The 72,089-nt window shown below is 41.9% G+C and overlaps 2 protein-coding genes across 2 annotated transcripts in view; one reads left to right on the forward strand and one right to left on the reverse strand.

Annotated features, from left to right (window-relative positions):
• Positions 1-32,975: 32,975 nt before the first annotated feature.
• MCEE (methylmalonyl-CoA epimerase) lies at positions 32,976-49,065 on the forward strand. The gene is made up of 3 exons (XM_073618865.1): positions 32,976-33,078; positions 37,149-37,489; positions 48,748-49,065. Exons 1-3 carry the CDS (start codon positions 33,051-33,053, stop codon positions 48,898-48,900), a joined length of 522 nt encoding a protein of 173 aa, XP_073474966.1. The 5' UTR covers positions 32,976-33,050; the 3' UTR covers positions 48,901-49,065.
• Positions 49,066-58,994: 9,929 nt separating this feature from the next.
• Positions 58,995-72,089, reverse strand: part of MPHOSPH10 (M-phase phosphoprotein 10) — a gene marked incomplete at its 5' end in the record, with an annotated part of 18,535 nt that continues 5,440 nt past the window's right edge. Inside the window, 5 exon segments of the mRNA XM_073618864.1 lie at positions 58,995-59,401; positions 63,259-63,489; positions 63,675-63,782; positions 68,017-68,127; positions 68,900-69,037. Coding sequence (XP_073474965.1) covers positions 59,252-59,401; positions 63,259-63,489; positions 63,675-63,782; positions 68,017-68,127; positions 68,900-69,037 — 738 coding nt within the window.

Genomic DNA, 72,089 nt, shown 5'->3' on the forward strand with positions numbered 1-72,089 from the left:
AAAGTAACTCTATCACCTAAAAAGAATCAAAAAAGAAAAAGGCCTAAAAAAGAAAAACATTACTAGTTACCTGTTCTACCACCCATCCCTTGGATCTTAGGTTTTTTTTCAGAGCTACATCCACTGGTAGAATCAACAGCATCTTACACTTCCGGGTGTGCTGGATGCCTGTGTTCTCCTGTCCTGCTCTGTAAATCCACCCAACAGCTGTTATTGCACTACTTTTTCCCTGGGATCTGAAGCATAAGTGGCAGAACAGACAGCATTAAAGTGGATGTAAATGCAATGTCATCCTTTCTAAACTACTGCCATAGGGGTTATCTATAAGGATATACATGCCTCCTGCATGTATCTTTACCTGTCAAATGTCTCCCCTCTGTCTGTTATTAGACCTGAAAAACTGCATATTCTGTGGGTGGGTCTGTTGTCTGGAGCTTGGTGGGTGGAGTCGTGATGTCAGTAGACTCCCCGCCCACCTCTACACTCCCCTTGTCAATATTCATTTTCTCCTGTGTATTTCTAACACTGAACTTCTGCTATGATCTCTAACATCCAGTGAAAAGACAGGAAAGTAACCACATGACTTCAGCATGCCAAATCATGCTGAGGTGTGGAACAGCCAATCCTTGCAGAGCTGCTGAAGAAAGGAGTGGGAGGGAATTAAAAAATAATGCATGTCTTAGGCTAGTGCACGAGATATGTAAATCACCTGTCACTCACAGCAAGGGGGAGGATTTGACAAAGTTTTTCTCTGTTTGTCAAGTTTTATCTCACTGAACAATAAAAGAGGATTGCTCAGAGCTGGATTAACTCTTTGTGGCAAGACTGGGCTCAAATGATAGGAAATCTTATACTCTACATTATGATATTAAAAAAAATGTGGGGGTTTAAATGTTCAAATGTTCTTTTAAACACTTTAATAGAGGATCTGCAGTCTGCTCACATCATTTTTAATAAAGACATCTTTGCCATTCTGAAGCTTCCCTCCAACCACTTTGCATATTATTTTATATATACTGTGATTCTGTACTTGCCAAATATGCTGCAGAAATCTCCCTCCACTGAGTCTGGCTGCAACTATTTTAACTATGGGCAGCTGAAGCTGCTGCCTGTTCACTTCCTGGATTTACACAGACGCACTGAGGCACACCTCCAGCTCTGCAACTCTCATTGGCCCTCTTATAACTCCCTTCCTGGCAAACTCTCACGAGAGTGAGAGAGAGAGCTGTGCATGATGTCATAAGCCTAGGCTTTTTACCAGACAAGAAACAGAAAGTGGGCTGTATAAGGTATTTAATGTCAGAAAAAAAGTTTTACTATCCGAAGTTAAAACAACAAGGGTAGAAGATTTAATAGATGGAAAGTTGAGAAATAAGGTCCGCTTTAATTACTAAGAATCAACTTGCTCCCCAACTCATATATGCATACAAAATGGAACAGAAAATTAGTTTGGTGGAAAAAAAAAAAAACCTTTTATTGAGTTGTATCCAATTTTACTAAATTAAAGTGCATCTATGGTCAAAATGTAAAATCATATATTCATTTCCACATTATATTTCAATTATTTCTAATGAACTCCTGTAAATCTAAATGATCTTAAAGTTTGTAAACGCACTTTGTGAAGATCCCCAAGTATTTGCTTCCTTGAATTCAGTGACACATATTCATTATGAGCTGTGAGTAGGTACTGCTCTTTCACACATTTCACAGAGCCTGCCTTCTGAACTACAGAGGTGCTGAGGGGAGGTGGAGTCCATCACAGGAATCATGCCGGCAGCATGGTACTATGGGATATGTAGTCCTTAGAAATGGAAAATAAACAGAAGAGTAGAAACTGCAAAGCATGCAGGGAATCCAGTAAGTTGTGGAAAGAGATGGCCAGCAGACTGCCAGAACTCACAATAAGGACATTTTTAAAGTAAGCTTATATTGGAGTGCCACAAATAATAATTGTTTGTACAGTATTGCTATTACAATGCTGATTTTATAAAATGAAAGTGTAGGCTGTGACCATAGTTTTCCTTAAAGCAGTGTTCCACCCCCCCCCCAAAAAAAGAAAAGCCAGCAGCTACACATACTGCAGCTGCTGGCTTTTAACAATAGGACACTTACCTGTCCTGGAGTCCAGTGATGTCGGCACCACAGCTGGTGTTTCCATCAGCTGTCGGGTGCTGCCGCCGCCATTGCGGGTATGGGTACCCGGCAGTGTAGCCTTACAACTTCACGCCAGGAACCCTACTGCGCATGCGCGAGGCCCGCTCCTCTCTCCTACTGCCCCAGCGACAGGGAGAGGAGGATGGAGCCCAGTGGTGATGTCACGGGCCGCGGCCCTGACTCCCGGAAGTGGGAACAGGATACCTGTCAAAGACAGGTATCCTGTTCCCCCTCCCCCCCGAAAGGTGTCAATTGAGGAGACAAATGAGCCAAAGTTCCACTTTTGGGTGGAAGTCCGCTTTAAGGCTCCATTCACACCTGGGCATTTCAGAATTGTGGGCGATTCTGCCCATAATTCCAGAATCTCAGATAAACGTGGGACACATTTGTGATGCCATTACTTCTAATAGCACCCTAATCGTGGTGCGATTTTGCTGCTGTTCCTTGCTGCTCCTTTTTGAGCAACAAGCTTCGCACATTGCGTTTGTGCTGTGATTGCAGCGCGATTTATCGCGCGACAACCACAGCAGAATTGCACCGCGATTGGGGTGCCATTAGAAGTAATGGCATCACAAACGTGTCCCGCATTTTGTTGCGATTCAGGAGTCGCAAGCAGAGTCCCCCGCGATTATGGAACGCCCAGGTGTGAATGGAGCCTTAAGTTTTTTGTATATTTGAGATTATATTTTTGGGCTTGATCATGTGCATACACAGAATAACTTTGTACATATGTCATCATGGCAAGCGGTACAAATAACCCTCGGATCCTGAAAAAGATATGGACACTTCATAAAATGATGACTATAACATAAAAATGATTGTCCTTACATGAAGGCCTTGAGAGCAACCAATGGAACTGAAACACAGGAAATAATTGCACATGAATCCGATATTCAAAAGTGATCATTACAAAATTTTCAAATATCGACAATCATAATTTTTTATCATAATATACCTTTTTTTAGTTCACAAGCTGAATATATTTACTCTGTCTTTTACAGGTTAAAACGCAGCTTGGTGAGTGAAAATCTGGTAATAAAGGATCTTGTGCCACAATGTGGTGGTTTAGTTGTTATATATATTGCCAGTATTTATAGAACACCTACATACTATGCAGTGTTTCTAATTTCATGACAACAAATAACAATGAGAACTCTGTGCCACAGGCAAAACAAGAAAAATAAAAATGCAGAAAAAGGGGAACACAGATGGATATGATCATGGTTGCTGCAGTCTTCAAAATGTGTTTAACTTCCACAATTCATGAACCCTTTAAATTTGTATCTAGACTGCGCTGTCAAAAATGTGAATCAAGCTAGTTTACCACATATAAAAGTGCAACAAAAAAAATAAATGAACAGCACCAAAAAATACAACTAATATCCAATGTATCAATAAGTCCCATTCAAATAATAGTTGCTTAAAAAACAAAAGGTAGGTGAACAGGAGCTGGTGCCATTAGTAACAGATAAACACGTGACCACTTCCAGGTGCTCCAGGTGACCCACAGGAAGGACCTTCTATTACTAGATAGGTCTCACTGCACTTTTTTTGGTTGGACCCATTGTATTTCTTGTCACCAACTTGACCATTCACATGTACCAGCATGCGATTCCTTCCAATGCCACACACAGCCACTCAAAAAACAGTATAAGGGAAAAGGTTCATTGCGCAAAACAGCCAACTTTATTAAACCATATAAAACCTTAAAATTACACCATACTCACATGTTTATGTTTCTAAGGACTGGCACCAGGTACATACAGCGCTTAGGTTAGGATGGCTGCCGCTGCTCTGAGACCAGAAGCTGGCTTGTGCTCCAGGCATAGGACGTAACGTATTGGTTGGGGAACACTGTCTCAACTTTCCTCAGTATTTGGATGTCTCCATTTAAAAGATTTCTAATTTCATGGTATCACTGTCATCGTTCACTAAATGACTTTACAACCTGTGCAGCTCAGTGTACAACTCTGGCATCTGACTGGTGTCAGGATTAATTAGATGCTGTGCGCACGTGCTGGAGTTTCATCACCTCCAACTAGCCAATCAAGATGGCTGAGGACAGAAAACACAGTTAGAAGCCCAGGCTAAGATGTCGGGGCAGCAACATAGCAAAGAGGGACATTGTGGTCATCGCAGTACTGAAGTTTGGTGCTTTACCAAGTAAGTTGCTGTGTGTACATTATGGCAAAAACCCTGGGTGCCAATGGTCAAGTTTAATTCCACTTTAATTCTCTGGATATTTTATCATTACTTGTTGGGAGTACACAAAAATATGTCATAACACTTATGTATTAGTCCTTTCTTTTCATTCATTTTTCTTTTTACATATAATTCCTTCTTTTTAAGTTTTAGTTAAGATTAATTATTCCATTTTCAACACATTAATCAGTTTCATTATCACACACACTCCACTCATTTCATTTATGCCACTCACATTTTCTTAGTGGCTTATGATGCATGAAAACTTCCATCCTGCTTCTTACGCCCACCTCTATGACTAAGCCCTGGTGGGTGGGGGCGAAACATGTCAGAGGCGTGGTTTGTGGAGAAGTGTAGGCTGAGGCTCTCATAGATTTACAAGAGTTAGTGCTGCAGAAATATTGGGGTGCCTTGGAGCAGCTGTGCAGATTAGGCATGTATTTGCAAATGTGTGCTAACTAAACCCCTGTTTTTAACGCAAACTGTTAGACAGGATAATTTGGTTGGTAGCAGATTGGCTGGCGAGTTGAGCTGGGAATTTTCTTTGGTTTTGTTTTGAGGCCATTTCTTACCTTCATCTCACATGGGCTGGCACAGGAGAGCTGCTTCCAGTCCAGTGCATCCCTGTACCTTTAAGGAGGGGTGGGCTACCTCCAGGCTCATCTGCTCTCTATCTATGCCAGGGGTCCTCAAACTTTTTAAACAGGGGGCCAGTTCACTGTCCCTCAGACCGCTAGAGGACCGGACTATAGTTTAAAAAAAAAAAACTATGAACAAATTCCCATGCACACTGCACATATCTTATTTTTAAGTGAAAATCAAACGGGAACAAATACAATATTTAAAATGAAGAACAAGTTGTTGTGAATTCATGAAGAAATATATTTTATATTTACTGGCAGAAACATGAGAGATGCTTAGGCCTCACCAAGTAGATGAACTGTGATGTTAAATAGTTGAACTGTTGCCCTCTTGGGGACTTTTAGGATAAAATGGACATTCTCATGTTTGACCAAGCCTTTCTCTACTACCTCAAATATTGAAGACTTTTACAAGCATGTATTGTAAAGGAAGCTGTTGGAACAAAGACTATTCCTGTCACAAAACAAGGAGATATTTACATGGTATTGTGAATAAACAAAAGCTGCCACAGGACACAAGGTGACATAGACTTTTCTAGCATAGAGATAGCCTCACTCATTGTGTTCGAGTGGAGAACTGTTTAAATAGCTAACACCTTGGCTAACAGAACCCATTGTATGAACTTTTAGGATGGTTTAGACAAACAAGTCAGTTCTAAACACCCAGTGAGAATGTTCAAGGTCCCTCTCAACACATTAGTGAAAGTTGAATATTGTGCTAGTCAAAAATAATATAAGGTATCAATAAGGTTATCATAAGTCATTTTAAACTATCTCTGACATTGTAGGTCACAGAGACATTATAATGTTGGCGTCTGCGGACACAACAACTTTGCTATGAAGAAAATGTATATGAAAGTGTGATTTTATAAGTAGAAGTGTTTTAAGTAACAAATTAGTATTAGGAAAAACATATAATCATGATTATAATCTTATAAGATTGTAGCCTACACTTAAGATAAACAAATGTTCAGTGGAGATACCAGAAGTTATACAGGTATCCATATAGATAGTCATTTTTATGTAGTATTGATGAAATATATAACAATGTGTGTATTTCCTAGATAGACCAGTTTTACAGATATACATTTATAGAGATACAGTTATATAACCAAGTTATGTAATGATGATTAATCAAACTTATACTGAGTGTATTTTACATTAGACCGAGTACCAGAATATTTAAAGGTATATACTTATCCTTACCATTATACACCTTATGAAAATAGAACGTATTAATTTAAAAGGATGGACTCAAAACACGTGTGAGACACCTGGTGGTTGAAGGTGGTATTATTTGAACTCACTAAATTTCCAGAGGAAGTTAATCATTACGTCTCCTAACCCAATGGGAAGTGAGCCACCTCCTTTTGGGCAGAGCCATTATAATTTTTATGGTCTTATTATCTGAAATGGTATTTAGAGGCAAGGAAGATGGGAGACAGGGACCAACGAACGGAAGGAGGAGAGAGCTCAGGGGGAGAGCTCAGGGATCCACCCTGAGGGGGGGACACTGGGACACACACACACTCCCAGACAGAACTCATGCACCATGCATGAATACATATCTTTACATTCGTGAAAATTCCTCAACACCTAATACTTAGAACTCGGAGGTCACAAGAAGTAAATCCTCTTTAGGAGTATCCATTTTTGAAACCACGGCAGCCATTTTAACTCTGGTAACCAGCCCATAGGAACTGCAGCCATCCTGGAATGGGTAATTATATCATGTTGATTTTATCTTGCATGTTCTCTCAAATATTGATATGTTCTCACAGATATTGATGTATTGAATATTATACAGTTGATAATCATTCTCCCGAATCAATAACCGCCTTGTAGATTTTTCTCTAAAGATTCAGATTTTTTTCATTATATTTTTCTTTTTGCATAGTTGCCACATTTATTGACAAAACAAACGTCTAATTTATTTCACAATTTTAACCACTTACTTACCTGCAGTATAGTAACGGTTGCACGTGTGAAATACAGATGTTCTGTTTAAGTGTCAAGTTCACAAGGTTATTGATTCTACCGAGAAGTTATCATGGTGGTATTAGGTCAAAGGAACGGTACGCCCATTTTTCCAAGTGTTTTTATTGATTTTCAAGACGTTCATGTAACGCAATCTGTATCTTAATTTCATGTGATTATTTGTGTTTGTTTACCAATAAATAACTTTTTCGTATGACCACACGTCTCCGTGAATAAGTTTCACAAGCATAGACTGTGTCATATTGATTGATTTTGTATCTTAAAAATATCTTCGTTAAAAATTACTCAAGGATAATTATTGTGCGGGAAACCTGTCCTTAAAAAGGCACAACTTATTCTGACTGAATATTCACGACATAATGGAGGCACTGAGCTGAGATAACGTCGATGTTTTGTACAAGATCAATCATAGTTATGGTGGTGACATACATAATACTTTGCATGAAATTTTAATTATTAATTTTTTTTTGTTGTTTGCCAAAAAAAAAATGTCTGATCAAACTGAGCCAGTAATCCCTAGAAGGCACAGAAACCGGGTCCCACGACCCAATTCTGATCAACCCGTAAGCAATGCAAAATCCAAAATTGTTCAAATTATGAATATGTTACACGGTTTTATTGCTGTACGGAACGTGAATAGCATTTCTTCAAGGGGCAAATCCTGTGGCCATCCAAGGGCCACAGAGCCTTTTGAAGCACCTATGTTAAAATAAATCAGAGGAATGCACTGAATAAAGGTATAGGAGACAGAAGTTCTAACACCATGTTTTTCCCCAGGTCACAGTAATGAGGATCCTGAAATCCCTACCGGGGGATGGTGGTTGTTAGATATTAATTATTCTCCTATTTTTCAGTGGTCACTTCATTCCTCTGACATACACAGGTCGCTCCAAACAGCCTAATTTTAAGAAGTCGCCTAAGACGGTGATTCCAGAGGAAGACCGAATCCTAAAGACATTAATATCAGGAGGCCTAAATGGTTTGATATTTTGGTAAAAGATGAGGAGTCACCCGCATAAGGTAGTTTGATCGCCTCAAATGAATTGTATTGACACCCCAAAGGGGGGAGATTTTATTTGTTTTATTCCTCACAAGTAGAAGGTTGACTATAATGTCAAAAATCTTAGTACCGACAATAAGTGTCACATGTCAAACTTAAATGTTTTAATTGTTATTATTCCAGAACTGCTACAAGTAGCTAAAAAAAAAATGGTTCTGAAGAATGTCAGTCAGTCATTCATGTCTGGTATCCACAGCTGTAAAGAAATGTCCTCATGTTAATAAGCCCTGAAGCTTTGTCTCCCATAGCAAATGTTTCATACATTGTCCTGCTATCCAGAGCGTTTAAAGGACTGATGACACTATGGAAAAAAAAAAGGCTCTGAGGAAGCCCAGGATACCAGCTTAACACTGAGATCTCAAACACAGATCATGTAAAAAAAAAAAAAAAAAGGGGAGACTATATATGTCTTTTCTAACGGAATCCATTTTCCCTTACAGGACTAAGATGTCCATGAGCCGGTCAACAGAACCGAGAGCCCAATGCGTGTGAAACATCCAGCGAAGGAACCGTATGGGGAATTCCGGAACACCACTGATGGCCAGTCTACACGGACAAACCTCCCAGGACGGCCAAGACCCAAAGGTGCCCGAAGTGATCCATTTTCCGCCAACCAATGGATGATGGCCTTGAGATGCACACATCAATCACCAACCCATTTTGTGTTTTCCCTTCAAAGAATTACACCCACATGAAGGTGTCTACACCCTTTAAACATAGATCCACAATACGGATCCATCTCCACAGCTAGATTTACAAGACCCGAATGAAGCCATATTTCTTCAACGTTTTGCATTGGTGAAGTCTTTCAAACGACTCCCGGCATTTGAACACTTCACAAGGGGGGATTTGTTGTGAATTCATGAAGAAATATATTTTATATTTACTGGCAGAAACATGAGAGATGCTTAGGCCTCACCAAGTAGATGAACTGTGATGTTAAATAGTTGAACTGTTGCCCTCTTGGGGACTTTTAGGATAAAATGGACATTCTCATGTTTGACCAAGCCTTTCTCTACTACCTCAAATATTGAAGACTTTTACAAGCATGTATTGTAAAGGAAGCTGTTGGAACAAAGACTATTCCTGTCACAAAACAAGGAGATATTTACATGGTATTGTGAATAAACAAAAGCTGCCACAGGACACAAGGTGACATAGACTTTTCTAGCATAGAGATAGCCTCACTCATTGTGTTCGAGTGGAGAACTGTTTAAATAGCTAACACCTTGGCTAACAGAACCCATTGTATGAACTTTTAGGATGGTTTAGACAAACAAGTCAGTTCTAAACACCCAGTGAGAATGTTCAAGGTCCCTCTCAACACATTAGTGAAAGTTGAATATTGTGCTAGTCAAAAATAATATAAGGTATCAATAAGGTTATCATAAGTCATTTTAAACTATCTCTGACATTGTAGGTCACAGAGACATTATAATGTTGGCGTCTGCGGACCCAACAACTTTGCTATGAAGAAAATGTATATGAAAGTGTGATTTTATAAGTAGAAGTGTTTTAAGTAACAAATTAGTATTAGGAAAAACATATAATCATGATTATAATCTTATAAGATTGTAGCCTACACTTAAGATAAACAAATGTTCAGTGGAGATACCAGAAGTTATACAGGTATCCATATAGATAGTCATTTTTATGTAGTATTGATGAAATATATAACAATGTGTGTATTTCCTAGATAGACCAGTTTTACAGATATACATTTATAGAGATACAGTTATATAACCAAGTTATGTAATGATGATTAATCAAACTTATACTGAGTGTATTTTACATTAGACCGAGTACCAGAATATTTAAAGGTATATACTTATCCTTACCATTATACACCTTATGAAAATAGAACGTATTAATTTAAAAGGATGGACTCAAAACACGTGTGAGACACCTGGTGGTTGAAGGTGGTATTATTTGAACTCACTAAATTTCCAGAGGAAGTTAATCATTACGTCTCCTAACCCAATGGGAAGTGAGCCACCTCCTTTTGGGCAGAGCCATTATAATTTTTATGGTCTTATTATCTGAAATGGTATTTAGAGGCAAGGAAGATGGGAGACAGGGACCAACGAACGGAAGGAGGAGAGAGCTCAGGGGGAGAGCTCAGGGATCCACCCTGAGGGGGGGACACTGGGACACACACACACTCCCAGACAGACACTCATGCACCATGCATGAATACATATCTTTACATTCGTGAAAATTCCTCAACACCTAATACTTAGAACTCGGAGGTCACAAGAAGTAAATCCTCTTTAGGAGTATCCATTTTTGAAACCACGGCAGCCATTTTAACTCTGGTAACCAGCCCATAGGAACTGCAGCCATCCTGGAATGGGTAATTATATCATGTTGATTTTATCTTGCATGTTCTCTCAAATATTGATATGTTCTCACAGATATTGATGTATTGAATATTATACAGTTGATAATCATTCTCCCGAATCAATAACCGCCTTGTAGATTTTTCTCTAAAGATTCAGATTTTTTTCATTATATTTTTCTTTTTGCATAGTTGCCACATTTATTGACAAAACAAACGTCTAATTTATTTCACAATTTTAACCACTTACTTACCTGCAGTATAGTAACGGTTGCACGTGTGAAATACAGATGTTCTGTTTAAGTGTCAAGTTCACAAGGTTATTGATTCTACCGAGAAGTTATCATGGTGGTATTAGGTCAAAGGGACGGTACGCCCATTTTTCCAAGTGTTTTTATTGATTTTCAAGACGTTCATGTAACGCAATCTGTATCTTAATTTCATGTGATTATTTGTGTTTGTTTACCAATAAATAACTTTTTCGTATGACCACACGTCTCCGTGAATAAGTTTCACAAGCATAGACTGTGTCATATTGATTGATTTTGTATCTTAAAAATATCTTCGTTAAAAATTACTCAAGGATAATTATTGTGCGGGAAACCTGTCCTTAAAAAGGCACAACTTATTCTGACTGAATATTCAACTTATTCTGACTGAATATTCACGACAAAGTAAAGTTAACTCAACAAACTTACCAGTATTTCAATGGGAACTATAGGCCTGCTTTTGGCTAATGAGGTCAATGTTCGGTAACATATTCGTCACTGCTAGTCGTAACAAGTGATATAAGTGTGCATCAGTTAGTCTAGATTTGATTGGAGATTTCAGATGTTTCAATCTGGAAAAAGTCTGTTTACAGACATAAGTGCTGCAAAAGATGGTTGCCATTTTGAGTGCATGATTCCTGAGATTAGGATATGTCTCTGAGGGGAGAGATGCATTGAAATTAGGAAGGCTGCTTGACTTGAATGCGTCTTTCAGAGAGTCACAATTCTGCAGTTCAGCCAGTTCCATTTGCCCATCAATGCAGTCTGATCAGTGCCCATCAATTCTCGCCAACACAGCATAATCAGTGCCCGCCAGCGCAGCCCAATCAGTGCCTGCCTCACCATCAGTGCAAGCCCCTCCTCACCATCATTGCAAGCCTCCCTCACCCTCATTGCAAGCCCCCCTCACAGCCTTACTGTGCCAAACAATGTCTCACCAGTCAGTGTGTGTGCACATCGGGCATCTCCTGCTGTGTCACGGCTCACTGTGAAAAGTTTGGGCGTGCTGTGATAAAAGTCCCGCCCTCTTCCTACCTAGACCAGCTCATGTGATAGACAGAACACTGCCTCTATCACACGAGCTGGTCTAGGAGGAGGGCGGGACTTTTATCACAGCACGCCCGAACTTTTCACAGTGAGCTCCGTGACACAGCAGTCTCCTGCCTGCCGGGAATCCGGCCCTGGGTGGGGTAGGCTGGATAAATGTCCTCCGCGGGCCGCGTGTGGCCCACAGGTCGTAGATTGAGGACCCCTGATCTATGCATTAGAATGCATGTGTTTCCCCTGTGGAGGCTCTCATAGATTTACAAGAGTTTGTGCTACAGAAATATTGGGGTGCCTTGGAGCAGCTCTGTAGCTTACGTGTGTATTTGCAAATGTGTGCAAACGAAACCCCCTTTTTTTTTTTAAAGCAAAATGTTAGACAGGATAATTTGGTTGGTAGCAGATTGGCTGGTGAGTTGACCTGGGAATTTTCTTTGGTTTTGATTTGAGGCCATTTCTTACCTTCAGTTCACATGGGCTAGCCCAGGAGAGCTGCTTCCATCTTACTCTACTAATGTCTCGGTTACCGGTTTTCCCTAAAAGATTTGTGGATTTTCACACTTTGAAGGTGAGTGCCCTTGAATAAATGTCCTGCCAGTGTAGAACCTACTTAAAGGGTTCATATCTGATATACACTGAACAGTGACTTGGTGATGAAATGCCAGAGATCTTCTGTAGGTCTGCTCACTCCCAAATAAATAGCAGTGTGTGTATATAGTACGATGTAAATGATGCTACAACACTATTTTATCTATATTTTTCTGTTGCAACGAGAAGCACCTTTATTTTCCAGGTTTCCAGCTCACTGTAATTTGCAGTGATTGTCGTGGTTGCCTCGTTATATGGAGGTTCATAGTGTTCCTTGGGATACATTTATATGAATCAGCCAAATAAAACATGACCGAAGCAGCAATATGTAACCTTTTCATTGCTGCGCGGAGACTTTAAACATAATGACTTTGCTTTGCAGTGGACTGTCTTGCCAGTCACGCAAATAAACTCATAGAGCATCTGGTTTATTCATTTATGTTTTGCCTCAGGGAAAAATAACTATCAGAATTATTCATGGAAATAAGAAAGAAAAAGATTTCCATCCCATCCTGCAAATAAATTTTCTAATTGAAAGCTGGAAAAATAAATCTTCAAGACGCACAGAATGCAGAGAGTGAATGATCAGCTCCAGAACTTCTGGTCATGCATTGCTTTGTATTTATAGGTTTAGCACAGTCACAAAATAACTCATTTACAGTTTTCAATAAAGGAAAGATCACTAGCTACAAACCTTGGATACTCTGCAATGAAAAATGGGAAGTTTAAAGTATACTGCTTGACAGTCACTACCAAAAAAAAAAAAAAAAAATTAGCTGATATTGACAATGAGCAAATTTTGTTAACTTTAAGTAAGTGCATTGAATATTAACTTCACTAATTTCCTTCTACAGTAGATATGACTGTACTGTTTGGAGTTGATTTACTAAAGAATGAAGGCTGTACTTTTTGTGAAACCTGTGTTTATTTTGATTATCCAATTATGCACAAGGATTTCTCTACCATCCATTGAGGGACAGAGCACTTCATATTCACGAACCATGCATTATACTACCCCCTACAGGAGAGTTAGATGTACGCAGGTGCATTCCGTCTTTTTCTCCACTGCAGGTGGTGCTCATCCGCAGCGGCACTGCAGATGGGAAGGAAGGCAGGATCAGCATGGTTCCTCTATGGTTTCCTGGATCACTGGGCCAGCAATCTGGCTGGACGCTGACAGCCCATGTGACACTGGTGGCCATCTTTGGTCAGGCACAGTTTAGTTAAAACCCTGGCTTCTTGGTTTGGCATGCATGTGTGGAAGATCTGCTGACTTCCTATGCAGGCAAAATCACTTTTTTTTTCCTTGAATGTGATTGGATATAATTTGCAAAGTGAATTTTCACGAAAATTATTAAGCTAAGGGAAAACTTCCTTGCAAAATGAACATCCTATCTGTCTTTAGTAAATAAACCTCTATTGAGTTGTGTTCTTTGTGCCAGGCTCCTATTCATGCTAATGAGATTTCTGTCTGTCATCTGGATGTGGTAAGAGTTGTTGGAGTATATTTGAAGACCACATTCTTTTCAGAAGTCAGATTCCTTGTTTTTTATTCCAAAGGGTTCCCCAAAAAGGTGCTCTGACTTTTAGTTCATGGTTCACCATTTCATAGTGGTCCCACTACACTGTTATTAAGTTGTATTAGCTGAAGGGTACAGTACCCTATTTTCCTGTTAGGGGGTCACTTTACTATGGTAGAGAGTTCTTCTTGGGCCTATCACCATCAGGACTGTGTCTGTGATTTGGGCCTTGGCCCACACTTTCACCAAGTTCTATAAGGTAGCTGTGTTGGAATTGGTGGATGCTAGTTTCTGTGACAAAGTTCTGTATGTATCTCTGTGAGTTCCAAGCTGTTGAGCTCTGGTTAACCTATTACTTTTGAGATGTCCCCGTCTCTCTGCTTTTTAAGAACAACTTAGGGATATTCTGTAGTTCATGAATTCAAAGTGCCGTTTACCCCAAAGGTCAATACCGGTAGAAAAAAACTGAATTTTTGTTTCGTTTTCTCACCATAGAATCCCTATCTCAGTTGAGGGACACAGCTTCCCCACCCCCTTCTTCTGGTATAAATTTCTATTGTTGTTTTCTTTCCTACTGTTTGCTACAACGTAGATGAGTAGTCTAGTAGCCTGAATCTTTGAGAAAGCCCAATGGGTGCTCTGAGGGAGGTGGACGGTGACGTAATCACGCTGGGACTAGGTGGAACTGTGTATGCCGAGAATTGTATTGTGAAATGTCCGTTTTTTAATTCTGAAATGTGAGTGGATCTTTATATGGAAATAAATACTTTTTCTTAGCGATTTGCACTATGGTTCTTCCCTCTTGCTTCCTATATGATTGACACCACGCTGAGAGCTGCTGAGAGCCATGGATTTGGAGTGTACAGCCAGTAGGAACGGTGCCACTTAGAACACTGCAAAGCGCATATAGGCCTCTTTTAATTAGTGAGGTCCATTCAAGCAGGTGAGAAGACACCCATAGGTGGGGTGAAGGGCATTGTGGTGATCAGAGGCAATTACTGAAGAGCTTTTGGTGTATGGGACTGCACACTTGTTTTCATGGACATTGAATCATTTATTTATGGACAGTATATATATTTAAAAGAAAAGATGGACGTAATTTATATATTATATATAGATGATTTTTTACACTGTTTTCGGGTCTTTATTTATTAGGGTGCAGCAGCTACATGGACACAGAATATCTTCCTAATGTAATAGGCAAGTGGGTGTGAGAGCAGAGAAAGGAGGTTTGCAGGTGTCCGGGAAGCGATACTGCCACCTCCTGATGGCTGTTTTCTTTTGGCTTTTTTCTTACCACCAAATGGTGATTTTGCATTATGGGACCACACCTAGACTGCGAGCCAAACCCTTGGATCGCAGTTGCAGAGCAGTTCTCTATTCACTTACATGGGAGAGTTTTCTAGGTGGTGCTGCCTGTAAAACTTGGAATGCCACATTAAAATTATTGCACTGAATTGAAACATTGCGGACGCGACAACGTGCACTCACCTGACATAACGCCTCCTCACAGCCTGTCATACGCCTCTAAAAAGCAGTGTACCACAGATCTTTATTCAGAGAGACAGTAAAGTCTGCTGCACATCTAAACATAATACTCAGGTATACTGCAGCAGTAATAAAAATAGTCCATGAACATTATATGTTTAAAAAGTGCAGCATGATAATAGGAATCTTTCACCATGATATTTAAAAGGAAATCCCAAGGTACAACTGTGCCACTTCAATTTCAATCAAATTTCCACAGCATAAGTGAGACTTCCATGAGAATCACATCGGAACACCGCCACCACATTTAAATCCATGGCTGTACCTTGAAGACTAGAAGTCAGTACAAGCATAGGTATGATTTAATCCTCATACAGGATTAATGAATGGACTGCAACCACCTTATCCATTTTCAAATTTTCATTTGGTAAACATAAAGAGAAAACAACTCCAATAGTGCAGATAACCCAGGACTTTATTCCTAAAAACGCATACAAAACCACATATGAAACAAAATTCCAAGTGTGCAGAGTATTCAAAATAGGCCCCAACTTGTATAACTCGTGCCATGCATGATGATGTCAGCATCGAGAAGCTCCGTCCTGCACGTGTTGATCCAATAGGATGTTCTCGGGGGCTCTGGAGACTGCTCTCACATTGCTCCTTAATAACGCTAATGGGTGGAAGGAAACAATTGACCAGAAAGGAATACCAGACCCTTCTACATAGCTTATCAAGTATACTGCGATCTAGTGGCAAAAAAAAAAAAAATATAAGAACAAGGCATATGGAAATAAAATGTTTGCCATTTAACCCTTATAGTTATGTAACTATAAGGATGTGGAATTCCCTTCCACAGGCGGTGGTCTCAGCGGGAGCATCGATAGTTTAAAAAAACTATTAGTTAAGCACCTGAATGACCACAACATACAGGGATATACAATATAATACTGACATATAATCACACAGGTTGGACTTGATGGACTTGTCTTTTTTCAACCTCACCTACTATGTAACTATGTAACCCCTCCACTGGTTAAAACAACATAATCAATGCCAAGCTGCAAATGATAATATATATATTACTGTGCAAAAGTTTTAGGCATGTGTTAAAAATGCTGTAAATTAGGAATGCTTTCAGGAACAGAAGTATTAATAGTTTATTTTTTTTTAATTAACAGAATGGAAAGTAAATGTATAGAAGAGAAATCCAAATCAAACCAATATTTGGTGTGACCACCCTTTGCCTTCAAAACAGCATCAATTCTTCTAGGCACACTTGCACACAGTTTTTGAAGGAACACAGCAGGTAGGTTTTCCAAACATCTGATGCCCCGTACACACGGTCGGACATTGATCGGACATTCCGAGAACAAAATCCTAGGATTTTTTCCAACGGATGTTGGCTCAAACTTGTCTTGCATACACACAGTCACACAAAGTTGTCGGAAAATCCGATCATTCTGAACGCGGTGACGTAAAACACGTACGTCGGGACTATAAACGGGGCAGTAGCCAATAGCTTTCATCTCTTTATTTATTCTGAGCATGCGTGGCACTTTGTGCGTCGGATTTGTGTACACACGATCGGAATTTCCAACAACGGATTTTGTTGTCGGAAAATTTTATAGCCTGCTCTCAAACTTTGTGTGTCGGAAAATCCGATGGAAAATGTGTGATGGAGCCTACACACGGTCGGAATTTCAGACAAGGTCCTATCACACATTTTCCGTCGGAAAATCCAACCGTGTGTACGCGGCATAAGAGAACTAACCACAGATCTTCTTTGGATGTCGGCTGCCTCAAATCATGTTTTCTCTTCATGTAATACCAGACAGAATCCATGATGTTTAGTTCAGGTCTCTGTGGGGCCAAATCATCACTTCCAGGACTCCTTGTACTTCTTTATGCTGCAGATAGTTCTTAATGACATTAGTTGTATGTTTGGGGTTATTGTCCTGCTGCAGAATACATTTATGGAAAATCACACACCTCCCTGATGGTATGGCATGGCAGATAAGTACTGTATATATATAGTATCTCACATAGTGAGTACACCCCTCACATTTTTGTAAATATTTTATTTTATCTTTTCATGTGACAACACTGAGGAAATTACACTTTGCTACAATGTAAAGTAGTGAGTGTACAGCTTGCATAACAGTGTAAATGTTCTGTCCCCTCAAAATAACTCAACACACAGCCATTAATGTCTAAATTGCTGGCAACAAAAGTGAGTACACCCCTAAGTGAAAATGTCCAAATTGGGCCCAAAGTGTCAATATTTTATATGGCCACCTTTTTTTTACAGTACTGCCTTAACCCTCTTGGGCATGGAGTTTACCAGAGCTTCACAGGTTGCCACTGGAATCCTCTTCCACTCCTCCATGATGACATCACGAAGCTGGTGGATGTTAGAGACCTTGAGCTCCTCCACCTTCCGTTTGAGGATGCCCCACAGGTGCTCAATAGGGTTTAGGTCTGGGGACATGCTTGGCCAGTCCATCACCTTTACCCTCAGCTTCTTTAGCAAGGCAGTGGTCATCTTGGAGGTGTTTTTTAGGTCGTTATCATGTTGGAATACAGCCCTGTGGTCCAGTCTCCAAAGGGAGGGGATCATGCTCTGCTTCAGTATATCACAGTACATGTTGACATTCATGGTTCCCTTAATGAACTGTAGCTCCCCAGTGCTGGCAGCACTTATGCAGCCCCAGACCAAGACACTCCCACCACCATGCTTGACTGTCGGCATCTTTGCAGTCATCACCTGGTTGCCGCCACACACGCTTGACACCATCTGAACCAAATAAGTTTATCTTGGTTTCATCAAACCACAAGATATGATTCCAGTAATCTAGGTCCTTAGTCTACTTGTTTTCAGCAAACTGTTTGCGGGCTTTCTTGTGCATCATCTTTAGAAGAGTCTTCCTTCTGGGATGACAGCCATGCAGACGAATTTGATGCAGTGTGCGGTGTATGGTCTGAGCACTGACAGGCTAACCCTCCACCTCTGCAGCAATGCTGGCAGTACTCATACTTCTATTTTCCAAAGACAACCTTTGGATATGACACTGAGCACGTGCACTCAACTTCTTTGGTCGACCATGGTGAGGCCTGTTCTGAGTGGAACCTGTCCTGTTAAACCGCTGTATGGTCTTGGCCACCGTGCTGCAGCTCAGTTTCAGGATCTTGGCAATCTTCTTATAGCCTAGGCCATCTTTATGTAGAGCAACAATTCTTTTTTCAGATCCTCAGAGAGTTCTTTGCCATGAGGTGCCATGTTGAACTTCCAGTGACCAGTATGAGAGAGTGAGAGCGATAAAACCAAGTTTAACACACCTGCTCCCCATTCACACCTGAGACCTTGTAACACAAAGAGTCACATGACACCGGGGAGGGAAAATGGCTAATTGGGCCCAATTTGGACATTTTCACTTAGGGGTGTGCTTACTTTTGTTGTCAGCAGTTTAGACATTAATGGCTGTGTGTTGAGTTATTTTGAGGGGACAGCAGATTTACACTGTTATACAAGCTGTACACTCACTACTTTACATTGTAGCAAAGTGTCATTTCTTCAGTGTTGTCACATGAAAAGATATATTAACATATTTACAAAAATGTGAGGGGTGTACTCACTTTTGTGAGATACTGTATATATTACACATATATGGATTGATTGAATGGCATTACATGAACAAATACATATAAACACATGCATACTATAGCCAAACTGCCATCTAATGGTCACTTGCTATAATTATATAACAAATACCAAAAGTTAAAGCACCATCTAGTGGTCATATCACAGATCAAAAAGCCCATAATAGCTGTGCCAAAAGGCCAATTTGTTTGCATTAGATACAATTGTACAAAGTTCACTACTTTTTTGGAACAGGTTAGGGTGCTAAACAGAGATTTATAAATAGGGGTTTAAGGTGGAAGATTTGAAAAAGGATATTTAAGTGGTGCAAAGCTTGGACAGAAAAATATTACTTATGGAGAGAAAAACACTGAATTACAGGATCAGGCACACATGGTTCATAATGTGGAAAACTTTGGTTGTGATTTTACTACGTCTTTCTCCACGCAGCATAAAGAGATTACAAGGATATTTAAGGAATATTGGCCTATTCTTAAATATTGACAGGGTACTATTGCCTTCCTTGCAGATATCCCCCAAGTCTTGTTTAGAAAAGCTCTCTGTGTGAAGGATATGCTATCCACATGGGTACTAAATGTTCGCTTGAAAGAGCATATATGCAACATAAGGAAGGTCCTTAAAGCAGTGGTCATCAACCCAGGTTTGCAAGATAACTGAAATACATCACAGGTGATATCATTTGCTGCTCAGTGATTGCAGTATTCTAGTCTGCATCTCCCCAAGGTAATACATAAAACCTGGCCTGTTAGTGGGTCCTGAGGACAGGGTTGATGAGCACTGCCTTAACCACTTGCTTACTGGGCATTTAAACCCCCCTCCTATCCAGATCAATTTTCAGCTTTCAGCGCTGACTCACTTTGAATGACAATTGCGCGGTCATACAACACTGTACCCAAATGAAATTTTTATAATTTTTTTCCCACAAATAGAGATTTCTTTTGGTGGTATTTGATCACGTTTGCGGTTTTTATTTTTTGTTAAAAAAATGTAAAAAGACCGAATTTAAAAAAAAAAAAAAAAAATTTTTTTTTATATTTTGTTATAAAATTTAAAAAAAGGTAATTTTTCTCCTTCATTGATGTATGCTGATGAGGCGGCACTGATGGGCACTGATGGGTGGCAGTGATGGGCACTGATGGGTGGCAATAATGGGCACTGATCGGTTACACTGATAAGCAGCACTGCTAGGTGGCACTGATTGGCACCACTGGTGGGCATTGATAGGTGGCACTAATGGGCATTGATAGGTGGCACTTGTAGGCATTGATAGGTGGCACTGGTGGGCACTGTGGGCACTGTCAGGTGGCAATGGGGGGGTACTGGTGGCACATATGAGGCAAAATTGCCTCTTCCTCTTCAGGACCGATGTCCCTTGCTGATAAGCCAGTGATCGGCTTTTTTTCTCCTCTCACTGTCAGCGTGAGGAGAAAAAAAAAACAATCACAGAGCTTTTGTTTTGATTATGTGATCAGCTGTCATTGGCTGAAAGCTGATCACATGGTAAGGGGCCAGGACCGGCCCCTTACTCGGTTCGGTGATCACCCGAGTCTCAGTTACTCAGTGATCCCAGAGCACCCTGTGCACAGGGAAGGCCGTCATATGACGGCCTCCTGGAAATTCAGGTTCAAGTGGTTAAAGGACACAGCGGGGTTGTTTTACTAACATAGAAACATAGAAAAGTGATGGCAGAAAAGACTGTAGCAGTGGCGGCTTGTGCTCAAAATTTTTTGGGGGGGCACAAACAAACTGAAAAATTCTGAAAAATACTGAAAAGAAAACCATCAGTTGCAGCCTCACTGTGCCATCAATTGCAGCCACTGTGCCCATAAAATGCAGCCACTGTACCCATCATATGCAGCCTCTGTGCCCATCATATGCAGCCTCTGTGCCCATCATATGCAGCCACTGTGACCCAAACGCCCCCCCCCCCCCGCTTGCCCATTCGCCATCTGACCGGCACCTACCCCATCCTGGTGGCGGGTCAGGCAGTGGACGACGGCGGCAAGCTGTGGGACATGCAGCAGGTCAGACAACAGCTCCTGCATCCTCCATGCTTCTCTGTCCTCCCTGGCATCTCTTCTTCCATTCCGTGCCTTCAGCCAATTAGAGGACGTGTATTAAATCCGCTCCTCCTGATTGGCTGAGTGGCGGTTCAGTGTTAGACAAGCAAATATTCATTTGCTTGTCTAACACAACTGGGTGGACTGCGAGCGCAATGCATTGCGCTCCAAGTCTACCTTTTTTGAAGCCTATTAGAGCCTGTGGCTCTAATCAGGTGCGTCAAAAAACCACCCCCCCCTGCTGGAATTCAGGCGTCCACCATCCGAACAGGGGCTGGATGCCTGAATAGGGGGTGGCTACAGCGGCCATGGATAGATTCATGCTATGCATGAATTTATCCATTCTACACTGCGGAGGAGCCAAGGACGCTCTGTGCAGATCAGCAGTAACACTCAGTGTACTGCAGTGAATCTGCTCCTGTCTAAGGCGGCTGACTGCTATAGTAAAACCTGCATATGCCTTATCATTATAAGGCACACGTGAGTGGATTGAAGTTTGCCTGTGTACCTTGGTATCCTAACTATTGCACAATGATTGTTTTTTTTCTCTTATCTGCCTGTCAAATGAGATCTGTTTATGATTCTCACATTGGTTGTGAACAGAAGCAAAAGAAACATTGTTACTATAAAGGTCAATGAGCACCTTAATTAAGCAAGTGTTTTTAAACAGCTTTGCTAGTGGGACCGGATCAAAGCTCTATACCAATCTGATTCCACACTTGTATAATTGAACCTTCTGAATACATCCCTATATATTTATTATTTATTTTTATGTGGATTTTTTATGTGGATTTTTTTACACATTTGGTGTCACTAATTTTTTATAATTTTACACTATTTTGATTGCTGGATTTTTTAGGAATTTTTACTCACAGCTGGATTTATTTGAGTATTTATATTTATTCATATATATTCATTTTTATGCACATTGTGAAGCGCTTCAAATATCATTATTTATTTATCATCAGTGTCATGTGTCATCAGTGTCGCGTGTCATCAGTGCCACGTATTAGTGCCATCTGTCATCAATGCCACGTATTAGTGCCATGTGTCATCAGTGCCACGTATTAGTGCCATCTGTCATCAGTGCCATCTGTCATCAGTGCCACGTGTCATTAGTGCCACATATTAGTGCCATCTGTCATCAGTGTCACGTGTCATCAGTGGCACGTATTAGTGCCATCTGTCAGTGCCACGTTTTAGTGCCATATGCCATCAGTGCCACGTATTAGTGCCATCTGTCATCAGTGTCATCAGTGCCACATATTAGTGCCATCTGTCATCAGTGCCACGTCAGTGTCATCAGTGCCACGTATCAGTGCCATCTGTCATCAGTGCCATGTCAGTGTCACGTGTCATTATCCTGGTTCTCCAGGGCCTTCAAAAGTGTAATAGGTAGTCAACAAGTTAGATGTGTAATTTACACATGTGGTATCCCCATACTCAGGAGGAGTAGCAAAATGTATTTTGGGGTGTTATTTGTGGTATATACATGCCATGTGAGAGAAATAACCTATCACAATGACAATTTTGTATGGAAAAAAAAAATCTTCATTTTGCAAAGAATTGTGGGAAAAAATGACAACATCAAAAACCTCAACATGCATCTTACTAAATACCTTGGAATGTCTACTTTCAAAAAAGGGGTAATTTGGGGGGTATTTGTACTTTCTTGGCTTGTTCGGGTCGCAAGAAATGAGATAGGCCGTCAGTACATCAAGTGTGATCAATTTTTTATGATTTGCATCACAGCTTGTAGACTCTCTAACTTTCACAAAGACCAAATAATATCCACTAATTTGGGTTATTTTTACCAAAGATATGTAGCAGTATAAATTGTGGCCAAAATTTATGAAGAAAAATTAATAATTTGCAGAAACTAAGAAAAATGTGTTTTTTTTTTCAAAATTTTCGGTCTTTTTTCATTTATAACGCAAAAAATAAAAAACCCAGAGGTGATCAAATACCACCAAAAGACAGCTCTATTTGTATGAAAAAAAGCAGAAAAAATTCATTTGGGTACAGTATTACATGACTGTATGGACTGGATGGACTTGTGTCTTTTTTCAACCTGACTAACTATGTAACTATGACTGAGTAATTGTCATTCAAAGTGTGAGAGCACCGAAAGCTGAAAATTGGTCTGGGCAGGAGGGGGGTTTAAGTGCCCATTAGGCAAGTGGTTAAATGACTCAGATAATCAAACAAATTTTATTATTACACAAAGATAACCCAAGTAAATACAAAATGCAGTTTTTAAATGATGGTTTCATTTATTAAGGCAAAAAAGCTGTCCAAACCTGCCTGGCTTTATGTGAAAAAGTAATTGCCCCCTAAACCTAATGACTGGTTGTGCCACCCTTGGCGGCAACAACTGCAATCAAGCGTTTGCGATAACTGGCAAGGAGTCTTTCACATTGCTGTGGAGAAATTTTGGCCCACTCTTCTTTGCAGAATTGTTTTATTTCAGCCACATTGGAGGGTTTTCCAGCATGAACGGCCTATGTAAGGCCATGATACAGCATCTCAATTGGATTTAAGTCCAGGCTTTGACTAGGTCACTCCAAACCCTAAATTTTGCTTTGTTTGAACCATTTAGAGGTGGACCTGCTGTTGTGTTTCGGATCATTGTCCTGCCGCATAACCAAAGTGCACTTGAGCTTGAGGTCACGAAATGATGGCCGGACATTCTCCTTTAGGATTTTCTGGTAAAGCTCAGAATTCATGGTTCCATCAATTATGGTAAGTCGTCCAGGTCCTGAAGCTGCAAAGCACACCATCACGTTACCACCACCATGTCTGACTATTGGTATGATGTTCTTGTTATGAAATGCTGTATTCGTTTTATGGCAGATGTAACGGCACGCACACCTTCCAAAATGTTACATTTTTGTCTCATCAGTCCACAGAATATTTGCCTAAAAGTCTTGGGGTTAATCAAGATGTTTTTTAGTAAATTTGAGATGAGCCTTTGTGTTCTTTTTGGTCAGCAGTGGCTTTGGCCTTGGAACTCTCCCTTGGATGCCATTTTTGCCCAGTCTCTTTCTTATTGTTGAATCATGAACACTGATCTTACCTGAGGCAAGTGAGGCCTGTAGTTCTTTAAATATTGTTCTGGGTTCTTTTATGACCTCCAAAAAGAAAAAAGTGGAAAGTTCCCCACGGGGCTTTTTAGCAGCAAATAGGAGTCAAATATTTTGTAAAAAAATCACAGATTTTTAATTTTTTATTTCAAAGGATGGTTAGACACAAAACATATATAAAAAAAATAATTAAAATATGAGCTCTGGTATATACAAGGCGAGACAAATTAGGCTAGGAAAGGTTATACATAGATGAGTCGTCGTCATGCTCTTGGAGTTATTCTTGTAGGCCGGCCACTCCTGGGAAGGTTCACCACTATTCAAAGTTATCTACATTTGTGGATAATGGATCTCCCCATGGTTCACTGGAGTTCCAAAGCCTTAGAAATGGCTTTAAAATGCTTCCTAGACCAAAACATGTACATTATTTTGTTTCTAATCTGTTTATGAACTTTTTTAGATTGTGGCATGAAGTGTGGATTTTTGTGATCTGTTAGCATGCTTCACTTTGTCAGACAGCTTCTATTTATGTGATTTCTTGATTCAACAGGTCTGGTAGTAATCAGGCCTGGGTGTGGCAAGTGAAATTTAACTCAGCTTTCCGAAAAATTGTGGTTAATCACAGTTCATTCATGATTTAGCATGGGAGGGGGCAATTACTTTTTCAGATAAGGCCAGGCAGGTTTGAATAGCTTTTTTACCTTAATAAATGAAATAATAATTTAAAAACTGCATTTTGGATTTACTTGGGTTATCTTTGTGTAATATTAAAATTTGTTTGATGATCTGAATCATTTAAGTGTGAGAAATATGCAAAAAAATAGAAAATCAGGAAGGGGGCAAATACTTTTTCACACAACTGTATATACACACACATACAGAATTTCATTGTTTACTGTATATGAGACTACGAAAGCAGGCTACCTCTCTTGCCTGGTGGGATGGCTTTGGTGGAGAGGTATGTGTGTTTACACATGGCAGAATAGATTTGTTTTTTGTGGCTATAGTAGCGTCTTTTTTACAATTTATTTTCTTTCTGTTTGTTAGGGATTTATGTTGTTGGTGGTGACACTTTTGGTTAAGCACTGATGTTTTCTTTTGTTATTCTAATATTAAGGCCTTGTTTACTCTTGCAGTGCCCTTTGAAAAGTGCTCTGCGGTGGATCGTTTTTTAGAGTGCAGGTAACGGGGAGCTCAAAAGGTCACTTGTCATCACCTGGACACTTATTTTAACCATTGCAAGCCCGTCACACTGTGTCACAATTGCATGCATTAGGCACAGTTGCAGTGCAGTCCCTTTCCCTCGAATGGGTGGCATTGAGATACTAACCGCTTGCCAAACGCAATGTGTGGTATGTGTACCACCCCAAGTTAGGTTAGGGTGGGAAGTCTAGAGGGCTTTAAAAACACAGCTCAACCACCTATTTACAGATTTACCAGCAGCCAGTAACAACCGAACAACCCCACCCCCCCCGCGCTGTCTGCTGGTCGCTCCACCGGCACTTACCCCATCTAGGCGGTGGGCATCGAGCATCAGCGGGCATCCGAGGAGAAGCGGTGGGGATCGGGCATTCAGGCAGGCATTGCCGGGGACCAGGCATCTAGGCACAGCCAGCGGCTCTTCCCCTCCTCGCGTGTGCGTCTCCTCCCCTACTCCTAGGCGTACAGTAGGATCGCCTGTGCTTTCAGACAATCGGGTCACGGGTATCAGACCCGCTTCTCGATTAGCCAGGAGGAGGATAAGGAGGATAAGCGAATATTCATTCACTGTTGCAACACACCTGGGTGTGCTCCGGACGCATCCTCTGCAACCTGAGCCCACCCTATTTTGAAGCCTATTAGAGCCTCTGGCTCTAATCCGTTGCTTCAAAAAAATAAACCCTGCCGCTGTAATTCATGTGCCCGGTGCCCTGCCCTTATGACGCATGAATAGGGGGTGGCCGCGGCAGCCATGGATAGATTCATGCTTAGCATGAATCTATCCATTGCATATAGGGGTGGCCTGGAGAGAGGGGGCGGCGCCCGGACATCCCTAATGGATGGGCCGCCCCTGCCAGTAACCATGTCATTTTTTTGTACCCACCTGATTAGATACAAAGTGAAAGGTTTGCAAACATAGGCCCTTACACTATTTATTGCAAAATTATATTATACAGAGGTTGTGCGATCCAATTGTAATGTATTTGGCCAGCTTTAGTCTGTTTGATCATTAATGGTCCAGATTACCTATAATAAAAACCTAATGTTTTTCCGAGTCAGTGACCCAGAACAAGTATGTTTCCTGTGAAGTTTTATTTAAATGCTTTAAAGCCACTGCATCACCTTGACAGCCCAGCAGCTATAATTTTCAGAAGGGGAGGCCAGTAGTGACAGCCTCCAAATGTTGTTACAGGTCCCTTTTATTAAAGTGTTTAACTCAAGATTACTACTCACTGCCAGCCCCTCTTTTATAGGCAGGCATACCACACTGTGTAAGTCTTTTATAAAAACAAGGATTGTAAATACCTATTTAGGGCGAACTTCAGGCCGGTCATGTGACTCGCGGCCACTTTACATCTCCGATACATGGATACAGCAGGAGGGGCTGAGATCTCCCTGTGTAGTCAGCCGGGGAGGTCACATGGCCGCCCAGCCCCTTCTGCAGAAGCCCTGTCTCGGAGACGTAAAGTGGCTGCGAGTCACGTGACCGGCCTGATGACAGCACTAAAAATGTATTTACAATCCTCGTGTTTTGGAAAAAACTTACACAGTGTGGTATGCCTGCCTATAATAGAGGGGCTGGCAGTGACTATTGTAAGTTTTATTTTTTTATAATAGCCGCGGGGCAGTTACAGAGACACAGACATGGAGCTGTCAGGCAGGGAGAAGGGGGTGAGGGGGAGAGAGGAGAGCAGAGAGGAAAGCTGCGGATGACAGAGGGACGCACGCTGACCATGGTGGTCAGGGCTCAGCAGCCCTGATTATCGTGGCCACCACAGAAAGGGGGACACAGGAAGTGACAGGATCCACTAGGTTTTTTACAGTTTAGAGGGGGGCAGATTACACAGCACAGGCACTATACTGTTTAATCTGCTTTATGGGACCAGGATCGGAATCTTTTTTTTGGGATAACAAACATTTTAATGTCCTCACTATCAGGCTGGCTATCCCTTGTCCAGGTTCACGTTATGTACTGTGGAAAATAGGAAACCTCTGTGATACAGCCCTAATTGTTTACAATAGAAAGCACTCATTCATTCAACTTAGTTATGATAGCTTTAATCATCCAGGTGTGTGGCTTTTTTCTGTAATTTTGTCTCCTTTATTTCTTCCATTATTTATTATTGACATTCCTTTAGGGGGATCAGTTATATCTTGCTATCTGTGGCTATCCTCCTCCATGACAGAACAGCAGCAGAAGAGAAGAAACACAGAAATCAGAATCTAAGGAATGACTACAATGGCTATAGGAAGTAAGTTAGACAGACAATGAGAGCTAATGTGAGAAGGGTTGAGGTAGTGTCTCAGTCCCAAATTCCTATGTACAACACAGAAAAAAAAAAGTTTTGCCAATGGGACTTTTAAAGAGTCACACCTCAGTCAGTAAATGTAAAAATATGAATTTTTTTTTATTATCATACATTTAAAAACAAATGTACCACAATAATAAAGAAGACATAAATGATGAACACGAATGGTGCTCCATAGAGTTCATATGAAAAAATTAGATATGCGGGACCTGAAAGCACCATACAGATACCCCAATCGATCTAGACCTGCTGCGTGAATGATCTCTACGCGTTTCGTGAGGTAATTCTCGCTTCCTCAGGAGAGGCGCAGGTAGGTATCTGGAGATAAAAATGAATCAGTAAATAACAATAATAATTAAAAAATCAATACATAAAAAATAAAAAAAGGGAGAAAGGGGTAGTAGGGGGAAGGGGAAAGGGCATGAGGAGAACCATGTATGTATGTATGAGTATATCTCAATATGTGTAACTTACAGGTAGTGCCAAGTGCTGGTCAACTCTCGCCGGAAAGGTCATTTGGATAAAGTTGGATAAAGAAGGCACGCTTATGTGCAGCAATATATATGGTAACATACAGAGGGTCTCCCCCGGGTATGTCCAGAAGTCAACACCTTTTCCCCATAGGAGCTGTGAAGGGGCGGGGAGATGGTAACAATGTGGTGTGTTCACAGATCTGACATCCTGGTGGTTGATGTAAATGCAACCAAAGGAAAGAAAAAATGCCACATACCTGGAAACATAATGGTGTTGTTTAATATATGGGTAAAAAATGCACTAATGACAAGGAGGAAAAATCTGTGAAGTGATAAAAAGTGTATATGTGTCACCAATAAAGATAGAAAAATCCCAATATGTAACAAAATAAGCACAACAATGATGGGGATACCATGATAGTAAGGATATAACCAATAAGGCGTGTATAGGATAGTAGTAATAGGGCATGTTGTGTGTAGCAAACACTAATACCTATTAAACACATACCACAGTTGCTGAAAGTTGTACATATTTATATATGTGGTAGTAGTATTCCATTAATCTAACATACCAGTTAATTCATAAAAGTGCAAAGCGTGGTCAAATATATATGTATATATGTGCCAGTGATAGCGGATGGGTAAAATTAGCCCTCAATATATAAAATGAATTGGCATAGAAATGCTATCTAGACATTAATCGGGTAAATTAATGAGTGAAGATGCAAAAATGGTGATGCTGTGTGGCCCCAGTGTATAATGAAGACTTCAAATGGAAAAGGGATTCCATCTGAACAAACAAAACACCAAACATGTGGTGAAACCCTGACCGCCCAACAGACACAAACAGTGAACACTAATTATAAAGTGAAAAGTTACAGCATGAATGTCAACCGTGGATGAACTTCAAGATATGACTTATCCTTATGCCGCGTATACACGGCCGGACTTCACAACAGAAAAAGTCAGATGGGAGCATTTGGTCGGACATTCCAACCGTGTGTATGCCCCATCGGACTTTTTCTGTCGGCATTTCCGACAGACTCAGATATAGAACATGTTCTAAATCTTTCCGTCGGAAATGCCAATGGAGTTTAGCCCGTTGGGAAGTCCGGCCGTGTGTACGCGGCATTAGGGGAAGATAGACCAACACAGGACAGCCAAGTTCTGTACTGCTGGAAGCACAGCACTAAACCCATGTTAGAGCCTGGACTAAATAGTCCTGATTTTCATCGGCCGCAACCATGGGAGAGGATCTAGGGGCGTGCCCCATACCCTCACACTTTGCAAGCCCATTGGTTGATTTCAACCATGATGGCGCTGAAAGGGCGGGGCTCATTTGGATGCCGGCGCCGCGGAGAGGAGGGGGAGAGGAGCGAGGCTTTGTGTGCCCACATCGGTGGACCGTGGGACAGGTGAGTGTCTGATTATTAAAAGTCAGCAGCCACACTTTTTGTAGCTGCTGACTTTTAAATGGGTGAAATTCCGCTTTAAGGTGAAGAATGCACTGAAACTCATCAGGAGTGCGTCAAAAACAAGCATGTAGAAAAGGATTGGGACTGCGTTTCTATGGTGTGAACTGGCCCCAAGGCACGATGCACATTTCCGCAATGAGCAGGTTTGAATGGGGTCTTGGAATTATGAAGCACCAAACCACCGGTGCTGCAGTAGCGTGCTTTTGGTGGCCTTAAAGGATAAGTTCACCTTGGGGAACATGTTTCTGCTCCTGCAGCCCTTTGCTGTTCCCTCCTTTCCCTATGACAGCAGTATGGGGAGATGTTCCCCATACTAACTGTCACTTTTTGAAAACAGCATAAGCTCTGCCCACATGGCCACGTCATTCATTCACACAGCTCTGTGTATGAATGAACTACAAGTCCTGACATCCTTTGCGGCTGTCTGCTTGTAGTTCTCAATGAACTACCACGGCACTGTGGAGCACCATGGTAGTTCATTGATTCTTTCTGTCGGTGTATCTGCTTGCCCGTATGGGATGCACCGAGGACAGGGGAGGCAGCGCTGTATTCCCCAGCCAAGAGCTCCACTAACGTACTGACTCCGCCACATGCAGCCTGTATGCTCGGGAGGGAGCAGCTGTAGTAGGAGCAGAGATCGGAATGGGTTCCGCTGTAGTATGTCCGCAGTCTCTGACCATCTGCTGCAGTATGTCCGCAGTCTATAACCGTCTCCTGTAGTATGTCCGCAGTCTCTGACCGTCTCCTGTAGTATGTCCGCAGTCTCTGACCGTCTCCTGTAGTATGTCCACAGTCTCTGACCGTCTCCTGTAATATGTCCGCAGTCTCTGACCGTCTCCTGTAGTATGTCCACAGTCTCTGACCGTCTCCTGTAGTATGTCTACAGTCTCTGATCATCTCCTGTACCATGTCTGCAGTCTCTGACCGTCTCCTGTAGTATGTCTGCAGTCTCTGACCGTCTCCTGTAGTATGTCTGCAGTCTCTAACCGTCTCCTGTAGTATGTCTGCAGTCTCTAACCGTCTCCTGTAGCATGTCTGCAGTCTCTAACCGTCTCCTGTAGTATGTCTGCAGTCTCTGACCGTCTCCTGTAGTATGTCCGCAGTCTCTAACCGTCTCCTGTAGTATGTCTACAGTCTCTTGTCAAATCCTGCAGTATGTCTGCAGTCTCTGACCATCTCCTGTAATATGTCCGCAGTTTGACTGTCTACTGCAGTCAGTGAATTGTAATGATAGACTGTAACCTTCGGCAACCAACTGTAATCGCTGCTTCATCTGCTGCACTAAACTGATTTTGAGGCTGCTGTAGTGAGCTCTGTATGTATATACCAGTGTTGGGCTGTAGTGAGCTCTGTATGTATATACCAGTGTTGGGCTGTAGTGAGCTCTGTATGTATATACCAGTGTTGGGCTGTAGTGAGCTCTGTATGTATATACCAGTGTTGGGATGTAGGGAGCTATGTATGTATATACCAGTATTGGGATGTAGTGAGCTCTGTATGTATATACCAGTGTTGGGCTGTAGGGAGCTCTGTATGTATATACCAGTGTTGGGCTGTAGTGAGCTCTGTATGTATATACCAGTGTTGTGCTGTAGTGAGCTCTGTATGTATATACCAGTGTTGTGCTGTAGTGAGCTCTGTATGTATATACCAGGGTTGGGCTGTAGTGAGCTCTGTATGTATATACCAGGGTTGGGCTGTAGTGAGCTCTGTATGTATATACCAGTGTTGGGCTGTAGTGAGCTCTGTATGTATATACCAGTGTTGTGCTGTAGTGAGCTCTGTATGTATATACCAGTGTTGGGCTGTAGTGAGCTCTGTATGTATATACCAATGTTGGGATGTAGTGAGCTCTGTATGTATATACCAGTGTTGTGCTGTAGTGAGCTCTGTATGTATATACCAGTGTTGGGATGTAGGGAGCTCTGTATGTATATACCAGTGTTGGGCTGTAGTGAGCTCTGTATGTATATACCAGTGTTGGGATGTAGTGAGCTCTGTATGTATATACCAGCGTTGGGATGTAGTGAGCTCTGTATGTATATACCAGCGTTGGGATGTAGGGAGCTCTGTATGTATATACCAGTGTTGGGATGTAGGGAGCTCTGTATGTATATACCAGCATTGGGATGTAGTGAGCTCTGTATGTATATACCAGTGTTGGGGTTTAGTGAGCTCTGTATGTATATACCAGTTTTGGGATGTAGGGAGCTCTGTATGTATATACCAGTGTTGGGATGTAGTGAGCTCTGTATGTATATACCAGTGTTGGGATGTAGGGAGCTCTGTATGTATATACCAGTGTTGGGATGTAAGGAGCTCTGTATGTATATACCAGTGTTGGGATGTAGGGAGCTCTGTATGTATATACCAGTGTTGGGATGTAGGGAGCTCTGTATGTATATACCAGTGTTGGGATGTAAGGAGCTCTGTATGTATATACCAGTGTTGGGATGTAGGGAGCTGTATGTATATACCAGTGTTGGGATGTAGTGAGCTCTGTATGTATATACCAGTGTTGGGATGTAGTGAGCTCTGTATGTATATACCAGTGTTGGGCTGTAGGGAGCTCTGTATGTATATACCAGTGTTGGGCTGTAGGGAGCTCTGTATGTATATACCAGTGTTGGGCTGTAGGGAGCTCTGTATGTATATACCAGTGTTGGGATGTAGGGAGCTCTGTATGTATATACCAGTGTTGGGATGTAGGGAGCTGTATGTATATACCAGTGTTGGGCTGTAGGGAGCTGTATGTATATACCAGTGTTGGGCTGTAGGGAGCTGTATGTATATACCAGTGTTGGGGTTTAGTGAGCTCTGTATGTATATACCAGTGTTGGGATGTAGGGAGCTCTGTATGTATATACCAGTGTTGGGCTGTAGTGAGCTCTGTATGTATATACCAGTGTTGGGATGTAGTGAGCTCTGTATGTATATACCAGCGTTGGGATGTAGTGAGCTCTGTATGTATATACCAGTGTTGTGATGTAGTGAACTCTGTATGTATATACCAGTGTTGGGCTGTAGTGAGCTCTGTATGTATATACCAGTGTTGGGATGTAGTGAGCTCTGTATGTATATACCAGCGTTGGGATGTAGTGAGCTCTGTATGTATATACCAGTGTTGTGATGTAGTGAACTCTGTATGTATATACCAGTGTTGGGATGTAGGGAGCTCTGTATGTATATACCAGTGTTGGGTTGCAGGGAGTTCTCTATATATGTATATAGTATTATGCAGTGTCTGTATTCTGTGTGTACAGACATACACAGCACCCTATAGCCCCTCGCTATATATATATACACATTTACACAACACAGTGACATACAACACGTCGCCGGAGATCCAAACATTGGAGCAGACAGTCACATGACTAAGATGTAATTTCTCCTTCAACTCGCCCCTCTAGCATCCCGTCCAATGGAAGCCTTGGAGGCGGTGCTTGTTTCCCGTGTAATAAAGTTTTGTTGAATTAGTGTAAACAATATGGCGGCGTCCATGTGCCGGGTCACAGGTAGTGCGGACATATGGGGTCGGGGTGTCTCTTCAGTTCTGTGTGTTTCCCATCACAATGTCCCCTGTGTGTTATATCCGGGCGCAGTATGACCTCTCTGTGTTGTAGTGAAGGAGCTGATCACATGTGAGCTGAGTGTGAGAAGTCATGGATGATGAAGTGGTGAAGGGTGGATATATATACAGTGTATTGCTCTGTGCTGATCGCGCATTGATTGCTGCTCTCTGTACCACAGGGATGTAGAGGAGTTCTGACTTCACTTGCCACATGCTTGTTCCATTCAGTGATTTTCAGAATATAGAATCCAGAGACAGCCAGGACACCGCCATCTTTTTATACATTTCTGTGTATAATGCCACTCTGTGCGTCTTCATGTCATGGATTTCATTATAGTACCTGTAAAACGCTCTTTAAAGTGGAAGAAAAGCCTTACACTGACTACATCTCCCCCCCCCCCCCCCTACTTACTCTGTGTAAAAAAAGATCCATGTACTTACCTCTTTAAATCCAGTCATGTGATCCTGCAGCTCCTGCTCCCCTGTGTCGGTGAGCGGCTGCTGCAGAGGAGAAGAGGGAGCTGATGAATGATGCCACTGCACAGCCATTGTCGGTCGCTCCCTGACACAGGGGAGCCAGAGCCGCAGAACCACGTGACTGGACTGGATTTAAGAAAAGGTAAGTACACAGTTCCTTCCTTCCCTTTTTTTTTTCTACAGAGTAGTCAGGATAGGTAGGAGTAGGGGAGCGGGGACAATTGTAAGAAGAGTTAAAGCAGAACTTCATCCAAAAGGGAACGTTCTGCTTGTTTGCATCCTCCACTGCCACATTTAGCACTTTTTTGGGGAGGGAGCAGGTACCTAGTTTTGACAGATACCAGCACCCTCCTCCGGTCACATGTGCCATGGCAATCTGAGCCAGACATTCGCCCTCCCCTGGGGTCTTCTGGGACACATGACAGCTCCCAGAAGACTACTGGACCAGTCACAAAGCGCAGCGGGAAACCAGCTGCTGGTTTCCCTTACCTAAGATGCACCCAAAGTCAATTAAAGAATCGGTTCAGGTGAGGACATAGCTGGATTCCTAAACAGGTAAGTGTCCTATTATTAAAAGTCAGCAGCTTGACATCACTTCCGGTTTACTCGGGAAGCCATCGGTGCCATTTAAAAAAAAAATCAAGAGCGTTCAAAAACACTGATCTTGGTGTTTTGAATTCTTTTAAGGGCAGAGGAGGGATTTGGAGTCTTATAGATCCCAGATTTCTCCATAAAGAGTACCTGTCACAAGGATGTTTACATTGGCCCACACATGTGAGGTATCACCGCGAATGTCACATCATGGGCAGTAACTCTCCCATCAGTCCTCCTCTGTAAATCTAAAGTGGTAACATGTAAAGGCTTTTAAAATGTCACCTACGGATAGTAACATTTATGTTGTATGTCGCCGCTCCATGGGCGCGTGTAATTTTAAAGCGCAACATTATGATATTACCTTTCAGGTTCGAAAAAAGTAAACCGCTGGGTGTGTCACCTTGTCACACACATGTTATGCATGCATTTTCTGCTGTTGTCACCATCAGGAAACCCGTGCTAAGGAATGCCTTGGAGCCGTTGCTGGAGTGCTACAGGAGATCAGCACCTATGAAATGCAGCAAAGAGTAAAAACAAAACACAAATGTATATAATACACAATTCATCTGCTTTAACTGTGTGCAGAAATACTCCTTTACATTTTAAAACTGATCATCTCCGGCCTTACCTTCAGTCTTGCATAGTTGTATAGGCTCCCCTCCTGTACTGAAATCACTGTACTCTGTGAATTTCTCACAGTGTGCGTTAAAAGCTGCAACAATTCAGATAGAGCTTGCCTTGTTTCCTGGCTGGGAGACATCTAGCTTCATCTAGCCCTCATCCCCAGCCTGGCTGTCTCTGGCCCATCTCTTTCATTCATTGGATTTCAGCTCTGTCAATAATGGAAGATCAGAATGAATGGGGGTGTTACCTGGTGTGGTCTGCATGGAAATGCAGCCTGCTTAGGAATGCCCACTCCTCCAGACTCACATTCACCCATCAAGGCATTATATTTGCATAACTCCTCCTAAGAGCCAACCCACTGCTTGCACTTGGACTAAGGGGTCTGGAGGGGCATCCAGAGACGAGGTGCTGTGATGTTTTCAGGAAGTTGTGTATAGCACCCTGCTGCACCACTTCTTCTCCCACCAGACATGATCTGCCTGCATTCCATAGAGAATCACAGAGACCTGGTGATGACACGGGTCCAAAATAATGTATGTAAAGAGAGACGGGAAGATTTTATTTAAACATTTTATTAGCATGTTGGTAGGGGGAGCGGGGGCGAGAGGAGGCGGAATAGAGGCAGATTAAACTTCAGCTTTAAATTATCTTCCTATTTGGAGATTTTTTTTTTTTTTTATTGTATTTTAATACACTCCCAAGACCTGAAAGAAGACACTTGGTAATCAGACAGTGCTGATAAATATTGCTTGTTAGGTCATGCCCTTCTGTTTGCTGCAGTTACAAAACCAAAATGCTGTTAGTAAAATGATTTAAAAAGTCCCGATTTCTTGTGTGACTTGGAGTTTTCTACACATTTTGCCTTTTTTTGCTAGGTGATGCTTTATGTATTAGCATTATGAGGACTTACTCCTTGGTGGCTACCGTTTAGCCCCGATTCACACTGCTGCGACTTATCATGTGACTTGCGACACAGTTGCATGACAAATCAAAACACATTTATTTCAGTGGGTGCCATCAATGCGACTCAAGTGGTAGTAACAAAAAGGCCCTGCACTACTTTTCTGTGACTTTGCATTACGGCTTGAGTGCCATAGACTGCAATGTTGAATCACAGAAGTCGCAAGGAAGCCGCAAGCAGGTTGCATGATTTCCAAGTGCAACTTTGTATTGTGACTTGCTTACAGCTTGATGTCATTTCAATGCAACTTTGATGCTTTGCACATTTGGCTTTGGCCAGTCATAACAACACAGATTTTGACACATATTATTGACCTTACATTGTTTGGACTGTTCTGTGGCTGAAAAGCTCTCCCAGTCCTCATGGCAGAGTCTTGCTACCTCTAACCATGCTCAGTCTTGCTTGCCTTGGTTTTTATAGGTCGGGTCCCTTGCATCAAAAATTGCAGGACACTCACGTACAAGTCAGATGGAGTTGTTCATTGTCAAGAGCATCCCACAACCTCTTGGAAGCCATCTTTTCTGCACTGTAAACACAGTTTACTGTACAATGTGCCTGATATGTAGACAATGTGTTTTGGGAAGTGACAATACTTCCAAGGAGATTTTGAGCTGCAGGGATGGGCTGAACCACTGATACACAGCAGAAAATGGAATGAGAGGGGAGTATAGGGTTAAAACCCCTCTGAAGTTGCAGTCAAAGTCACAAAGATAAAACAAAGAAACAACTTCCTTGTGATTTTAATATTGCAGTCTATGGCACTCATGTTGCAAGGAAGACACAGAAAAGTAGTCCAGGAACTTTTTTTTTTGTGACTTGAGTTGAGCAATTAGGAAGGCACCCGTTGAAATTAATATGTTTTGACTTTTCATGTAACTTTCTGAGTCGCAGGTTGCAGCAAGTCACATGAGAAGTTGCAGCAGTGTGAACCAGGGCTACGTGTAGGCAAAGTCCCCACTGAACACCACTGTTTCCAGTATAGAAAGTAATGGGAAATTCTTCATTTCTAAATTGTCAAGTGAAGAGGTGGTGAGGAGAAATCTTCCAATGGAGACATATTTTGATGATGGCTTTCTAAGAAGTGATATCCACTCGCTTTGGAGAGAGCGCTTCTTACTTCCTGCTGACTCTCTGGAAATATCCCTGATGGGACACAGACAGAAAAAAAAGGCCTGGTAGGGGTCTTATCCATGCTCCATCCATTCAAAGCCAAACAAATGGTGGCTTTACACACACTTCAAAGTCATAAGATATGAATCAGTTCAGTTTCTGATAGAGGTTCACTACCTTCTCAAAATTTACATTTTTAAAATGTCATCTATACTTTTTTTCTGACTAATATTTCTTATTATTTTCAGGGTTATTTTGTAGGATTAATGGCATCATTCAGACAAAAAGAAATCTGTCCGTTTCCCAAACATTGGTCCAGAAGATTACCGATTCCTTGTGGAAATTAGGACGGCTCAATCATGTTGCCATTGCAGTTCCTGACTTAGAAAAGGCCAAATCTGTTTATCAGAATGTCTTGGGAGCCCAAGTGAGTGAGACTGTCCCTCTTCCTGAGCACGGAGTGTACACAGTGTTTGTAGAACTTGGAAACACAAAGCTGGAACTTCTGCATCCCCTGGGACAGAACAGCCCAATCTCTGGCTTCCTGCAGAAGAACAAGGCTGGTGGAATGCATCATATATGCATTGAGGTACATTTCCAGTGCTTATGTTTCTTATTTACTATAAAGTTTTAAAGATGGGTTGTCACTTTGGGTTTCTGATGGCTTAGAGCCCTTCCCTACTTGTATATCCAAAACTAAAAGAAAAGGTCAGGCATCTGTCATTTTAAGGATGTAAGCAAAGGCAAATAAAAGCAATTTATGCTGCAATTCTCCCCTTCAGTCCAAATATTTCCTTCACAGTATTTTTTTTTTTTTTCTGCCACTAGATGTCTTGAATTTGCCAGTTTAAATGAAGGCCAGCATCATTCACCCCACTCTTTCTGTGCCCTTTTTGTAATCAACTCGCCACCATTCTGTGACTCTACAGTTGGATAAAAAGGAAGAGCACCCGGTGTCCAGAGATTTGCAACTTCTAAAGTACGGTTCATAGATGTTTATTGAAAAGTAGCAACATGTACATCAACTAAAGTCAGAATCCTGCCATCGAGGTTTCTAAAATCTTGTGTCTAACACAACCTTTCATGGAATTCTTTCCCATCCAATAGTATGCAGCAGCAGCCCTGAAGAAGGGGGAGTATCCCCCCCCCCCCCCCCCAAAGCATTGGCTTCATGTACTGTACATGTTGCTACTTTTCAATAAATGTCTATGACCCATACTTTAGAAGTGGCAATTCTCTGGACACAGACGCTCCTTCCATTTTATCCAAGCCTACATGTTGAAATGACCGTAAGGTCGCACTGAAAAGGTAGCAGCCCAATCCCCAAGAGGGCCCATTGACATCATCCATCATTGGGCACTATCCACTGGAAGGAATTTCTTCCTTTTTGCTCACACGAATACCCACCCAGGACCAGTGACTAATCCAGTCAGTCCAGTCTCCAACACAAGCCAGTGACTCTACAGTGGAAGAGTTAATTTGCCCTGTAAAATTACCATGTTCCTTTGCTTGTTATGGACAATGTAAAAGTTCTCCTTAAAGCAGTATATACATGGGGGAAATTGGGCTGACTAACGTTTACTTTTGGCTGTTAATAGTTCATTGTGTAGAATTTTCAGCCATACTATTCTTCAGGAGGGGAAGCGGAGAGTGAACAGGAATTCTTTTTTTTTTTTGTTTTTTTTTTTTTTTTTACACTCTGCTTATTACAGTAATGATCACTGTAATCTATCTCTACCACTGTGCAAAGGTTACTTACTACTGTGATTAGTGAGATTGGTCACAGTAATCATATGGTGCAGGGCCGGGGACCACAACCGGGGACCATGTGATCGCTGTGACCAATCACAGAGAGCAACACAGTAGTAAGCAAGGCATCATAAATGACAGCCTTGCTTACTATTATAACAGTGATCACTGTGATTGGTCACAGAGATCACATGGTACCAGGGCCGCACTAAGCAGCTGAGTGGGCTGTAGTCAGTGAACATATCCGGTTACAGATCATGCCGCTGCGCGCCCCACGGTACATCCTCCCAGAACTAGAGGCCGCCGACCCAGCAGTTTATTTACATTGGCCGGGCAGGAAACACTTAATTTAGACTTTTACATTTGTCCTGGTAATGGTTCAGTGTGCAGCATATTTAGCCATCCTGAGTGTCAAAGACTTTTCTGCAAGTTTGGAATATGGAGACAGGTTTTTTGTCCTTTCACCTTGGCCTCTGAATATGTGAATGGATGGCTATTTTAAATGTTGAGGCAATCCATAACCTGGTAAATTAATTACACTGAGCACCTTAAAGGGGACCTGTCAGCTCAGATGGTACATCTTAGGCTTCTACCTAGGCTTGTTACATCTATTTGCAGGCTTCCAGTAAAGATTAGGGTTGCCACCTCATGCCTTTTAAACCTGAACACCTAGTAATTACACAGGTTCTGTGGCTGTTTAAGGTGGTAATTAAACTCACTTAGTGCCTTATCTGCATGAAATTAGCCTCAGAACCTGTGTAATTGATATGTGTTTGGGTTTAAAGGGATGAGGTGGCAACCCTATTAGAGATACTAGCTCCAGCGCACATACATCACTGTGTGCGATAATGCAAAGGTGTACTTGGCTCCAGAATTTGCACCATTTCCTGAGACTGATGCTCTTTGTGATACAACTTTTGGGATTTTTCAGACTGCTGGTCATTTCCATTTTACAACAGTAGAGGGCAATATATATAAAATTGTATTGAAGTCGGAACTGCACAGAATCTGGTTTAATAAAAACTTACATATTTTGTCTCTACAATAAAAGTTACAAATGTAACAAATGCAATTTCTTTAAAATGTGTTTAAGATTTTCAAAAAAGAAACCATGTACTGTAACTGTAAGAGGAATAAAAACAAAGTACAGTAGTACAATACCACAGGGTGCCAGAGGAAAAGCATAAAAGAGGACTACGCAGAGCCAACAATGTAATCCTTAATGCAATTGCACCTTGCAATAGACACTCGCACACAAGAAAACACTCACAAGTGCAATTTAGTAATTTATTGAATTTAGTAATTTATTGAAATTTTAACATGTCAGCTAAAATAAACTGCCCTATAATTCTCATGTACAGTTCTCTGTGTATGATGGGTAGCAGGTCTAAATCACAACAGTTGTCATGGACAAACAAGTGCTTTTGCATTTTTAATAAGTAAAAAAAAAATGTTGTTGAATTTTATTTAGAGCATTTTACTAGAAGAATAAGTCATTCTGCAGCAGTGTGATTGAATTTCATGCTCTGCATGCTGGTAAAGGTCAATTCCTAGCTCACTATGCTAGCATCCTTCCTTGTTCATTGATTAGTTTGAGCAATATTAATTTCCCCAAACCCATCATAGTAAAACATTCATCCCCAATACGCCTGCATAATATATTCCCGTTCAGATTGATTACCAGTTAAAACTGAATTCCACAACCCCCTTCCTTGCTCCCTCTTCAGTGTGAATTCATTTATGTCTTTAGGCTGGTTATGTGACATTCATGGTCCTCTGCCTTTTCAGTTCTTCCCCAGTGCTGGGCTGTCCACTGTAATCCGCTTTCTGCATTTTTGTATTCAAAAGCTACTTCCTGTATGATTGTATGTGAATGCAAGGTGCCATAGTGATTAAGTGCCATAGTGATGAAGTTCTATAATGCCCTGCACTCACAGCATGCCCTCAGTCTTCCAGGTTGAATGATGCTGGGTGTCATTCACTCAGGAAGACTAAGGACATCTAGTGGAAAAAAGTAATTCATGCTAACTGCCAGGGGAAGAAATCCTCCAGTGAGCGTGGGGGGGAAGCAAAGTAAAGGATAGACAGTTTCTGGTGGTGGGGGACTCAATTCTTAGGACAGAAAGGGCAATCTGTGACAAAGACCTGAAGCGCCAAACTGTATGCTGTCTACTGGGCGCTCGGGTTCGGCACATCACGGATCTGGTGGATGGATTACTGGGAGGGGGTGGTGAAGACCCAGCTGTCATGGTGCACGTTGGCACCAATGACAGAGGCAGATGGAGTGTTCTAAAGAACGATTTTAGGGACTTGGGAGCTAAATTGAGGAAAAGGACCTCCAAGGTAGTATTCTCAGGGATACTACCGGTACATTGAGCCACACCAGAAAGGCAGAGGGAGATTAGGGAGGTAAACAAGTGGCTGAGGAGCTGGTGTAGTAAGGAGGGGTTTGGGTTCCTGGAGGACTGGACCGACTTCTCAGTCGGTCACCAGTACTATAGAAGGGATGGACTGCACCTAAATGAGAAGTGTGCAGATCTGCTTCGAGTAAAGATAGCCAACAAGTTAGAGGGGTTTTTAAACTAGGCGACGGGGGGGGGGGAATCCAGAGGTAGAGATAGTCAGCGCGGAACATAGGCCACAGGGTAGTATTGGGGGCATTAGTGGTAGGTTGACTAAAGCACATAAACCCAAGGTAAGTATAGTAACAAGTCCTAGTTGCAATCTCGCAACACCCATTAAGAGCATAGTATGCGACTGGTCTAAACTACATGGCATGTTCACCAATGCCAGGAGCCTGGTGAACAAGATGACTTGGTTCAACAGCTCACGTGATTGAATGGGAACCATTCAAGGGTATACCCTTTATTGCAGGGATAGAGACGGTAAAAAAGGGAGAGGGGTATGCCTGTATATCAAGAATAATGTACAAGTGAATGTGAGAGATTACATCACTAAGGGAGCTAGGGAGGAGGTGGAATCCTTATGGGTAGAGCTCCAAAGGGATGAAGGTAAGGGTAACATAATACTGGGAGTATTCTATAGGCCCCCTAACCCGAGGGAGGAGTGGGAGGCGGACCTCCTATCACAATTTGGATTAGCAGCAAGGATGGGAAGTTTTATCATAATGGGGGATTTTATCTATCCAGACATAGACTGGGCAGAGGGAACCACGCATTCGTTTAAGGCTCGCCAGTTCCTAAATGTCTTGCAGGACAATTTCATGGGTCAGATGGTAGAAGCACTAGAACTAAAACTAAAGCTTTACTAGATCTACTGATTACCAACAATACAGACCTGATCATGGATGTGGAAATACGGGGCAATTTAGGAAACCGCGATCACAGGTCAATTGGCTTCAGTATAAATCACACCAATAGGAAACATAAGGGAAATACAAAGACACTGAATCAAAAGAGCCAACTTCCCTAAACTACGAACCTTGCTAGAAGATATAAATTGGGATAAAATCTTAGGAACAAAGAACACAGAGGGGAGATGGGTTTGCTATAAGGGCATTAGCCATTGCATCCCATTGGGTAATACATTTAAAAGAGCAAACAAGAGTCCTGGATGGCTTAACGCCAATGTAAAAATGCATATAAAAGCAAAGGAGAAGGCCTTCAAAAAATACAAGGTCGAGGGATCATCATCGGCATTCAAACTTTATAAAGAATGCACCAAAAAATGTAAGGATGCAATTAGGGCGGCTAAGATAGAACACGAAAGACGCATAGCGGAGGAGAGCAAAAAATTTCCCAAGGAATTCTTCTATGTATGTAAACAGTAAAAAAAGGGAGGACAGACCATATTGGCCCCATAAAGAATGAGGAAGGACATCTGGTTACAAAGGATGGGGAGATGGCGATGGTATTGAATTTATTCTTCTCCTCAGTCTTCACAATGGAATTGGGGGGGGGGGGCTTCCATAACCAAAACTGCAGTGTTTATCCTCGTGACACATCACAGAAAGCACCCTCATGGCTAACAGAGGACATAATTAGAATTGGACTTGGGGAACTTCACATTAATAAATCACTGGGACCAGATGGCTTGCACCCGAGGGTACTTGGGGAACTCAATCAAGTAATTGCCAGACCATTGTTCCTAATTTTTACTGACAGTCTACTGACTGGAATGGTACCAGCGGATTCGAGAAAAGCAAATGTAGCACCAATATTTAAAAAGGGCCCAAAATACATCCCTGGGAATTACAGACCAGTTAGCCTAACATCAATAGTATGCAAGCTCTTGGAGGGGATGATAAGGGACCATATGCAAGATTTTAGTAATGAAAACGGTATCGTTAGCAATAATCAACATGGATTCATGAAGAATCATTTTGCCAAACCAATCTATTAACCTTTTATGAGGAGGTGAGTTGCCATCTAGATAAAGGAAGGCCCGTAGACATGGTGTATCTGGATTTTGCAAAAGCATTTGACACAGTTGCCCATAAACGTTTACTGTAAAAAATAAGGTCCATTGGCATGGACCATAGGGTGAGTACATGGATTGAAAACTGGCTACAAGGGCGAGTTCAGAGGGTGGTGATAAATGGGGAATACTCGGAATGGTTAGGGGTGGGGTCCCCCAGAGTTCAGTGCTGGGACCAATCCTATTTAATTTGTTCATAAACGACCTGGAGGATGGGGTAAACAGTTCAATCTCTGTATTTGCGGATGATACTAAGGTAAGCAGGGCAATAACTTCTCAGCAGAATGTAGAAACCTTGCAAGAAGATCTGAACAAATGAATGGGGTGGACAACTACATGACAAATGAGGTTTAATATAGAAAAATGTAAAATAATGCATTTGGGTGGGAAAAATATGAATGCAATCTATACACTTGGGGAGAACCTCTGGGGGAATCGAGGATGGAAAAGTACCTGGGGGTCCTAGTAGATGATAGACTCAGCAATGGCATACAATGCCAAGCTGCTGCTAACAAAGCAAACCGAATATTGTCATGCATTAAAAAAGGGATTAACTCCAGAGATAAAACGATAATTCTCCCACTCTATGCTGTACAATTCTGGGCACCAGTCCTAGGTAGGGATGTACTGGAAATGGAGCGAGTTCAAAGAAGGGCAACAAAACTAATAAAAGGTCTGGAGGATCTTAGTTATGAGGAAAGGTTGCGAGCACTGAACTTATTCTCTCTGGAGAAGAGACGCTTGAGAGGGGATATGATTTAAATTTACAAATACCATACTGCTGACCCCACAATAGGGATAAAACTTTTTTGCGGAAGGGAGTTTAACAAGACACGTGGCCACTCATTAAAATTAGAAGAAAAGAGGTTTACCCTTAAACTGTGTTGAGGGTTCTTTACTGTAAGAGTGGCAAGGATATGGAATTCCCTTCCACAGGCGGTGGTCTCAGCGGGGGGGGCATCGATAGTTTAAAAAAGCTATTAGATAAGCACCTGAACGACCGCAACATACAGGGATATACAATGTAATACAGACATATAATCACACACATAGGTTGGACTTGTGACTTTTTTTCAACCTCGCCTACTATGTAACTATGTGTGGGACAACACCAGAGAGGAGATAATTATTGCAAGTGGAGCTCTTTTTTTTTTTTTTAACTGCCTTGAAATATCTGCTTTGGTAAATTTCCTGGACATGTTTTTTTCCTATTCGTCTTCAAACATCATTGATCACATGACAACAGACTGTATACTACTTTATCATTTTACTTTTATTAGCCATTCACATCTATAACATCTGTTTAAATTGATAAGGTTTGTGACAGGTTTACTTAAAGTGGAAACTAAAGTTCTGCTGTGAGCAGGCAGGTTTTTCATTGCAGAAGAGACATGCAAAGTCTCTTCTGCAATAAATGACACCTACTTGCCTGATCACTGCGATCCCCGGATTATAAACTGAGCTGTGCTTAGGCAGCTTCGTTTATAGCAGCCTGCCTGATCCTGTGACTGGGCCTGATGACTAGGCCTGTGCAGGAGTGACATCCCATGCCAGCCAATGAAAAGGTCTGAAAACCACTACACAGAAGATGCTGGCACCGGAGGGACTGTTGGAAAGTGGACTACCTCTGTCTTTAGTTCCGCTTTAATTTCTTACTTACTGTTGATGCTGCCCAGTGAACAGATCAGTAATTTTTCAGTGGCAGTACATTTTTTTTTTGAACAGAAAAGTTTTTATTTATCAAACACAAATACATTAGAAATAAGAGGTGCACTTTACATTTGTATACATATCAGAAGTAGCAGTAAAGTATGCTTACAAGAGTTCAATGAGTGAACAGATTTATTGAGTTGAGATTCTAAGGCACTTAATAAGAAAAATGTAACGAAGGGTCAGTTAGGTATATCTGTAGAGATCAGCACACTGGGGGGGGGGGGAACGACATGTCAAGAAGGAAAGGGGAAGAGGGAGAATTGGAAAAGAGGGGAAAAAAGGGGGGGGGGAGAGAAGAGGATCAGGGAGGGGAGGAGAGAACATCAGACATGGCACATTGCATCAAGATCAGTACATCATGCTCGCATGCTCCACCAGTAGGAGCTCTTAACTGGGATTAGGCCTCATCTTTACCCATTTCCCCCAGATTTTGTCAAATTTCTTGGGACATTTACAGCTCATGTATGTCAACTCATACAGGGGCAATACTGCGTCAATCATTGATCTCCATTGTGAGACTGTTGGTGGGTCCGCCAGTTTTCATTTGCACAAAATAGATTTCCTGGCATAATAGGCTGAGTAGAAAACAAACAGCTGCTTGTGTTTATTAGGCGTGACAGTGTCACATATACCTAGGAGGAGAATTCTGGGAACAGTGGCTACCTGCAGCTCCCCAGTCTCATTGATCTCATTCACCACATCCCCCCCAGAACTCTTGTATTAGGGGTCAAGTCCAGACTACATGTATGAAGGTTCCCACCCCACTCTGGCATTTAGGGCAACGGTCTGACTGCGTCGGGTATATTTTAGCCAGTCTTTGAGGGGTGTAATAAGCTTTATGTAGAAACTTGAGCTGGGTATATCTGTCTCTACCATTTGATCATTAGTGGTATATATTGCTGAATCCCCTCATCCCAGTCCTCCAAATCTAGGGTTGGAATGTCACTCTGCCAGCATTAGAAGAGCTGTGTGTTCTAGTTAGTATCACAGGAGGAAATTCTGAGGTACACGGACGAGAGGACTCGGTCTGCATTACGGGACGTCAAGTAAGATTCTATCATATGTGAGGCAATTGTCGGTGTCTGTGGGAATTGTGACTGGAGTGCTTGTCGTAGTTGCAGGAATCTAAAGAACATCCAGGAAGGTAGATGAAACGTGGTTTTGAGGGTGTCATATGGTAGAAAACTGCCAGCCGGCATCACGTGTTGTATCTTAGTAATCCTAAATCTGGCCCATACACTAGGGTCTGGGAGCGTCTGTAGATGCCCAAACTTTCAGGAAATTGAATACTAGCATGCGTTTAATTTTAGAATTTAAGCCCCTAAAATTCCAGGAGACTATAGTTATAGGGGCCATTTATTGTGCATTGGAATCTGTAGTGTGTGCCGAATCTCCACCTGTAGCGCATCAGGCGCCATAGCTGCAGGATAAAACACAAGTATAACAACCTTTAGAGTCTGAATCCTAACAAGGCAGGAATCCCTGAGTAACAGTAAGCATTGAGTAAAAAAGTGTACCAGAAAAATTAAAATTTAAAACTTGGGATGGTAATCTCCCAAACATAACATAAAACCAACACAGCTTCCCTTCCCCCCCTCTGCGCACCACCCCCCGAACCCGGGTGCCCTTCAATCCCAAAACAGAACATGGCTACTGCCAATTGGGTTCGTGCACAGTGGCACACCAGGGTAGATAGCAGTCTAGTGCTAGCACAGTCCATCCACCGGAGAGCCCACCGACTCAAAGGTAGGAGAATATGTCAACACGGGATATGTTATCCCTACAGATGTATGTTCACCCAGGGAACCTGGGGGCACAAACTTAATGGGCATTTCGTTTCAGAACAACAATGGCTCAATGGGCCAAACAGAGAGAAAAAGGGGGAGAAACAAAAGTTGGGGGAGCAAAATAAAATATCAGGGGAAAGAAACTTCCGCTTGGGCACAAGTCCTCAGCAGGGGTTGGTTATCTCAGGTGTATACATCTAGGGAGCAAGTGAGACGAGGAATTGGCAAATGTGTGAGTTCTCAATTCTCACTGTCCTGCAAAATATGACTGTATACCCCATCGCCATGACTGTTGCTTATTCCATCAGGGCAGTAACAGTGACTCAGTTCAGTTAAGCATCTCATCAGTCAGTTAATGTAGCCAGAATAGATCCACCCATACTTCACTGTCATGGGTTGGCAGATTAATTACAGCTTGGGTACACATGGTCGTAGGTGTATAGGCCCAGCAAACAAAGATCCAGGAGCTGGAGAACATCAGGCCCTGGGAAGGCTATCCAGCCAGTGGGAAGCCTCCTCAGGGGATGTGAAGAAGCGTACAGTTTCACTATCTTGCACACGCAGTCTGGCTGAGAAGAGCATGGTATATTTAATTTTCCTGTTTCTGAGGTTGAGCTTAACATGATCAAACGATCTCCTCTGTCTCTGGGTACCCTCCGAGTAGTCAGGGAAGATAATGAGCTTGGTGGATTCATAATGCAAAACAACAATTTTCCTGGCTTCTCTTAGCACCAGGTCTCTGTCTCTAAAGTTAAGGAGTTTCATTATAAACGTGCGTGGGGGGTTCCCAGCAGGGGGTCTGGTTGCTGGCACTCTATGTGCCCGTTCTATTACAAAGTGGGCCGAAAATTAGGCCTGGGGCAGCAGTGAGCGGAGCAGCCGCTCCGTGAAGGTAGTAGGGTCAGTTCCTTCAGCCCCCTCTGGAAGCCCCACAATGTGGAGGTTATTCCTCTGATTTCTATTCTCAGTGTCCTCGGTGTGAGATTCCAAGCCCTTTACCTTGGCTTTAAGTGTATGCAGTGAGGCCACATGGTCGTGCAGCATGTCTTCAGTGTCAGTCACCCTGTGCTCCACTGTAGTGACTCCACATCTTTACAGATAAGGCCCAGCTCTAGTTGTAGCGAGTTGATCTTACCAGTGAGGGTGGCTTTGCAATCGGTAATCGCCTGCATGAGAGCGGTGAAATTGCTGTGCTCCAGCATCACAGGGTCCAGGTCTCCTCCATCTGTGTCGCCATATTGGATTTTATAACCTCAGTTGGTGAGGCTGGCACGCTGCCGGCGGTTTTGGAGCTCTTTGCGGAGGTACGGGGGATCGTGGACCTCCTCCCCTTTCGCATACCACTCCTGGTCTCGGGTGCTATCGCCTACGGTAGGTCACAGGGGTAATACTGCAGGGATTAGGGTAAAAATCAGTTGACTCGGCCGGAGCTCTCCTAATGTGCTGCCGCTCCGATCGCCATCTTGGACACGCAACGGCAGTACATTTTTAAACTGTAGAACATCTCATCTTTCTGGACAGCAATGTTTGCAAACAACATGGAATAATTTGCATTTAAAGTGGAAGTTTAGAAAATTAATTCCTGCTAGATCACTTCATGCCCCTTTTGCAGGTGTAGCTATGTACAAGTAATACACTGTGTCACCCTGCTCTGCACATACTCAGTTGCTCTCCATTTTTAGGCACTGCAGAGTTTGTAGAGGCCAATCTGCTGACAGCCTTAAAGTGGAATTAAACCCTCTTATTCTTTACAGCCAAGAAAGCTGTTTCTGTTTGATCTGCAGCTGTCATGGTTCTGCACGTGATCAATTATGACACCAGCCACTTGAGGTTTCACAGTTTGGTTGTAGACACAATCAAATGTGACAGTTAGCAGTTCCAGCATTCTAGGAATGTAACTGTTTTTTTTTAACCAGTAAATTGATGGGTTTAGTTCTGCTTTGATTTACTGCTGTTCAGGGGCTCTTGGCTTCAGCAAAATGGCAGCCTCCAGCAAGAAGACACGGGAACGATGCTGGAGGCAATTTACAGCACACACTAGTTTTGGTAGCATAATTATAAATGTGGAATGTATGTCCCTTACTAAAGAACATTATTTTTTTTATGAAGTTGTTATGGGTAAAGTTCCGCTTTAACTGCCTTGTCAATTATATCTTCATAGGTGGATGATATTAAAGAAGCAATGTCCGATCTGAAAAAAAAAAACATTCGGCTTCTAAGTGAAGAGCCTAAAATAGGTGCCCATGGAAAGCCAGTTGTCTTCCTGCACCCAAAAGACTGTGATGGTGTCCTGGTGGAGCTTGAACAAGCCTAGTGCTCATGGTCATATTAAATCCATGGAATTAAAGAAAATAAGGTCAATTGTGGATCTTTAGAAAGTTTGACTACACTTAAATTATGATCATTCTCTGTGATTTGTCTTCATGTAAGTGAACTGATTGTCTAAGCATATTAATTAAAAATTATCCCTTTTCTAGTTTCCCTAGCTTTGTAAATAATGAAAACACTGACTAATTAACTTGCTACAATTATTTGTTTAACTTCAAATTGGTTTGGTGACCATATTTGTATTACTGTTGCAGCAACCATTAATTTGGAACTTTAGTCGGGCAATAAGTCCTGCTAGATCACTTCAGGCTGGGCCCCTTTGCAGGTAGAGCTATGTAAAAAATTTCTTTTTTTTTTTAGTCATTGTACCAAATTTGTAGAAGTCCATCTGCTGATAGCTTAAAGATTTACTGCTGCTCAGGGGCTCTGGGATTCAGCAAAATGGCAGCCTCCATGAATAAGAAACCAGAACAATGCTGGAGGCAATTTACAGCACACACTAATTTTAGTAGCATAATTATATATATTTTTTTATATACATTTTATTGGTTTTCTGAAAAATGTGTACAATACAGAGCCTTTGGGCATTCCCCAGCTCAAACAGCACAAAACAATCAAAAATAAAAAGAGAAAAACACAACTACTACAATGAGTATCATAATTATTAAATTGGTTCTAAAAAAAGTGACTGTATAGATTGCTTCTCTGTGCCCTGGCAGGCTTTTGCATGTTGGAACACACATAAACCATTTGGAAGACTGGATGGTGAAGCATTTCCTTCACCTGTACCTGAATTGAACTCATTAGCATAGAACACTCTCCAAAGGTTCCTGGATCATAATAATCGGATGGTATAGTATAGATCACATTTTATGTGATAGACCAACACAAAGTGGCACATAATTGTGAAGTGGAAGGAAAATGATAAATGGTTTTCCAAATTTTTTACAAATAAATATGTGAAAAGTGTGGTGTGCATTTGTATTCAGCCCCCTGAGACAATACTTTGTAGAACCACCTTTCACTTTCACTGCAATTACAGCTGCAAATCTTTTTGGGGATGTCTCTACCAGCTTTGCATATCTAGAGCGTGACATTTTTGCTCATTCTTCTTTGCAAAATAGCTCAAGATCTGTCAGATTAGAAGGAGAGCATCTATGAACAGCAATTTTCAAGTCTTGCTACATATTCTCAATAGGATTTAGGTCTGGACTTTGACTGGGCCATTCTAACACAAGAATATGCTTTGATCTAAACCATTCCATTGTAGCTCTGGCTGTATGTTTAGGGTCGTTGTCCTGCCGGAGGGTGAAGCTCCGCCCCAGTCTCAAGTCTTTGGCAGACGCTAGCAGATTTTCCTCTAAGATTGCCCTTCATTTGGCTTCATCCATCTTCCCATCAACTCTGACCAGCTTCCCTGTCCCTGCTGAAGAAAAGCATCCCCGCAACATGATGCTGCCACCACCATGTTTCACGGTGGGGATGGTGTGTTCAGAGTGATGCGCAGTGTTAGTTTTCTGCCACACATAGCGTTTTGCTTTTAGGCCAAAAAGTACAATTTTGGTCTCATCTGACCAGAGCACCTTCTTCCACATGTTTGCTGTGTCCCCCACATGGCTTCTCGCAAACTGCAAATGGGACTTCTTATGACTTTCTTTCAACCTTGGCTTTCTTCTTGCCACTATTCCATAAAGGCCAGATTTGTGCAGTGTACAACTAATAGTTGTCCCGGGGACAGATTCTCTCACCTGAGCTGTGGACGGCCATGCCTTGGTAGGTTTGCATTTGTGCCATACTCTTTCCATTTTTAGATGATGGATTGAACAGTGCTCTGCGAGATGTTTAAAGCTTGGGATATTTTTATTTATAACCTAACCCTGCTTTAAACTTATCCACAACTTTATCCCTGACCTGTCTGGTGTGTTCCTTGGCCTTCATGATGCTGTTTGTTCACTAAGGCTCCTTTCACACTTGTGCGACTTGAAAGTCGTGCAAGTTTTGCCGCATCTTGAAGCAATGCCCGTGTAATCTTGAGATCTATTGATCTCAATTTGCATCAAAGTTGGACCAAAGTAGTGCAGTGACTACTTTGAAGTCGCTGCAACTTAAAAACGCACAGATATGAATGGTACTCATTGGAAATCATGGGGTACGACTTGTCATGAGACTTTGCAGTCCCGAGTCGCAGGACAAGTCACACAAGCGTGAAAGGGACCTAAGGTTCTCTAAGCCCCGGTTCACACAGGGGCGACTTGTCAGGCAACTTAGCCGCCTGACAAGTCGCGTCCCGTTCTGTGCTACGGAACCGTTCTAATAGGAGCGATGCAAGTCGCTCCGACTTAGAAAAAGGTTCCTGTAGTATTTTTGGGGCGACTTCAGGTGACTTGCATTGACTTCTATACAGAAGTCGTTTTGCAAGTCGCCGCTGAAGTCGTGTGCAGGTCGCCTGGGTGAGTCGATCTGCAAGTTGTGCCGCCCCTGTGTGAACCGGCACTAACAAACCTCTGAGGGCTTTATAGAACAGCTGTATTTATACTGAGATTAAATTACACACAGGTGGACTCTATTTACGAATACAAATTCACACTTTTTACAGATTTATTTGTAAAAAAATTTGAAAATCATTTTCCTTCCACCTCACAATTATGTGCCACATTGTGTTGGTCTATCACATAAAATACATTTACGTTTTTGGTTGTAACATGACAAAATGTGGAAAATTTCAAGGGGTGTGAATACTTTTTCAAGGCACTTTAAATATTATACTTGTCAGATGTTCCCGATTGTCTTCAAATTTCATATGTACATATACACTGATCAGCCATAACGTATTGTCCACTAACCGGTAAAGTGAATAACATTGATTATCTCATGACAATGGCACCTGAAAGTGGGTGAGATGTATTAAGCAGCAATTAAACATGTCCAAGCATAAGGATTTGAGTTACTTTGACAAGGGCCAGATTATAAATGGCTAGTATACTATGTTAGAGCAGCTCCAAATCTGCAAATCTTGTGGAATGTTACTGGTCTGCAGTGGTCAGAACCGACCAAGGGTGGCCCAAGGATGGAAAACTAGCGAACTGGTGATGGGGTCACGGACAGCCAAGGCTCAATGATGCATGTGAGGAGTGAAGCCTAGCCCATGCAGAACCAGTTCAATAGAAGAGCTACTGTATCTGAAATTGCTGACAACTTAATGCTGAATTCGAAAGAAAGGTGTCAGAGCACATCGCAGTATGTTGTATATAGGGCTGAAAAGTGACCAGGGTGCCCATGCTGACCTGTGACCACAGCTAAAAGCACCTACAGTGGGCACCAGAGCATCAGAACTGGACCACAGAGCAATGGAAGAAGGTGGCGTTGTCTGATAAATCTTTTATATCATGTGGATGGCCGGGTGCGTGTAAGTCCCTTACCTGGAAAAGAGAAGGCACCAGGATGCAGTATGGGAAGAGGGTGAGACAGCGTGATGCTTTGTCAAGTGGAGTCCATGGCTCGATGGGTCAGGGCCAGGGTGGATAAAAATAAATAAATCAATGATTAACCCTTTCATGACTAAGCCTGTCTTATCTAAGCCTGTCATGTCTGACATTTGGTGTTTACGAGGTAAAATCTGTATTTTTTGCTAGAAAATTACTTAGAACCCCCAAACATTATGTGTATATATAGATATACGGTATATAGGGAAAAAGACACTTTCATGAATTTAAAAAAAACGAAACCGTAAAGTTAGCCCAATTTTTTTTTGTATAATGTGAAAGATGATGTTACGCCGAGTAAATAGATACCAAACATGTGACGCTTTAAAATTGAGCACACTTGTGGAATGGCGACAAACTAAGGTACCTAAAAATCTCCATAGGCGACATTTAAAAAAAAAACAACGGTTACCAGGTTAGAGTTACAGAGGAGGTCTAGTGCTAGAATTGTTGCTCTCGCTCTGACGATCGCGTCGATACCTAACATGTGTGATTTGAACACAGTTTACATATGTGGGCGTGACTTCCATATGCGTTTTCTTTGCTCATGGGGGCGCTTAAAAAATTGTATTTATTTTTTATAAGTTCATTTATTTTTATACATTGTGTTTTGTTTTTTTTCTTTAATTTTTGATCACTTTGTAAACATCCCTTGTGACAGTAATAGGTGGTGACAGGTACTCTTTCTGGAGGGATCGGGGGTCTAAAGGGTCAAAGTATTCAGATCGCCATTTTCGGCGATTCTGAATACTGTATATTTTTTACAAACTGGCACCATTGGCAGCTGATTAAACAGGAAGTGACGTCACTTCCGTGTTTACAGAGAGAAGACTGGAACGAAGCCGTTTCCAGCTTCCGCCAGTCTCTCTCTAGCCGCCGGAAGAGGCGGATCAATGATCGGGACTCCCGGTGGGTGAGAAAGCCCGATAAGAGCGGCTGATGTCCCCTCCGGCTCCTCTGGTATAGCAACGGAGCGGCATCAGTTGTTATCCCTGGATAGCCGATCGCCAGCTCTAAAAAAAACAGTACTGGAATGATGCCTGAAAAGCACCCGGAAGCCGAGGCTGCGTATCTGAGTACACTCGGCGGCAAGGGGTTAAAAAAAAAAAATCAAAATAATCAGATTTTTGTTTTTATTTAATCACTTCAGCCCCAAAGGATTTCCCCCTTAGTGACCAGGCCCTTTTTTGCGATAGGCACTGCGTCGCTGCAACTGACAATTGCGCAGTCATGCCACGCTGTACCCAAACAAAATTTATGTCCTTTTTTTCCCCACAAATAGAGCTTTCTTTTGGTGGTATTTGATCACCGCTGTGGTTTTTATTTTTTTGCACTATAAACAAAAAAAGAGTGACAATTTTGAAAAAAAAAAACAAACTATTTTTTACATTTTGCTACAATAAATATCCCCAATTTTTTTTGTTTAGGCTAATATGTATTTTTCTACATGTTTTTGGTTAAAAAAAAATAAAAAAAAAATGGCATAAGCATATATATTGATTGGTTTGTGCAAAAGTTATAGCGTCTACAAAATAGGGAATAGATTTATGGCATTTTTATAATTTTTTTTTTTTTTTTCCCACTAGTAATGGCGGCGATCTGTGATTTTTTTAGCTGGACTCTGACATCACGGCAGACAGATCGGACACTTTTTTGGGACCAATGACATACAGCGATCAGAGCTAAAAATAGCCACTGATTACTGTATAAATGTCACTGGCAGGGAAGGGGTTAACACTAGGGGGCGATCAAGGGGTTAATTGTGTTCCCTAGGTGTGTTCTAACTGTAGGGGGGTGGGCTACCAGGGACATGAGAGACCGCTGTTCCTGATGACTGGAAACAGAAAATCTGACATGTCACTAGGCAGAACGGGGAATCGCCTTGTTTACGTAGGCAGTTTCCCATTCTGCCTCTGTACACCACGAGTCGGCGGCTGACAGAGTCCATGGGCACGTTCCCGCAGCAACCACGGCCACAGGATGGGGGCTGGTCGGCAAGAGGTTCCCTCAAGAACTAGTCCTGGCCAACTCCATAGATTTTGTTTAAAAAAGGAGCTGGATGCAAACTAACTGGATACAAACATTTATAGGTAATAACACCAGGGGTAGTTTATCCAGGGAATACTTAAACAGCCTTCTGGGGGGATTAGGAAGGATTTTTTTTGCCTCACTGAAGCAAACGGCATCATGCTTTACTTTAAAACCCATGTAATATAAATATATATACAGTGGGGACGGAAAGTATTCAGACCCCCTTAAATTTTTCACTCTTTGTTATATTGCAGCCATTTGCTAAAATCATTTAAGTTCATTTTTTTTCCTCATTAATTTACACACAGCACCCCATATTGACAGAATTGTTGCAGATTTATTAAAAAAGAAAAACTGAAATATCACATGGTCCGAAGTATTCAGACCCTTTGCTCAATATCTAGTTGAAGCACCCTTTTGATCTAATACAGCCATGAGTCTTTTTGGGGAAAATGCAACAAGTATTTCACACCTGGATTTGGGGATCCTCTGCCATTCCTCCTTGCAGATCCTCTCCAGTTCTGTCAGGTTGGATGGTAAACGTTGGTGGACAGCCATTTTTAGGTCTCTCCAGAGATGCTCAATTGGGTTTAAGTCAGGGCTCTGGCTGGGCCATTCAAGAACAGTCACTGAGTTGTTGTGAAGCCACTCCTTTGTTATTTTAGCTGTGTGCTTAGGGTCTTTGTCTTGTTGGAAGGTAAACTTTCGGCCCAGTCTGAGGTCCTGAGCACTCTGGAGGTTTTCGTCCAGGACAGTGTTTCTCAACTCCAGTCCTCAAGGCGCCCCAACAGGTCATGTTTTCAGGCTATCCATTAATTTGCACAGGTGATTTGATCAGTTTCACTGCCTTAGTAATTACCACAGCTGTTTCATCTGAGGGAAATCCTGAAAACATGACCTGTTGGGGAGCCTTGAGGACTGGAGTTGAGAAACACTGGTCCAGGATATCCCTGTACTTGGCTGCATTCATCTTTCCCTCGATTGCAACCAGTCGTCCTGTCCCTGCAGCTGAAAAACACCCCCACAGCATGATGCTGCCACCACCATGCTTCACTGTTGGGACTGTATTGGACAGGTGATGAGCAGTGCCTGGTTTTCTCCACACATACCGCTTAAAATTAAGGCCAAAAAGTTCTATCTTGGTCTCATCAGACCAGAGAATCTTATTGCTCACCATCTTAGAGTCCTTCATGTGTTTTTTTTTTTTTTTAAGCAAACTTCATGCGGGCTTTCATCTGTCTTTCAGTAAGGAGAGGCATCCGTCGGGCCACTCTGCCATAAAGCCCCGACTGGTGGAGGGCTGCAGTGATGGTTGACTTTCTACAACTTTCTCCCATCTGCATCTCTGGAGCTCAGCCACAGTGATCTTTGGGTTCTTCTTTACCTCTCTCACCAAGGCTCTTCTCTCCCGATAGGTCAGTTTGGACGGACGGCCACCTCTAGGAAGGGTTCTGGTCGTCCCAAACATCTTCCATTTAAGGATTATGGAGGCCACTGTGCTCTTAGGAACCTTAAGTGCAGCAGAAATTTTTTTTGTAACCTTGGCCAGATCTGTGCTATGCTTCTGTCTCTGAGCTCTTCAGGCATTTCCTTTGACCTCATTTGCTCTGACATGCACTGTGAGCTGTAAGGTCTTATATAGACAGGTGTGTGGCTTTCCTAATCAAGTCCAATCAGTATAATCAAACACAGCTGGACTCAAATGAAGGTGTAGAACCATCTCAAGGATGATCAGAAGAAATGGACAGCACCTGAGTTAAATATATGAGTGTCACAGCAAAGGGTCTGAATACTTAGGACAATGTGATATTTCAGTTTTTCTTTTTTAATAAATCTGCAAAAATTTCAACAATTCTGTGTTTTTCTGTCAATATGGGGTGCTGTGTGTACATTAATGAGGAAAAAAAATGAACTTAAATGATTTTAGCAAATGGCTGCAATATAACAAAGTGAAACATTTAAGAGGATCTGAATACTTTCCGTCCCCACTGTATATAGATACATAATCTCACAAAAGTGAGTACACCCCTCACATTTTTATAATTATTTTATATCTTTTCATGAAGAAATGACACTTTGCTACAATGTAAAGTAGTGAGTGTACAGCTTGTATAACAGTGTAAATTTGCTGTCGACTCAATAACTCAACACACAGCCATTAATGTCTAAACCGCTATCAACAAGATTGAGGACACCCCTAAGTGAAAATATCCAAACTGGGCCCAATTAGCCATTTTCCCTCCCCGGTGTCATGTGACTTGTTAGTGTTACAAGGTCTCAGGTGTGAATGGGGAGCAGGTGTGATACATTTGGTGTTATCATTGGCAGTGTAGGTGAGCATCATGGTAAATGTAGTTCTAAAACATCTGGGGTGCCAAGGTTCGCTATCACTGGCCTAGGCTATAAGATTGCCAAGACCCCCAAACTGAGCTGCATCACGGTGGCCAAGACCATACAGTGGTTTAATCACTTGCCGACCAGCCGCCGCCGCAGTTTTACTGCGGCAGAATGGCACGGCTGGGCAAAACAACGTTATGTTACGTCACTTCGCTCTGTGGCCACTAGGGGCGTGCGCCCGCTGCTCGCCCCTGGAGCCGATGCGAGTGCCCGGCAGGTGCGATGACCGCCAGGCTCCCGCGATCACTCATGACACACTGAGAACTGGGATCTGGGTGTGTAAACACCCAGATCCCGGTTCTCTGAGGGGAGAAGAGACTGATCATGTGTTCATACAAAGTATGAACAGCGATCTGTCATCTCCCCTAGAAGTCCCATCCCCCTCTTCAGTTAGAACACAGAGAGGGGACACAGTTAACCCCTTGATCGCTCCCGAGTGTTAACACCTTCCCTGCCAGTCAAATTTTTACAGTAATCAGTGCATTTTTATAGCAGTGCTTGCTGTATAAATGCCAGTGGTCCCAAAAATGTGTCAAAAGTGTCAGATGTGTCCGCCATAATGTCACAGTCCCGATAAATAAATAAAAAAAAAAAAAAAATTTGCAGATTGCCGCCATTACTAGTAAAAAGAAAAAAATAATAATAAAAATGCTATTAATCTAACCCCTATTTTGTAGACACTATAACTTTTCCGCAAACCAATATAGGCTTATTGCAATTTTTATTACCAAAAATATGTAGAAGAATACATATCGTCCTAAACTGAGTAAAAATTTTTGAAAAAGAAATGGGGGTATTTATTATAGGAAAGAGAACAAAATATTGTTTTTTTTTCAAAATTGTCGCTTTTTATTGTTTATAGCGCAAAAAAATAAAAACCGCAGAGATGATCGAAATATCACCAAAAGAAAGCTCAATTTGTGGGAAAAAAAGGACGTCAATTTTGTTTGGGTGCAGTGCCGCATGACCGTGCACATGTCAGTTAAAGCAACGCAGTGACGAATCGCAAAAAATTACCTGGTCATTCAGCAGCCAAATCTTCTGGGGCTGAAGCGGTTAACAGGACAGGTTCCACTCAGAACAGGCCTCGCCATGGTCGGCCAGAGAAGTTGAGTGCACATGCTCCGTGTTATATCCAGCATTTGCCTTTGGGAGATAGACATATGAGTGCTGCCAGCAATGCTGCAGAGGTTGAAGGGGTGGGGGGTCAGCCTGTCACTGCTCAGACTATACGCCGCACACTGCATCAAATTGGTCTGCATGGCTGTCGTCCCAGAAGGAAGCCTCTTCTAAAGATGATGCACAAGAAAGCCCGCAAGACAAGCAGACTAAGGACATGGATTACTGGAACCATGTCCTGTGGTCTGATGAGACCAAGATAAACTTATTTGGTTCAGATGGTGTCAAGCGTGTGTGACGGCAACCAGGTGAGGAGTACAAAGACAAGTGTGTCTTGCCTACAGTCAAGCATGGTGGTGGGAGTGTCATGGTCTGGGGCTGCATGAGTGCTGCCAGAACTAGGGAGCTACAGTTCATTGAGGGAACCATGAATGCCAACATGTACTGTGACATATTGAAGCAGAGCATGATCCCTTCCCTTTGGAGACTGGGCTGCAGTGCAGTATTCCAACATAACAAACCCTAAACACACCTCCAAGATAACCACTGCCTTGCTAAAGAAGCTGAGGGTAAAGGTGATGGACTGGCCAAGCATGTCTCCAGACATAAACCCTATTGAGCATCTGTGGGGCATCCTCATAACGGAAGGTGGAGAAGCGCAAGGTCTCTAACATCCACCAGCTCTGTGATGTTGTCATGGAGGAGTGGAAGAGGACTCCAGTGGCAACTTATGAAGCTCTGGTGAACTCCCTGCCCAGGAGGGTTAAGGCAGTGCTGGGAAAATAATGGGGGCCACACAAAATATTGACACTTTGGGCCCAATTTGGATATCTTCACTTAGGGGTGTGCTCAATTTTGTTGCCAGCAGTGGGCTTTAAGATTGTGATGCATGTTTCTAGCATTACACATAAGCAAATCTATTTTCTTGAATTTAAAAGGTCTGCCAACTGACAGACAAAAGAAAATAAAAATGGCAGAATTGGGTGTGGTGCAAGTCTACATAATATCCAATCTTCTGCTGAGAAGGATAAGTGCACCAAGAGTCCAGAAATTACAAAAATGTAAAATTATCTTTTAATGAAACAAGCAAAATGGACAGCAAAGGATGGTTACTTAAATAATTCCCACACTTTACAAAGGTCATGTCCAGCATCCAGCACACTCTGTCACAAGTCAGTTCAAGGCAGTTCAAAGGCAATTTAAAATAAACTCTGTTGGATTTTACAAACGCCGTGGCTTAAAAAGTGAAAGATTTGGGGATGTATGCAGATCTTTACAAATGTCGCCTTTTCCTAAAGTAAAGATTTGTTACAGTTTAAGTTTGTGGGCTGACAGATCATGTTTTTTCTTTGTTTTCTTGTGTGCAGACTTGGCACCTTTGATTTGCGATTTGACTTGATCTTGCAATTGAGAAAAGAATGCTTGTGATGACTTCAGTGCTTTATCCTTCCCTTCATCCTGTAACAAAACACAAAATTACAAAATTAAAATACCCAAAACAAGATAAAAAGAATCTCCTTGTAACAAAGAATAAAACTGCTTCTGTCATAGAACACATTGGAGTTGATTTACTAAAACCAAAAGGTGAACTTACAATATCATGCACCATACATGCAGAAAAAACGCACAGATTTGACTTACATAGAATATTTTGGTCTCGTTCACACTATGTGCAGAGACATGCATTTTTTGTAAGGTCCCTGCAAGGACACAAAAGCATTGTTTTCTATCTGGCCTGTTCACACCATACCACTGCTGTCACCTGAGTTTTTGCCCTGCTCACACCACAATGTTGATGTCATGCAATTTTTTTGTGCTGAAAACAGGTTACATGTTGCAGAATTCTACAAAGAAAAAAGTTTTTTGTGCCTTTGCAGAAACAGAAAAACGCACGCCTCTTGCACATTGCGCAAACAATACCTAAAAGTGGTTTCTTTGAAATCTGACAACCTGGAGGCATTCTCCTCCAGACGTCACTCCTGGCTCATGTGATAATAGCAGGAAGACTCTTCCATTCAACATAATAGAAGAAATGGCTACAGGAAGTGGGAAGGGAAATTCATGTAAGTATTTTAATACAAATGGTAGCAAAGAAGGACTTTGTGATTTGATTTGTTAAATGCATGCAAATGCATAAAAGTGACCAAAGACAGCAGTTTTTTTCTCTGCAGAAGCGGAGATAAAATTTACAACTATATATAGTTTATATATCACTAAAGCCTCATTTACCCCTTGCGTCAAGGAATGCCGCTTCTTTGAAAATAAATCAGCGCATGGCTTGCTTTTCAGAGACATTTGACAGGCAGCTAGAAGGGCACTCTGTTGCCTCCTCACCATCTATTGTAACCTCCTGCCACCCTGAAACCTCTTGAATGGGTCCTGTTAAGCTGGCAGCAGCGCCAGAATAGAATTAGAATTTTTTTTTAGCACACTTCAATTGTGAAAAAGTTTATTAACCACTTGCCGACCAGCCGTCATCATACTGCGGCAGGTCGGCTCCTTCCCGCAAATCGCCGTAGTTGTACGTCGGCCCTTTAAACAGCTATAGCAGGCGTGCGCCCGCTGTGCGTGGCCGGCGGTCATGATGACGATCCCAGGCATGAGTGTGTGTGTACACACACACACACACACACACACACACACACACACACACACACACACACACACACACACACACACACACACACACACACACCCTGTTCTGACAGGAGAAGAGAGACAGATCTGTTCCTACTAATCAGGAACAGCGATATGTCTCCTCCTTTAGTCAGCCCCATCCTCCCACAGTTAGAAACACATGAGGGAACACAACCCCTTGATCGCCCCCTAGTGTTAACCCCTTCCCTATCAGTGATATTTACACAGTAACCAGTGCATTTTTATAGCACCGATCGCTGTATAAAATGTCAGTGGTCCCAAAAGTGTGTGTCAAAAGTGTCCGGTCTGTCCGCCGCAATGTCGTAGTCCCGCAAAAAAAAAAAAAAAAAAAATCTATTCCCTATTTTGTAGACGCTATAACTTTTGTGCAAACCAATCAATATACGCTTATTGCGATTTGCTTTACCAAAAATATGTAGAAGAATATATATTGGCCTAAACTGATGAAGAAATTACTTTTTTTTTTTTTTTGGATATCAGCAAAAAGTATAAAATAGTTTTTTCGTTTATAGCGCAAAAAATACAAACCGCAGAGGTGATTAAATACCACCAAAAGAAAGCTCTATTTGTGGGGAAAAAAAGGACGCCAGTTTTGTTTGGGTACAACGTCGCACGACCGCACAATTGTCAGTTAAAGTGACAATGCCATATCGCAAAAAATGGCTTGGTCATTAAAGGGAAAAATCTTCTGGGGCTGAAGTGGTTAAAGTTTAACTAAAGGCAAAACTTTTTTTTTAGTTTTGGACAGAGTAGAGATGGATTAGAACACCTATTCAGATTCTATTGTTGTCTCTGCCCCAGCTTGGGAGATTCACCCTCTCTATTTGTGACGTTTATCATTATCATTGAAAGTAAAAGTAAGGCTGCATTCAAACCTTCAGCTTGTAAAATGCCAGAAAAAAACACCTGAAAAACACCCAAGCAAAATCCTATTCATTTCAATGGCACCTGTTCACATTTGAATGTTTTGTCACCTGACTCAAAATGACTGAAGCTCAAAAAAATACATGAGCTTTTTTTAGGCAGATTACAGGCGTTTTCTTCTTTTTTACATTAGTGACCTTCTGACCTGTACAAAAATCGCAGCAAAAAACGTGCAACTTTCTGCCTGAAAACGATACGCTCAGGTGTGAATGCAGCCTAAAAAGAAATCCCAATTTTGGGTTGTCCCTAGAAAAATAATAGAGGGGAAATTTTCAAATGGGAACACTCATTCTGGTGACCTGGGGGTCCCCAAAGAATTCCCTTAATTTGCAAGGGTTTTTACTTACTTCCTGTTTTGGCTATGGGACAAGAAGTAAAGGTAAAACTCCCCAATGGGACAAAAGATAACATCTGACAGGGGTTATAGCCCTCCCTTACTCTATCCAAAATGAAAAAAAAGTTTTGCCCATACTTCTACTTTAACAGTTGACTTTTTTGAAACTGGTCATTGCTCCCAAGGGCAAAAAGAATCCCAACATCTTAAGGTAATGTTGCACAGTTTTCTTTGCATTTAAAACTGCATGGTATATGGGTAACCTAAAATATGGTAAAATATCAGATTTCCTCACGAATCTCTGGGTAGTTAAAAAAAAATTAAAAAGGCAATTCACACAGGATGCAAGTTTATTAATAATATATATATATATATATATATATATATATATATATATAAATATAAATAAAATAGATAAAGGCCTGTCCACAGATGAAGGCACTGATCTGTCTTATGAGCACCAGACTGATAAGAAGGTGCAGCACCAGCAATTTGCATGCTCTGTATTTTGTGTGTATGGACACCCCCCCCCCCCCCAAATCTATGCTGGTCCCTAGAAGCTTGCTCCTACGTTGCAGGGACACACCATTAATTGTGGGGTGGAGTCCACCTTATATATGCCCCGGTAGGGTTTAATGATGTGGCAAGCTTTATATACACCCATTTTTTTGTGTTAATTATTACTACTTTAAATTGTTCCTTATGGGGTCCAGCTATTTGCCAACAACATTTTGCAGCTGACATATTAGAACCATTCCTGTGATATTTGGCTCCTATGTATCCTGTATTTGCATTTATAAAGCGGTTCCGCTCTAGAACCGCAGTTCTTCTCTAGAACCCCCCATGGCATCCTGAGGAAGCAGCTTTGCCACCAAACATGTTGAGGATGAACGTTACCTGGGTTTTGCCCTCTTAAGATATACATTTTGAAGCTCCATGGAGTGTTCTTAACATGAGCTTTTGGTACACATGTATAGGGGCACATGATTGTCTTAAAAGTAAGCAATCAACTTTTGAATAACTTTAGTAATAAATATTGATGTCTTTTACTATATTGGTTTCATGTGTTCATGGGGCAATCCTAAAACACTGTGCATTAATCCATGGGATGTGGTGACCTCTGTTTTATTATCTACCTTTGGACACTTTGAAATTGTGCATCTTTGATATGCTGAGAATGTTTTTATTATTTTCATAATATCTAATGCTGTCAGATAAAATAGGGCCATATGAGGTAGCACCAAGTGCTACTTTCAATCAACAATGATAATAAGGTGAATTGATAAGAAGAAGAATAGTTACAATACCTTCTTGTTTGAAAACCTGGTATGAGTTGGAACACCCATTTAGGGGTTAATAGGGGTGAAATGGCCAATAACTGGTGGAAAGAGACAATTACCTTCAGCACAGTGGCCTTTCCGTCTTTGGCAAGTTTCTTGATGTTGGCTTCTGCTGCTTGTTTTGTTGGCTGCTTCCCCTTCTCCGCTCTCTGTTTCTCTGCTAGCTTCTGCCGTTTCTCTTTTTCCTTTATTTTAAACTTTTTCATGACCTTCTTTTTCCGTCTGTCACGCTTCTTGTCTGTGGCCGTCTTTTCAGCATTTGTTTTTAGGTCTCCAGCTTTGCTCTTCTCCTATAAAAAAACGAAACAACCAGACTAAGCACTCTGCAAGCGAGTCATTTACACATTAGTCTAGCAATCAGCTTTACAAGTGTCACATGACCCACATTGTTTAGTACGGTCATTTTTCCGCCATTGTGTCCCAGGAGGGGGTCATGTATATGAATATCTAGATCTGGTACATGTCTTCTACTTACTTTGACTTCTTCTGGAGCCAGGAGAGCGGCTTCGCTCACTCCCACTGGTGCCACCTCTTCCATACTGATTGCAGGGAGATTTGATACCACCTTAATTTCTGGAACAGGCTGCATGACAAAAGCATTGGTTACTGATAATCATTCAACTTTTTTAGTTTGCTAAGCAACAAGTAAATTCATTTCTTAACTAACCAGACTGATTTCTTGAAAAGCTAGGCCACCTGTAAATCATTGTTGAACAGATGCTGAATAGACTAGTACATACACTGCTCAAGTTTACATGCGACTATGCAAGAATTTAGATCATCAGATGGGGCTGCAGAATTCCATACATCAGGAAGTTAATTTAATTATACAGTGCCTTTTTAGTGTAGTTGTAGCTGATAATTTGCTGTGCATTATATTTCACAGGAAAACTAAAGTGACAAGCTTTCCTTTATGATATAAAAAGGATACGAGATAGCCTCGTATATTTTTGTATACAAGATCTATAAAACTACATCTGAACATCAGTTCATCTAAGGGATCATTCACACTAAACAAAATAGTGAATGTGTGGCTAAGAAGTGCCACACCTAAGAGGTCTAAATACAACAAATATATGTAAATAGGTATAGTGTAACACACTATAAAAAGTTGGGGGAATACACAAGCCCCCTTAGTGGATACATATACAATCAGTGCAATAATATATCACAATTAGTGCAAACATATTTAGATATAAGTCCATGTGTAATAAATGTAAAATCAAGAAATGAATGTGGATAGTTAGTTAAAGGAATAGTCCATATGGAGAAAACCCCAAAACAGTGATTGACAATCCCGGGTTATTCAATTGCATGGAATTGTAGGTGTATGGGTCCACCACCAAAAGTAAGAGCCTGGCCTCTTACCAGAACCCCATGACCCCCCATTACAGAGGGTCTAAATGGGCTGTGAGATCCTGCTAATCCGGAACTCCCAGGAGCGAAGATGGAAACTGGAAAGGACGTCCGGGACTGTGATGGAGATGGATGGGTCCACAGAAAAGGGCTCAGCCCTCAGCATAGTGTTGTCATCATAGGAAGAAAGAAAGGGAGGGCTCCCATAGTGTAAAATCAAACGGTATTTATTGAAATAAAAAACGTAAACACTCACATGTAAGTAGGAAAATCAGCATCATCAGTAGAAGAACAGTCTGTGGCACCGGCCGGATGACCACAGATAGCCCGTCCTGCTGGATGTACAGCGACAATGGGAGGTGGCGCGATGATACCGCTCAGCCCTACGCTGCGTTTCACAAGAAAATTGGAAGACGCCCCTGGAAGATGCAATTTTCTTGCGAAACGCAGCGTAGGGCTGAGCGGTATTCATCGCGCCACCTCCCATTGTCGCTGTACATCCAGCAGGACGGGCTATCTGTGGTCATCCGGCCGGTGCCACAGACTGTTCTTCTACTGATGATGCTGATTTTCCTACTTACATGTGAGTGTTTACGTTTTTTATTTCAATAAATACCGTTTGATTTTACACTATGGGAGCCCGCCCTTTCTTTCTTCCTTCCTATGATGACAACACTATGCTGAGGGCTGAGCCCTTTTCTGTGGACCCATCCATCTCCATCACAGTCCCGGACGTCCTTTCCAGTTTCCATCTTCGCTCCTGGGAGTTCCGGATTAGCAGGATCTCACAGCCCATTTAGACCCTCTGTAATGGGGGGTCATGGGGTTCTGGTAAGAGGCCAGGCTCTTACTTTTGGTGGTGGACCCATACACCTACAATTCCATGCAATTGAATAACCCGGGATTGTCAATCACTGTTTTGGGGTTTTCTCCATATGGACTATTCCTTTAACTAACTATCCACATTCATTTCTTGATTTTACATTTATTACACATGGACTTATTTCTAAATATGTTTGCACGAATTGTGATATATTATTGCACTGATTGTATATGTATCCACTAAGGGGGGTTGTGTATTCCCCCAACTTTTTATAGTGTGTTACACTATACCTATTTACATATATTTGTTGTATTTAGACCTCTTAGGTGCGGCACTTCTTAGCCACACATTCACTATTTTGTTCAGCGCGAGTCACTAATTTTTCTTACTTACGTTGTGTGTTTGTGTCACATTTAGGACATCGCAGCTTTATTTACTTAATTTTACATGTTTTTGAAGCGCAGTTATTTTTTTCTTTTTACCATTCACACTAGGCATTGCATGTGAAGTGCATAGGAACGCTCTGTGATTGCTGTGCACTTCACATGCCGTTCTGTGCAGTGTAATTTCAGCCCCATCCATTTTAACCACTTGCTTACTGGGCACCAGTTTTGTTTGGGTACAACGCCGCATGGCCGCGCAATTGTCAGTTAAAGCGGCACCCTCCTTCCCGCCCAGGCCAATTTTCAGCGCCGTCACTTTTTGAATGACAATTGCGGTCATGCTTACACTGTATCCAAATGAAATTTTTATCTTTTTTTCACACAAATAGAGCTTTTTTTGGTGGTATTTAATCACTATTGGGGTTTTTATTTTTTTGCTAAACAAACCAAAAAAGACAGAAAATTTTGAAAAAAAAAACATTTTCATAGTTTGTTATAAAATTTTGCAAACAGGTAATTTTTCTCCTTCACTGATATGCGCTGATGGGGCTGCACTGATAAGCTGCACTAGTGGGCACAGATAAGGCGGCACCGATTGGTGACATTGATATTTGGCACTGGTGGGCACAGATGAGGCAGAGGCTGCTCTCCTTGATCGGGACCGATGTCCCTCTGACAGCCGCCAGCGATCGCTTTTTTTTTTTCTCCTCAGGCTGTCAGCTCCGTTTACGTCACATGATCAGCTGTCATTGGCTGACAACTGATCATGTTGTAAGGGGCCGCTTGAGCACAGGAGGACGTCTCGACTAAGTAGGCCTGCGCTGTAGCTGTCATTCGGCTATAGCGCAGATCTGAAGGGGTTAAATTGGCTGAAATTGCACTGCACGTGCTGCACTACTTTTTGAATGTGTGGCAAACCACATTGCATGGTACCATGTGATGCGGTGTGGAAACACACAATGCGTTTGTGACCTGCATTTGGGGTGTTAACTTGAACTGAGCCCCGCAGCAGATTGCAAAGGAATTGCGATCGGAATGCGGTTCGGAAAGCCATGCGGTAATGCAACTCTCCCGCACTGCATTATATAGTGTGAACGGGCGCCAACTAAAAAATTCCAAAGCAAATTTATCAACAGAAAATGACTAGGACTCCTCTTCTTATTCAGCTTGACCAATACTGATTAGATATTTGCCCAAGTGCCTGAAAATCCAAAGAGTTCAACAACCCAAAGCTAAGGGGCAAATCAAGTTTTCAGAACTGAAATCAAGATATGCATAACTAGTTTCCACAAGTTATGGGCTGATGCAACCAGGTACCTCAATCAACAAAGACCCTAGCAGAGACCCTAGGGAATAAAATGGTGATCATTGCAATTTTTTATGTTGCGCAGTATTTGCGCAGTGGTTTTTCGAATGCAATTTTTCAGGAAAAAAAAAACAAAAAAAAAAAAAAAACAAAAACACCACCACACAATATATACCCCAATTTTTTGTATACTATAAAAGATATTGCACTGAGTAAATAGACGCTTTAAAATTGCGCATGCTGGTGGAATGGTGACAATCTACAGGACTTAAAAATCTCCATAGGAAAACGCTTTAATTGTTTTCACAGGTTACCCGTTTAGAGTTACAGAGGTCTAGCGCTAAAACTCACATCATTGTTTACATATGCGTTTGCTTCTGCGCATGAGCACAGAGGGATGGGGGGCGCTTTGAATAATTTAACATTTTTAGTCCTAGTATAAGGAATGTAAACATCCCTTGTAATAGAAAGAAAGATGACAGGTTCTCTTTACGAACCCCAAATCTCTACCTTATAGAAAAAAAACCCAAAAAAACCTTGTTTACTTCCTTATTTCTCGGACGAGCCAGCAGAAACGGTAAGCCCGAGAAACACCGGTGAGTGCGTAGGGTGGTTCTGAAAGCGTTTCAGTGGCTCATAAGCCACTCTGAACACTTTCAAGAAAAAGATAAAAATTCTGGGGTTATGGCAATCTTCAGCAATGAACAACTTGCAAACCGCCACATGTATATACATATATTGCGGTCAACAAGTGGTTAAAAGGTGCAGGGTTCTTTATTTTTATCCTTGCTTCATTACTTCGTAAGCAGGGCAGACGTGCTGGCACTTAATTTGCTGCGACATCATCAGCAACTAAACACAAACTCTTCAGCATATGTATTATTTTACAAATCAGTTCAGCAAAAAGACAAAATAAAGACAAAAAAATTATGACAAAATAAAGAATTACTGGTTTTGGTGTGAAATGGAAATTTGACAAAGCATCTAGCTTTAGGAACAGGCTGTCCATTGATTTCTGTATCTCTACATGCTTTGGATCTTCTTCCTCTTCCACTTTTTTCTAATTAAAAAAAAAAAAAAAATAGGTTTCAGACAACTGAATCTTACAGCAGACTGTTCAATGAGACAGTACAATACAGGTTATTGTGAGAAAGGACTAAAGAAATTTAAATGCAAACCATTCCTTCACATCCCACATAACCAAATTCACACCCAGACCCGCTAGTGTATATGCAAATATAGCCTAATATTAGAGAGATGTTTACTCCAAACTGCATACAGCTTTTTCATCATCAGTGCTGTAACAGGCTACTTTTATATTTAAAACATAATTAGGTAAGCATACCAACACCTTTTACATCAAAGAGGAACTTCACTCTCTCTCCCACCACCCTAACCATTCATTTTTCTTTTCCCCTGTTCACCCGGGTTCCTCACAGTTCAGATACTCACTCACCCACCCAGTGGATCCAGCGTTGCCCTGCTGAGATTCCCTTCTCTGCAGCTACAGCTCAGGTCCTGCAGCGCAATGTTCTTTCTTACATCAATGGGAGGCTGCTGGCTCTTCAAGGTTAAGGAGCCACCTCCTAATGATGCGCCGCTAGGTGTGCCCCCCTCCTAGTTTAATTAATAGAATGACTGTAGTGCTCCTGGTACCTCCTGGGATATGCACGTCATATAAATCTTTAGGGGAACACCACGCAAAATGGAAAAAAAAAAAGGGGATGTGTGTGTAGCCGGAGGAATGGGCAGGGGGAAAGTTATTTTTTACATTTTTAAGGGTGAAAATCCGCTTTAACAGAACTTAGATCTTTACAGCTAAAAATGCTTACCTGGTTAAGTTTTACATACTCCTGTTCATAAATCTCTGCTAGGCTTAGTTTGCTCTTATCATGGTCCAGAGTAAGTCGCTTCTTGTACTCAAAGGCATCTTCCTTTGGCTTTTCCTTGCGGACCACATCATCCCACAACTTGGAGATAAAGAAAACAAAAGCTTAGGATACATACATAGGACGCAAAAGAAACTAGTGTAAAAGGGAAGTCCGAAGAGCATGCAAAAAACACACCTAGATTAAAGTGGTTGTAAAGGCTGAAGGATTTTTACCTTCATGCATTCTATGAACGAAGGTAAAAAACCTTCAGTGTGCAGCTCCCCACTCAGCCCCTCTTATATTTACCTTATCCAGCAATGTGCATGAGAATGGCTGCTCTCCCAGGTCTCTCCTCACTGGATGAGGCACTGCAGTGGGAGCCACTGGCTCCATCTGCTGTCAATCACAGGTCAGCCAGGAGGGAGCGGGGCCGAGCCGTGCTCTGTGTGTCTTATGGACACACAGTAGTGGCTCGGGAGTGAGCACGTACAAGTCCCCCATAGCAAGCCGCTTGCACTGGGGGCTCTCAGCAGGGGGAGGAGTGCCAGCGGGGGACCCAAGAAGAGGAGGATCGGGGTTGCTCTGTGCAAAACCATTGCACAGAGCAGGTAAGTACAGTGCATCTGGAAAGCTTTTACAGCGCTTCACTTTTTCCACATTTTATGTTACAGCCTTATCTTTTACAGAGAAACTCCCTAAGGCCTTTTTCCCCCCGATCGCCAAGTTTGGCCAGATGGCCTGCTCTAGGAAGAGTCCCGGTGGTCCCAAACTTCTTTCATTAAAAGGATGATGGAGGCCCACTGTGCTCATTGGGACCTTCAATGCTGCAGAAACTTTTCTGTACCCTTTCCTAGATCTGTGCCTCAATACAATCCTGTCTCGAAAGACAATTCCTTGGACTTCATGGCTTGGTTTGTGCTCTGACATGCACGGTTCACTGTAGGACCTTATATAGACAGGTGTGTGCCTTTCCAAATCATGTCCAATCAACTGAATTTACCACAGGTGGACTCCAATCACGTTGTAGAAACATCTCAAGGATGATCAATGGAAACAGGAAGCACCTGAGCTCAATTTTGAGTGTCATTGAAAAAGGCTGTAAATACTTACGTACACGGGATTTTGTTTTTTATTTTTAATAAATTTGCAAAGATTTCAAACAAACTTCTTTCAAGTTGTCATTATGGGGTATCGTTTGTAGAATTTTGAGCAAAATAATGAATTTAATAAATTTTGGAATAAGGCTGTAACATAACAAAATGTGGAAAAAGTGAAGTGCTGTTAATACTTTCCGGATGCACTGTACTTACCTGCTCCGTGTAATGGTTTTGCACAGATAAGCCCCGATCCACCTCTTCTCGGGTCCCCGCTGGCTAATAAAACTGGACATACCTTCAATTCAATAATCCTGACAGATTTCCAACCTTGTTTAAAGTGACTGTAAAGTCTTGCTTTAAAAAACAAAACAAACATGTTATACTTCCCTCCTCTGTGCAGCTGGTTTTACACAGAGCAGCCTGGATCCTCCCCTTCTTGGGTGCCTTTTCGCTGCTCCTGGCCCCTCCTTCCTGATGAGTGCACCCATAGACCAACAGCTTGCTATGGGGGCACCCGAGCCGAGCTGCAGCCCTGTGTCCATTCAGACATGCAGCTGCCGTTCGGCCCTGTCCCCCTCTCTCCCCCAATTGGCTGGCTTTGAATGACAGTCGCGGGAGCCAATGGCACCGCAGCTGTGCCCCAGCCAATCAGGAGGAGAGTCCAGGATGGCCGAGGGAATCATAGACATCAGCGCTGGACAGAGAAAAAGGATCAGGTAAGTAATTAGGGAGCATGCTACACACAGAAGGTTTTTTATCTTAATGCATAGAGTGCCTTAAGATAATAAACCTTTTGCCTTTACAACTCCTTTAATGTCTCAAAGTGAAAATGTAGCAGTAGAGAGTAACCATGCTATGCAAATTTCCTACTACATCTCCATCTGCTGGTGAAAAGTAAAATCTACAACCCTAAAACATCATAAAACAGTTCTGAATGAAATTGCGTGTATGATCTAATTTTTAACGAAGTAAAAAGAATAGAAATAAACACTGTCTTATTTAACCACTTCAGCCCTGGAAGATTTGGCTGCTTGATGACCAGGCCATTTTTTGCGATACCGCACTGCGTCGCTTTAACTGACAAGTGCGCGGTCGCGCGACGTTGTACCCAAACAAAATTGACTTTTTTCCCCCACAAATAAAGCTCTTTTTTGGTGGCATTTGATTATCTCTGCGGTTTTTATTTGTTGCGCTATAAACAAAAAAAAACAACAATTTTGAAAAAAAAAACAAAACAAAAAAAAAAAAACAATATTTTGTACTTTTTGCTATAATAAATATCCCCAATTTTTTATCTTAAAAAAAAGCTAATTTTTTGCTCAGTTTAGGCTGATATGTATTCTTCTACATATTTTTGGTAATAAAAAAAAAAAAAAAAAAATTGCAATAAGCGTATATTGTGTAAAAGTTATAGCATCTACAAAATAGGGGATAGATTTATGGCATTATTATTACTTATTTTTTACTAGTAATGGTGATCTGCGATTTTTATCCGGACACATCAGACATGGCGGACACATCAGACACTTTTGACACATTTTTGGGACCATTGACAATTATACAGAGATCAGTGCTATAAAAATGCACTGATTACTGTGTAAATGTCACTGGCAGGGAAGGGGGTTAACACTAGTGGGCGATCAAGGGGTTAACTGTGTTCCCTATGTGTGTTTTAACTGTGGGGGAAACTGACTATAGGAGATGACAGATCGCTGTTCCTAGCTAGTAGGAACTCATGATCTGTCTCTCCTTAGCTCACTGAACAGGGATGTGTGTTTACACACACACGTCCCTGTTCTGGATCTCGTGCCCGCGGCTGGCGGTAATTGCGACAGGCAGCCACGCGCATCGGCACCCCCGCAGTGCAGAGGGCGCACGCCTGCTATCCTGCTTAAAGAAGCTGACGTACAGCTACGACGGCTCGCGGGATCGTGCTGACCTGCCGCTGTATAAGGACAGCGGCTCGTCGGCAAGCGGTTAAACACCGAAAGCACATGTGAACTCTTCAGAAAATATTTTTAAAAGATATTACCTTCAAAATGCAGAGCATTCTT

The sequence above is a fragment of the Aquarana catesbeiana genome, linkage group LG03 (assembly GCF_042186555.1).
Source record: "Aquarana catesbeiana isolate 2022-GZ linkage group LG03, ASM4218655v1, whole genome shotgun sequence".
Lineage (NCBI taxonomy): Eukaryota > Metazoa > Chordata > Amphibia > Anura > Ranidae > Aquarana > Aquarana catesbeiana.

Coding starts and splice junctions, on each gene's coding strand:
- MCEE (XM_073618865.1), top strand. CDS start 33,051: ATGGCGGCGTCCATGTGCCGGGTCACAG. Junction 33,079..37,148: donor GTCCATGTGCCGGGTCACAG/GTAGTGCGGACA, acceptor TATTATTTTCAG/GGTTATTTTGTAGGATTAAT. Junction 37,490..48,747: donor TGCATCATATATGCATTGAG/GTACATTTCCAG, acceptor ATATCTTCATAG/GTGGATGATATTAAAGAAGC.